Below are 72089 nucleotides of genomic sequence, written 5' to 3'. Positions count from 1 at the left end.
GAAAGATTAAGGTAACTTAAACTGGGAAAGTAAGTCTGTGAAAAACCTACATTCAACAGGATATTTTCCTCCAAATATTAAAAAAAGGGCAAAGACACTCATTTTTCCCCCAGGTTTTTTGGCCAGTACAATAATACAAGCATGAGGAATAAAGCCACCTAGCTTGGAAAGGAAATCTATTTTTGATAAAAGATGGCAGGGTCAACTATATAGAAAATCTGATGGGAACTAAGTAAATTGTGAATTTAGCTAGACTGCATAATGCAATATTATTAAACATGTTCAAATATTTTTTTCTACATATAGTAGCACTTAACAACCAGTAATAGAAACATGAAATAAAGTAATATCATTTACAATAGCATGAAAACTATGAAACTCTTAGATAAAAATTTGTCAAGAGACACAACCTATTGGCTGAATAAGACAAAAATATTACTGAGAAATATTTAAAAAGACCTAAATAATGTAGAGGTATATCAAGTATAGGGGTCAGAAAAATTAATAATTCTCTTCAAACTGATCAAGAGATTCAAAACAATACCAATACAAATTTAAGCAGATATTTTTTCAATTTAAAAATGGAAAGAACTAAAATTACCAAAAGAACATTGAAAATGGAGAATAAATTTTAAAGACTCTTAGGAACTGACTTTAAGATATTTTAAAGCTGCAGTAAACAGGCAATGTGGTACTGGAATGAAGGCTGACAAAGGTGGTCAACATAGAAGATATAGAGATGTGATAAGGATGGAAAATAAGTATAAGGAAATATGCTTAATATAATTAGTTATTAGAAAAAATGAAAATTATGAAAACAATGAGATGCCACTATACATCCATTAGTATGGCTAAAATATAAGGATTGACCATACCAAGTGTTGCAAGAGGATATGTTTCAACATAAATTCTCAGACACCGCTGGTAAGAATGTGAAATGGTATAACCACTTGCTAAAACTATTTCAAAGTTTCTTAAAAATTAAATATATACCTATCATATGACCCAGGCATTCTACTCACAGCTGTTAACCTAGGAAAAAATTTAAAGCATATATCCAAACAACAACTTATATATTAATGTATATTGCAGATTTATATATAATAGTAAAAATCTATAAACATTGCAAATGTTCATCAAACGATGAATTGATAAACTCTGATGCATTCATACAATGCAAAATCATCAGCAATAAAAGATAACAAACTATTGATACAAATAAAAAATGCATAAATCTATATATATAAAAGCTAAGCTACTGGAATACTGGAATGACAGAAACAACCAGAATGACCAGTCACTATGTTGCGCACTGTGGCTGGTCAACCAGCCCGATCAGGGGGCAGCCCCTTCCCCTGGCCGGCCCTGGCCGGATCGGGGGCTGGGCCAGCTAGCCAACCTCCCATGGTGCCTCCTCCCAGCTGGCTAACAGGATTGCACCTGTGCACAAATTCATGCACCGGGCCTGTAGTCATAAAATAATTGTGTTGAGACAGACCTTCTGTAAAAGAATATATATTGTGTTTTTGATGATTACATTATATAAATTTCTAAGACGATCAAATTAATCTATAGCGACACAAAGAAAATCAATGGTTGTCTGGGGGCACTGAGAGAAAGGAACTCCTAAAGAAATTTTAGGACTTATGGATACCTTAATTAACTAGATTGTGTTTATACTTTCACAGGTATATATATGCATTAAAACTTGTCAAATTTACTTTTATATATATGTGTGTTTTTCACATGTTAATTAAAAATTAATAATGCGGTTGATTAATCTGGGAACTTCATATGCATATATGCATAACCCATGGACACATAAATAGAGTGGTGAAGGCCTGGGGGGGGTGGGTATGAGGTGGAGAGTGTCAAGGGGGAAAACCCCCCATAAACAAACAAAGGGGACATCTGTAATACTTTAAACAATAAAGATAAATATAAAAAAACAAACACAGAATTAGCCTGGCTGGTGTGGCTCAGCAGTTAAGCTTTCACCCAGGAACCAAGAAGTTGCCAGTCCAATTCCTGGTCAGGGCACATGCCCAGGTTGTGGGCTTAATACCCAGGGGCTACCAGTTGTGTAGGAGGGAAGCAGTGGATGATTTCTCTCTCATCGATGTTTCTATCTTTCTATCTCTCTCCCTTACTCTCTCTCTAAAAATCAATAAAAACAATTTATAAAAAGAGGTTACTTAAAAAAACCAAAATCATTAAAAACAGATATAGTTAAAATAATAGAAAACAAATAAAATTATTAGGTATAAATTTAAGTCTTTTCAAAAAAATGATTCTCTAAAATGCTCTGGAATGCCATATATTTAATAACCTCAAACTCTACCACACTCAATGTAAAAAAGTAATATGAGATGGATTTTAGATATAACCTAGAAGTCTAAAATTATAGTTTCTAGAAAAAAATCTTAGGATATTATCTTTTGGACTTTGGAGTAGGCAAATATTTTTTTACACAGGACAAAATAAAAACTAACCATAAAAATAATAAATTAGATATCATTTAAAATCAATATTGTCATAGAAAATGTTTAACAAAATGAATAGGCAAACCATGAATTGAAAGAAAATGTTTTTAATATGTATATTTGACAATGGATTGGGGTTGAGAGGATATTTAAAAAGTCCTCCTAAATGTTAATAATTAAAACTATTTAAAAATGGGTAAACATTTGACCAGATACTTTACGAAGTACTGTACCTGAATAGCTAGAAATCCGTGAAAAAATGTTCATAAGTCATCAGGGAGGTTAAAATGAAAAGCAATGAGATGTCATATGTTTATTGCTAAGACAAAATAAAATATAAAAATGAAGTAAAAAGCTAAACCTTGCTATCACCAAATTTTGGGAAGGATGTAACACAACTAAATTCTTATACATTGATGGGTGGGGAAGATATTGCTAGTTTCTTATAAAATCATACCTACATCTATCTCACAATCTAGCAAATTCTCTCAAGTGTATTTTCTACTGATAAGTGAAAAAACACATCCACAAAAAGACTTCAACATAAACATTCATAAAAATTTTATTCAGAATATTCAGAAACTGGTAACAATTCAAATGTCAATCAACAAGAGAATGAATGACATTAAGGTATATTCACACAAAACAAAAGAAATGAATGACTGATAGGCATAGCAACGTGGATGAATATATGAAGCAGTAATGAGCAAAATAATTCATACACTCACTAGTACCTATCTTATGATTTTCACTTTACAAATTCTAGCACAGATAAAACTAACCTATGGTGACGAATATCTTAACAGATTTGCCCCTGAAGAGGTGCATGAGGAATCTTTCTTTTGTGATTTAAATATTCTATATTTTGATATGAATGTGTTTTCAAAAATATCACACTGTTTCATTAAGGGCAATGTATTTGGCTAAGTATACTTCAGGAAAGCAAGGAAGTTTTCAAACTTTGTATGTTTTTCTAATATCTAAAAATTATTCTAAATTGAGTTTTAAAAATCTTAATCATAAGTAAGGAAGTCACATACCATGTGCTTGCTCCCTAGCTCCAATTTGTCTACACCAATAAGTCTTTTTTCACGTAATGTTGTGCTTCCTAATTAGAGACTGTAAGTTATTAGAGTTGTATAAAAATCATTAGAGGATTAATTTAAAAGCCTATAATGCTGGCATGTGTCACCACAAGAAATATCTTTCTCTACAAATGGTCTGAAAATGTAATTAACCGAATATCTGCTTTGTTGTTTTTCAATTTAATTTTTCTTAAATAATACACATGCATAGTTAAAGAGGTCAAATAATCCTGAAAGGCTTCTAAGAAAAAAGCAGCCCCACTGTTTCTGTCTTCCAAAATAAATGGAATTATCTACTCTAGGTAGATTCTATTGCCTATTATCTACCTTGTATGGTATTTAGAAATTCTCTTTCTTACATACATGCACCATCCCTACTTCTGCTATTTCCTTTATATTAAGGTTTAATGAAGTGATAGGACTTAGAGCAGTGATGGCGAATCTTTTGAGCTCGGCGTGCCAGCATTTTGAAAAACCTTAACTTAACTCTGTTGCTGTGTCACATATAGAAATTTTTTGATATTTGCTACCATAGTAAAACAAAGATTTATATTTTTGATATTTATCTTATATATTTAAATGCCATTTAACAAAGAAAAATCAACCAAAAAAATGAGTTCGCGTGTCAGAGGTTCGCCATTACTGACTTAGAGTATTATCCTACATAATAAAGAGGTAATATGCTAATTAGACTAGTAAACAGAATGATCTTCCAGGACAACCTTCTGGAATGACCTTCCAGAACAACCAGTGGGCAGGGCCTCAGGGCCGTGGGGCCAAGAGGCAGCCGGGGCTGCCAGGGCCGAGCCCCAGCCCCTTGCACAAATTTCATGCATCAGGCCTCTAGTAGTATCTATATATATAAAAGCCTAAGTGACCAGCCGACCAGCTGACCAGCCAACTGACCACCAGGGGGTAGATGCTCAATGCAGGAGCTTCCCAGCTACAGGTCACTTGGCAGCAGCAGTTCTCGGGTGATGCACCCAGAACCAGAAAGGAGGGAGCCTGATTCTGGGGTGCATCACCTGAGAACCGCCCTCTCGCAATCCGGGACCTCTCGGGGGATGTCAGAGAGCCAGTTATGGCCCAATCTCCGCAGGCCACACTGAGGGACTCCACCAGTGCATGAATCCTTGCACCAGGCCTCTAGTAATATAGAAAAGCCTAAGCGACTTTTCGAATGGTCACTATGATGCGCACCGACTACCTGGGGGCACACAGTCAGTGTAGGAGCTGCCCCCTGGTGTTCAGTGCGCTCCCACAGTGGGAGCAGTGCTCAGCTGACCAAGGGGCTCCAGTCCGGAGACTGCAGGAGAGTGGCAGTGAGGCTGCTGAACAGCAGCGGGGCCGGGATGAGCAGGAGTGGCAGGCGGCCTTGGACTGCCAGTTTTGACCCAATCCCCACAGGCCACACTGAAGGACCCGAATGGTGCACAAATCTGTGCACTGGGCCTCTAGTATATTTATAACCACTAAGTAGTTTATTTATTGAATATTTTGGTTTATTCTGAAGTTAATATTTTTTTTTGCCTTAAATTTTTTACACATCTGCTGGTATTTCCTCCTAATATACTTTAAAATATATTTTAAAAGCTAGCAATATTTTCTTTCCAGTGCTCAACCAGATAAATCAATATTTTAAATTATAGTCTTTTACCCCCTCCACTTTCTCCTAGAGCTATCTGTCTTCTAGCAGCAAATCTGGAAAGATTGCTGTTGATGTCCAGAGTATAGCTGCTATCCTGAGAAGTGGCTTTCATTCCTCTTGCTGGCTCCCATATCATGATCCCTAGTCTTTCTCTTTCAACTTCTCTCATGTCTTTCTATTCTCTTTGCTCTTGTAAGTTTTTTTTTCTCCTGTAATTTCAATTAGGTTTGGAATAGGGTAAAAAGATGAGCACATGTGGTCACTGTGCCATGTTTAGACAAACTTCCTGAGCATGTGCTCTGTTTTATTCTCTATCATTGTTCTTTTAATAAGTAAAATACCAGGCCTAACAAGAATGAATGGACAAATTATTTTGTTTGAAGCACATCACTCATTCGTGATGTATGAAAAAATGGCAATCAATGAAAGTATTGAGTCAAGGACACAGACTTATTATCGCCCAACCCAAGCTAAATACCACTATGGATCCATTTTTACATGTGTTAATTATTACACTATTAGTGCTTTATGTTAAAGTGAAAGTCAATTACCCTTAAAATAGAGTATCTGGAAAGGGTAACATCATGCTCTTGTTATAGAGAAACATCTATGATTAAAAGTACTTAAGCACTTGCAAGCTACATGAACATAAGCATATTCTGATTGTTATACAGAAAATGGAATTAAAAGTACCTATACTGTTATTTTGAAGGGGAAAAAAGTTATCTATAGAAAATAATTTTAAATTAAATTTTGATTAACAACAGTTTTGTTGACCCGTGATGTTAAACAAAAAGATCAATGCCATTAGCTGGAGTGGTTTGTTGCAACAAATGGAAAGTAACATTAAAATTATTATTTTTTTTTCCTTTCTGGAAAAAGAATAAGTATAAGGAATAAAGCTTGGAAGGCAGATAGAATTGAGCAGCTATACGGGAAAGGGGGAAAGGAGAAGGGGTGGAAGTGAGAGTTAGATAATCTGAAAAGAAATATGAAGGCACCGATTTCATGTCTTAAGGAAGTTCAGAAGGGAGTAGCAGGGGTGGGCAAACTTTTTGACTCGAGGGCCACAATGGGTTCTTAAACTGGACTCAGAAGAAGGAGCTGCGGCCGTGTTTCCCGACGTTGCCATGTTAACACTGCTGCTGGGGAAGGAGCGGAGGGGAGAGCAAGAGAACCCTCCGCTCTTTCGGCTCCGCGGGCCGGATAGAACAGCCGAACGGGCCGGATCCGGCTCGCGGGCTGTAGTTTGCCCACGGCTGGAGTAGAGCCTACTTCTTGGTTGCATCATGACAGTCACTAGACTATTTAAGTACTATCATTGCAATGAGCTTCAATGTATTTATATTTTGTTTGCAAATACAATTAATTTACGTGCGTACCAAAGTAGTTTTGAGGTGTGTGCCATTGTCTGAAATATATGGATGTGTTCCAATTCTTTTCATGATGCATGTATTTAGTAAATAACCCATGAGCTGATTTTGTCTCAAAGGACATCTAATAAGAGTAAAAATGAAGTCTTATAACAGCCATGTGTCTTTATTTTTTAGGAGAGGAATTAATTTTCAGCTTAGGCCCAGGGGTGGGCAAACTTTTTGACTCGAGGGCCACAATGGGTTCTTAAACTGGACCGGAGGGCCGGAACAAAAGCATGGATGGAGTGTTTGTGTGAACTAATATAAATTCAAAGTAAACATCATTACATAAAAGGGTACGGTCTTTTTTTTCTTTTTTTTTTTTTAGTTTTATTCATTTCAAACGGGCCGGATCCGGCCCGCGGGCCATAGTTTGCCCACGGCTGGCTTAGACCATTAAAAAAAAAAGCATCACTCTCCTTCTGCATGCTTAGAGAGCAGAGATGAAGAAGAGAGAAGCAGTTCGCCAGAGCACTCAGCATGAAGACAAGTGGCGGGCCAAAGCTCAAGGGGCAGAAAGACACATGGGATGCACAAAAGTAGGTTTACAGTTGTTCATATGGAAAATAAGACACACTGTGTGTCACACACCACCACCATAAACCCACTTTTCCACACACCAGTACAACAAGCAACTAGGGACGGCATACTGGGGAGCATGTTGGAAGGACCCCATATATTTGATAAAGGTTCTAAATTAAAACTAAAAACTTAAGCAGATGGTCAATTTTAAGTAAATACTAGTCAGCACCATTACGCTAAGAGGCACATGTAGCATAGAATTCTATAGAACACACACACCAAACAAAACACATGAAGCATAGACAACAGTGTTAACGAATGTGTGCAACATAAAGAGAAGGTAAAACTGGACCAAATACAATGTATACATTTTCTGATTTTGAATCTTATAGATTCCTTGGAGAAAGGTAGAAATTCTTATAAAAATTCTCTTTATATATACAATTTATAATTACCTTGTAAGAGTTCATTATATAGAAAACTAGAGATCAGATATGCTCAGCTAGTCCTTAAATCCATCTTCATGTATTTATGAGGTACTGTTGTATTTAGATATCTGTACTAGATGGACAGCATATGTCTATTGGCATATATAGTTTCTGGTACCAAAAGTGGGCAGAACTACATAAGCAGTGTTCTATATAGGAAGCTGCTCTGGTGAGATGTACTTCTGGATGGACATGTTCTATGTTTCCCATACAAAACTTGTATTTGTTTTTAGCGTCAGAATAACCTTAGAAGTCAGAAAACCAGAGTTTGGGCCCAAAGTCTCAGGTTTGCAGACATCTTACAGGTTGCCTATGTCATTATTTCATGATTAGAGTTGCTGAGCTAGATATGAGTAGTGAATTCACAGCTGAGCCAATGGATTCAGAGAGAAGGGCAAAGTCAGAATATAGGCAAGAGCGCTATGGCAAAGTTCTGAACTTGAAAAACTTGAAAACTAAAAATTGAAATTGAATAAAACTAAAAATTGGAATTGAATAGAGGAGCTAAATATGAGCTCTAAAAGTCAGAGTTGAGAAATTAGAGATGGGCAGGGGAGAGCTATGTAAAATTAGGGCAAGAACAAATAATAGAGTATTTCTGAGTGAATGCTTCAAACCTTGGCTGGCACCCCACAGTTTTCTTGCATGGACTGGCAAATATGTGTAACAGGATGTTTTAAACTGACTATAAAATATGCCATTTACCACCCATTAGGATGGCCATTATTAAAAACATACACACTAACAGAAAATAATAAGTATTGGCAAGGATGTGGGGAATTTGGAACCATTATGCATTGCTGATAGGAATGTAAAATGGTACAATTGCTGTAGAAAATCGTATGATGATTCCTCAAAAAATTAAACACAGAATTAACTTAGGATCTAGCAATTCCACTTCTGAGTATATACCCATAAAAATGAGAGCAGGGCTTGAAATATATTTGTAAACTTTTGTTCATAGCAGCATTATTTGTAATAGCTCTAAAGGCACAAGCAACTCAGGTGTTCATTTATGGATAAATGGCTAAACAAAATGTGTTATGTACATAGTATGGAAAATTGTTCATCCCTAAGAAGGAAGAAAATTCTAAGACTTGCCATAATATGAATCAACCTTGAAGACATGGTAAATGAACTAAGCCAGTTGCAAAATAACAGCAAAGTCTGAGTTCACTTGTATGAGGTACCTAGAGTAGTCAAATTCATAAAGATATCTAATCTAATAAAATATAAACATGCAAATTGACCGAACCTTGCTATGCCTTATGCCACACCCACCAGCCAATAAGAGTGACTATATGCAAATTAACCCAACCAAGATGGTGGCCGGCAGCCATGGAGCTGAAGCAAGCAGGAGGCTTGGTTTCTCCAGTGATGGAGGAAGCCAAGCTTCCCGGCTGGCTCTGAGCTCCACTCAAAGCAACAAAGTTTCAATTATAGAAGATAAATAAACCCAGATACCTGATTTCAGCCAGCCTTGGCCACAGACCTGGAGCAAGCAGGAGCTGGCTCTGAGTTCCACTGAAGGCAACAAAGTTTTAATTATAGAAGGTAAATAAATCCCAGAATTACAAAAAAAATGTAAAAGAAAAAAAGGAGAGGCTGGTAGCTTCTATGAACAGGGGGGTTTGGCCAGCCTGAAAACGGCCCTCAGCCCCTTACCAAGACTGACCAGGCACCCCATTGGGGACCCCCCATCCTGAAGGGGGTGTGACCAGCCTGCAAACAGCTATCAGCCCCTCACCCAGGCTGGCCAGACACCACAGTGGGAACCCCCACCCTGATCCGTGAAACCCTTTAGAGCAAACCAGCGGGCCCCGACCCATGCACCAGGCCTCTATCCTATATAATAAAAGGGTAATATGCAAATTGACCCTAACAGCAGGATGACTGGGAATGAATGGTCACTATGACACACACTGACCACCAGGGGGCAGACGCTCAACGCAGGAGCTGCCCCCGGTGGTCATTGCGCTCCCACAGGGGGAGCTCTGCTCAGCCACAAGCCAGGCTGATGGCTGCCAGTACAGCAGTGGTGGTAGGAGCCTCTTGTGCCTCCTCAGCAGCGCTAAGGATGTCCGACTGCAGTTTAGGCCTGCTCCCCGCTGGCAAGTAGACATCCCCCGAGGGCTCCCGGGCTGCCAGAGTGATATCTGACTGCCAGCTTAGGCCCAGTTCCCGGAACTGCGGGCCTAAACCAGCAGGTGGTCATCCCCCAAGGAGTTCCAGACTGCGAGAGGGCACAGGCAAGGCTGAGGGATCCCCCCGAGTGCATAAATTTTTGTGCACCAGGCCTCTAGTAGAGTATAATATTGGTTGCCAGTAACCATGAAGAAAGGAAATGAGGAGTAAGTATTTAATGGGTACAGACTTTCAGTTTGAAAATATAAACTGAGATGAATATAACTAGAGATGGATAATAGTGATGGCGACACAATAATATGAATGTTCTTAATGAGATAGAACTGCACACTGAAAATAGTAAATTTTACATTATATATATTTTGCTACAATAAAAAGAAGAAATAAAACATTATCAATAGCCCCACAATATACAACAACCACCCAAAACAGGTTGATCTAAGTTTACACATGTAAAGATTGACCATATATTGTTTAATATATTAAATTATAAGACATTATACCATGATAGTATTTACTAAAGAAAACTCCTATGCTATATATGAGTATATGCTTTTATGATAAATGAAATGTCTGTAATAATACATAAATTAAAAATAAATTTTAAACACTTGCTATAATTTATAATATCCAGATTAAAAATTAAATAAAATAATGAAAAAAGGGAAATAAAATTATGTCAATAGCAAATAGTATATGAAAATTTCTTCTAACATGGCAGTTTCTGACCCTTCTACATTTTCATCCTATGACCACATGGTAGCCAATTGCCTGTCTATAACTTTCTTCCCTCTGGCTCTTTTGCCTACCAACACTGTTTATAAAGCTTATACTGTGATCAAGGCTTCCTTTGATATATTAAATACAACCAGACTTTTCTCTGTAATTATGTAAAGTAATGGGTGAAGGGGCTCTATACACTGAGGAATTTTCCCTGCTCTGCTCCCTGCTAGCTGTTTTGGGCTGTGCCTGATACTGCTCACAACTTTGCAAATACAGTGCATTCAAAATCTGTTGATGTCTTTGCTCAGGAAGAACTACCTTGTTTTGCTTTTAAGAAGCCAGTGTCTGCTACTGCCTGACCCATCGGGTGGCCTTGAGAAAAATGTAAAGTATCTTCAATTCAGCAAACTTACCTATCTTGGCAATCTATCCCCCTCCCAAATGAATATCAAAGTTCTTCTTTCTTAGAAGGGTCTTTGTACTTAGGAATTGTTGATTACCCTCCTAAGTGTAAGCAGTATATAGAATATTAATTGGGGGCGGCGGGGGAAGAGGGATTTAACAGCAAAATGACTCATCTACACAGTAAGTCCTCAATGAATGCCACAGATAAGTTCTGTGACTTTAAGTGAAACATAATAGAACCGATTTTGCCATTGTCTAATTAACATAAAAACAATGGGTAAATTCCTATAGCATCTCACATTAAAATGAAACAACAGTGGTGCTCGCTTCGGCAGCACATATACTAAAATGAAACAACAGTGAAGGAAACAATGCTATTTTAGGAACTGCTGTAGTTAGAATTCTGGTACCTCTTGGGGGTGTGTATGTGTGAGTAAAGGGAAATAAGGGACTTCTGTGGGGAGATATATAATTACTGTTGGGGAATCTTGCCAGCCTTTCTTTATTCCTGCTCCAGGTGGATATGGTACTTCTATTAAAGGGTGTTCTGGCCAATTCGTCAATTCACTCTATTTGATACATAAAAAGCAATGAAGTGATATGGTGGAACTGCTTAGAAACAGGGCATACATAGTAGGTTCAATGTTTAAAGCCAGATTGAAATTTATTGTATCAATGTGCTTTTAAAAAGGATTTTAGTATCCTATGAGTTATTTCCTGACTACCATTTCTCAAAAGAGGATTTAAATAGTGTTTTCTTTATGCATTAGAGGATTAAGCTATCAATGTGTCTATATCGTATAAATAGGTCAGGTTTAATTCATTCTTAAAATATTTATGACATCTGAGTATTTTAGAATTTTCAATGATAATAGTAACAAAGGATAAGTATACCAATGGGCTTGCACATATACCCCTTCAGAAATATTTTAGAGAATATCTTCCTATATGCTACTAAATAAAGAGTTATGGAATACTTAAAGCCTTCAAAACGTCTCTTGGTCAATTCAGTTAAGTGTAAAAGCAAATAGAAGACACAGGAACTGTGGAATGCACAGCAAGGAACAGAGCTAAGGTCCTGACTACCTACAGTGTGCAGTCCGCTGGACAGTACAGCATTCCATAATGACTTACAGACATATTCCATCTCATGAAAGATGGACAGCACATGAGAATAACTAATGGAGCCACCTAATTCCTGGAGGGAGTAGGAAGTGAACATACTGGAGTAAATGAGGTCCTCCATTCTCAGAAATGGAGCATAGGAACCTGTATTTTGGCTGTGGGTGTGAGATTGGGAGTACTGTAAGCCAACAGATTGGCAGGGGCATGTGCAGAGGCATGTGGGACATGTTTTCCTCATGTGTCTAAGGTAAGTGCCAGTACTACCAAGTGAAGCAGGGAGAAAAAGTATAATATGCTACACAGGATTTTCAGAACTCTAAGTGCCAGCTACGTCCGTTCCCCCTCCTCAGGTAAGCATCAGAGATATTTTTTTCTTCATGAGGTTGGTGTGGTTTGTACCACTGTGGTGTGAGTGACTGGTGCAGTGATCAGTGTTGAAATAAGAGAAACCTCAAGGGACAAGAGAGAGAGAGAGAGAGAGAGAGAGAGAGAGAGAGAGAGAGAGAGAGAGAGAGAGAGAGACACCAGCTCTGTGGTGTGGCACAGAACCCTTCCTGACAGGAAGACGACATTTTTGGAAGTAATATCTGAAGTTGAAGGCACTATTTAAACGGATCTTGTCTGAAAGGCTCAGGGATGCCTGAAACTCTTTTTGAGCTACAGTAATTTCCCCAAGAGATTTCTCAGGAAAATATACTTATAGGAAAGCAATTCTCCCTAGCCGGTTTGGCTTAGTGGATAGAGCGACGGCCTGTGGACTGAAGGGTCCCAGGTTTTGCATCTGACCAAGGGCACAGGCCTGAGTTGTGGGTTCCATCCCCAATGAGGGGCGTGCAGGAGGCAGCCAATCAGTAATTTTCTCTCATCATTGATGTTTCTATCTCTCTCTCCCTCTTCCTTCCTCTCTGAAATCAATAAAAATATATTTTTTTAAAAGAAAGCCATTCACTTCTTTCATTCACTCATATAAAATATTTATTGAATTTTCACTATATACCAGGCACTGTTCTAGACACAGGGGATATCTGAATGAGTCAGATAATCACAAATGGTAAGTGAAGTGTCTCATTATTGTTAGGCAGACTTATGTGTATAACCCATAGGGTGGATTACTTTCTCAATCTCAGGTAAAATATCTTGACAGGTAATTAAGGTATTTGGTTACAGGCAACAGAACATTATTCTGATTGACTTAAGGAGGGGCTGAGGGGACTTATTGGCAGAGCTTTAACAACTGAAGGAAGAGCTGAACCATCACACCTTGGGAAATTAAGGAATTGGGGCAACTCTAGGGATCAGATTAACAGGAGCTTCTGAATTACTCCTCTAGAAGGATACTATCATATAACTTAATTTTATATTTACATTGGAAAGTTTCCAGGAAAAATATATAATTGGCTAAGTTTGGGTGATGTGTCCAACCCAGTGTTCAAAAGAACATAACCCCAAGATTGACATTTGCATCAGATCCACATGGAATTGCTGGAAAGCATTTGACTAGAAAACAGGTTATGCGGAAATAAGGGGAAGGGAGGAAAGCTAAGCAGATACATACATCTTATGTTCATTGCAAAACAGCTTAGCTTTCTTACTCTCACCTCCTTTTCTAGCAAGACACAGATGTCTAGGGAGCCCAGGATACGCATAAGAGAGTAGAAAGATACCAAGCAGATATCAAGCTGAATGGACCTGCTCAAAGAGGTTATTCAGGATTGCATTGCCAATAGAGCTGCACAGAAAGATGAAGCAGAAGTTGTGACCATTATTTCATACATTCATTTACTTTTCAATGCATTTATTGAGTGATTAGTCTTTGGAATTGGGATTACATCTCTGAACATGATGAACAAGATTCATAATATCAGGGAGCTCACATTATTTAGAACCAAGATAAGATTCTTGGGCTATCTCCAAGTTCACCAAGCCTGATGCTCTTATTCTTTTTCTTTTTCTTTCTTTCTTTTTTTTTAAGAGCATAAAGGTATAGGAAACAAAAGAGGATGGCTAAGCCTGAGACCTTCTGATCCTTTGTCATGGCACTGGAATGTCATGTAAGACAGGAAGAAGGAAGAGAGAACATTGTCCAAGTGTATGTTCCTTCAGCAGTTACCACAGTTAGTAGTGAATATGACCAAATCAGCAAAGAGGAGATGAAGTGGATATTGATAACAATATTAAATATTGATAATGATATTGGATATTGATAAGTTTACCTAAATAGATCCTTTTGTGTGGGGTGGGGGTGGGTTGATGAGGGTTAGGTATACATAGGAGAGCGGGTCATTAACACACACAGGTAGTATCCTGAAAGGATTATTTATTTTCTTTTGCTAAGAGTCTTATGTCTTGGAAAAACTGAATCCAGTGACTGTAAGACTCTTAAACTATTTCTTAGGCTATTTCACTTTTGTACCTGTTTTTAGGTAACTCAAATGTCATCAGCTTCTTCAGTCTGCCCCCACCACATGTCCCCCAAGCAATTTCTGAATTTTTCAGATACTGCCTAAAGGTAATCCTAATCAAATCCCAAATCACCCTCTGTCCAGACACTCATGTTGCTCCTGCATGGCCGCCTTCGCCATAAGCATCAGTGACTCCAGAGAGACTGCTTTTCATTTAGACAGCACCGTGCCCCACAGGTCACCGCTGCTCCTATGGCCTCCAGGAACACTGGTGCCTGTTCCCCACAGGACTAATGAGACCACATTTTGCCTTCTGCAAAGATTTATTTATGGTTTAGAAAAAACAGAAATATAGCCAGAAGACTTATTTATAACTTCTATTCAAAATCACTACTCTTAGAGCCCATGAGCTCAAACCTGACCTTGCTTCCAGAATCAGGATGGCTTCTTCCCTGGCTCTAAAATGTCTTCAATGGCAGGAATCGAGTCATTACCATCAATTATCTGATACCTCCACTCCTCAGACTCCAAGCTCATCTAGACCCAAACACAGAGAATCCCTATTTCCCCTCAGTCTAGAATCCAGCTCTTTTATAGACTAGTATTCACTACTTTCCAGAATGACAATGGTGGGAGCCAAAATGGAAACTTCATCTCTCAAGTGTGGAATCTGGTTTCACAAGCTCCAGAAACTATAGGCTGAAAGCACCTCTATGAGCCTCAAACTTATTTAATTGTAAATAATACCAAGTATAAGACCTTACAGCATAAACTTTATAATGCTGAAGCCGGTCTCTAGAGGTGACACTGGATAAGGTTAAATGACTCTATAGTCCAAACAGTTAGGTTTAAAGCCTGATTATAGAGACCTTCCTTATATTCTCAGTTTTCTCATCTATAAATTGGAGATAAGAATATTACCCATCTTATAGAGTTACTTTGAGAATTAAAAAAGATTTTTGTATGAACATTACTTATATTGTATTTAGCACTGTAGTCTTAATTGCTGTTATATAAGAAGCACTATGTAAATGTTATCTACTATTATCATTATTGCTACCTTTTTCTCTGCATGAATTGATGAGAAGTTTAGGATTTATATGTTTCCTGCACCGTCTGTTGTCTGGTTTTGGCTCTTAAATGTGCACAAGTTTAGAAATAAATTTATATGAATATCCCAGAAACAAATAATGATTTTCAGGCATAGGACAACTGAAATCCATGTATTGGAAAAAACACACAAATATTTTTCTAATTATACCAAAGTACAGTCCTGCTAATATACCCAAGTTACTTTATCAAACTGCACATTTACACCTGAGGATGTAGCACCAGGATTGTATTGCTACACAAGCTTACACGTTTTTCTTGCCAACCACAAAAAAATATTTGTCTCACATTTTCATGACTAAGGGAGCCCAGCAATTCAATATTTTTAAGAAACAAGAAAAGCTCAGTACCAAAATACATTCCATTCTTCCCTCTAAGAGGCAGAAACTGATTTGCAAACATCTACTTCAACAGAATTACTATCATCCTAAAGCCTTAACAGTCTCTCCAGTTTTGAGATAACCTTAACATGTAGTTTCCTCAGGCACCGAATACAGCTATACATTTCCCCATGACATTGCCATCTATGTATACTCCTTTCTTGCAACAGAGAATACTTTCAAACTTTTAATGCCTCTACTTACACATAAGGAAACCAAGGCACAAAGCAGTTAAAATGAGTGGCTCACAACTAGTAAGTGATGGCATCATTATTTGATTTCTTCTGATTCCAAATTCAGTGATCTTTGTTAATCTGACTGTCCTTAGAAAGGATTGGATTTTTAAATATGTGTTTTATTGATTTTAGAGAGAGAAGAAGAGAGAGATGAGAGAGAAACATCAATTTGTTGCCTCATATATGCACCTAATGAGGCTTAGTACCGACCAGGGACCGAACCCACAACCTAGGCATGTCTCCTGATCAGAAATCAGAAATCGGACTATCATTTGGTGTAACTGAGCCACACTGGCCAGAGCTTGGATTTGTGCTTATATAGCAACCCAGCTCTTTCTTAGTTCAGTTCTATGGATGAGAAAACTAAGGCTCATAGAGGTAAAGTAATTTGTCCAAATTCACATGTCTGGTAAGCCTTCAGCTAAAGGGTGTGTATTTACAAACATATATTCTCTTTCAATGTCCCTGAGTGTATATGAAATTTAACCTGATTAGGAGAAAATTATTTGATCTTGGAACACATTTACTCTTCCCTGCCATCATATGGGAGAGATATATGATTATGATCTCATTAAGTGCAATGTTCTAATCAGATGACATGATCAATGGAGCTTTTCATTGATAATCACTGCTGTGAGGCTGGTATCAATTTATATTGAGCCCAAATCAGCCACAGAGACTGCTTATTAGTTGCATAACTGTATAATGAATCATCTAAATCAGGATGCTTTTAAGAGCAAACGTTGTGCTATTAATAAAGATACCAGGACAGCAGAATAAACTGGGGCTGTCCTAAGCAAACAAGAATGTGCGGTTAGCTTACAAGTAGCTGATGAAAATGGCCCTTGACTTGCATTACTGACATTGCTTCTGGTAAGGAAAATGAATGGTCATTCCAGGATTTAACACACACACACACACACACACACACACACACACACACACACACACATAACTGAAAAGGACCCCACAATATGGAGGCAGACGCGACCGGGTAAATCTCACCTAACAAGCTTTGTTTACAAAAAGATCAGGCTTCATATTTTAATCATAAGTACTTTCATTCATCATTAATACCCTGAAGAACAGAGAGCTCTTGAAATGTGTTTTAATAATAAATATTTTCACGTAGCTTCAATCTCCTTGCTGCTCCATTTACCGGTCAGTGGAGTCATACGCTTGCCTTGTGAGACTGAGTAGATATTCTGGCCTGTCTCCCGCTATGTGCTTGCTAATTTCTCCTTGCTGGATCACCCGCAGAGAGCGGCCCTGATTTCAAACACTTTCTCTAAACAGAATGGCAGTGGGAGGCCAAAGGAGTCCACCAAGGAAAGCAGATTTGAAGGATGTTTTAAAAAATTATAATGGCCTGTCTTGATTTCCATGCTAATCTCCTATTAAACCTGACAGTGTTTCTTGAAAATAATGGCATGGAGATGACTTCAAGGAATTTTTCTCTCCCTAGGACTTTCTTTTCCTTGTTAATGTATTTATTAATACTGCACATTTCGGATTTATTAAACTGTTTTAAAATATTAAGTTGAAAAGATTGGTCCGTCAATGAACTGAAGACTTTTATAGCAGGCAGCTTTTATTCCAGTGTTTATATCATCGTTTCTTTTATTCAGATTTACCCGGAGGCAAAATAGCACATTCAATAAGACTTTTATACCCATCTAACCTTTTTCAGTGCCTGTTTCTCCCATTTTATGCCTTCTAGGGCTCTTGGTGTTAACTATCACTCCAGTGTCTTGGTCTCTGCACTGTCAAGTGATAGTTTTATTAGCTCAAACTAATATAAGCCTAAGGTACTCTTCCTCTTAAAGTCTTTACATTTTTACTGCAGGCTCTTAAATTTCCCCCTCTCTTGCCAGTGAAATGAATCTGTGATAGTGAAATTTCAGACACTATAACAGACAATGCAGATAACTGCTGGAAAGCTCTGCTAGAAACTATCATATTATACTATAGAAGGGATACTTGCTTGTTAAACAGATTTTTGTAACTTGCGAGCACTAATTATTTACAGATCAGAGGAGAAATTATAGAGATGGCTTTCCACTGAGGGACACATATGTAACCCTTCCCCCAAAATATTCATCAAAAGCAGATATAAGCCCTAGCCAGTTTGGCTAAGTGGATAGAGCATTGGCCTGGGGACCAAAGGGTCCCAGGTTCGACTCTGGTCAAGGGCATGCACCTTGGTTGCATGCTCATCCCCAGTCCAGGTCCTGCTCAGGGATTGTGCAGGAGGCAACCAGTCGATGTGTTTCTCTCACATCAATGTTTCTCACTGTCTTTCCCTCTCCCTTCCATTCTCCTTAAAAATCAATGGAAAAATATCCTCAGTTGAGGATTTTTTAAAAAGGCACATATAAGAGACACAAACCAGAGATAAGCCACCATACTGTGAGGGTTACTGAAGGGTAGAGGCTAAATTTTATATTTGCTTTCTATTTGTCTTGCCTTTGCAACAGGTTCAATAAAAAGCACAGCTAACTCATTCAAGGTTTTGTTTGTTTGTTTTTTGTTTTTGCTTGTTTGTTTTGTTTTTGTGAAAAGAAGTGATGAAAGTGGTAGAGCTGGAATTTGAACCACAGCCTATACTTATTGTCATGAATTTCCCAAAAATTGATTATTGTGAGTTGATTGCTTAGTACCAGCGGTTCTCAACCTGTGGGTCGTGAACAATGAAAATACATCCTGCATATCAGATATTTACATTATGATTCATAACAGTAGCAAAATTACAGTTATGAAGTAGCAACGAAAATAATTTTATGGTTGGGGGTCACCACCACATGAGGAACTGTATTAAAGGGTCGCAGCATTAGGAAGGTTGAGAGCCACTGGCTATCACCCTATGTCATATGCTTATGAAAGAAACCAGAATCAAACCTAGTCACTGAAGGTGTTCTGCTCAAAAACAGTGTGTTCTTTTCACCAAGAACTTTTCAGGTAGATAGCCTAAGGAGTTTCTATATTGAGTATCAGCTTGAATCATGAGACCTTGAGCTTTAGAGCATCACTTGTCCAGTGAGAGAAGTCTAAAATTTATAAAGTGAGGAAATGAATTTTTAATGTAGAAACTTTCCAATTTCATCAATAATAAATGTGGTTTGTTCTTTACTATTGGTTGAATGGATGAATGAATAAATTGATAATAGAGATTGTTATTAAAACCTGTGATGGCCATGTACTCCGTTCATTGATATTTGTGCTTTTACTACTTGCAGGTATGTTTCAGGATTGTCTTTTTTTTTTCCCCTCCTTGAACGTGTGTCCATGAGATTTACTTTGACTAATGAAGTGTGAGCTGAAATAAGATGTCACTGTCACATAGGCACCTTTAAAATGCATTATGTTTTTACCCAATATCACAGTGCTAGAAAAAACAGTGAGATGCTAGTTGGTGGAGAATCTATTAGCTCATGGTCTTGCATGAGAACAATGTGGAACAATTAAACTGTAATGAAAATGGGTTGTGAACAAGAGAGAATCTTTGGCTATTTATGCCTCTGATATTTAGAAGATATTTGGTATTGTAGCACAAACTAATCTATTCCAACATCAAGTACAGATTCAACAGAAGCCAGAGTTGACTACTTTTAATGGGATGACCACATCATCTCCAGATGAGACAAAGACGAGAAGTACTTGATATGACGAGTTGCCATAGCAATTTAATTCCCATTTTCTTCAAGTACCACCTGTAATACTTATCTGTATGGCAATTTAGAGAATAATGTAAGTTTGCATTGTGCCTTATACACTTACAATATTTACCTTATCTGAATAGTATAGATCATATCTGGTAGGTATTTTTTAAATAAACATTTTATTTATAAGACTTTTAGATTTACAGAACACTGGCAGAAAGGCCTTGGAATAATATTGCTGATTTGTTACAATTATAAATCAGTACTGATACAGTATTATTTTATCTTATTTGGATTTTCTTAGTCTTTACTAAGGTCATTTTTCTTGTGTAGGATTCCATCTAGAATGCGTCTTATGGTTAATTGTGATACCTCTTTAGGCTTGAATGTCTCAGTTTCTCAGACTTTCTGTGGTTTTGATGTTCTTGACAGCTTTGAGGAATGCTGGTTTGATTTTTTAAAAATTTATCTTTATTTTTAAAAGTATTATTGATGTTAACCTTTTCCCCTCAGTGGCCCCCCTCCTCCCCACTCTAGTCCCCTTCCCAGGCCTTCACCCCACTATTGTCTATGGCATAGGTTATGCATATATGCATATACAGTGGGGCCTTGACTTACAAGTGTCCCGACTAACGAGTTTTTCCGAGAAAAGAGCCGACTCTCGGCCGATTTTTTGCTTTGAGTTGACAGAGTAATTTGAGTAAATGAGCTCCTTAATGTCCGTCACGGAACGAATTAAGCTCGTAAATCAAGGCCCCATTGTACCCTGAGTGGCCAGATTATTATGACCACCTGACATTTGTAGGCAAATTAGCTATAATTTCACGCTGAAGTTGCTAGAGGGCCAGACCATTATAAACATCTGAATAGCACAACATACCTAAGTATCGTTGCTGATAAAGTTCATCCTATCATGTTGATGGCATATCCCAATGGAGATGGCTTCTTCCAACAAGACAATGCACCATGCCATGGTGCTCGTATTGTGCAAGAGTGGTTTCAAGAACATGAGGGAGACTTTACCTTGCTTAGGTGGCCCACGCAATCAGTAGATCTCAATCCAATTGATCATTTGTGGGACAAAGTTAAAAGAGCCATCAGGCAGCTGGTTCCTCAGCCATCAAATCTCACAGAACTGGATAGTGCTATTCATCAGTCATGGTGTCAGATTCCTCGCATCACCTTTCAACATCTCATGGAGTCAATGCCAAGAAGAATCGCTGCACTATTGAAGGCAAAAGATGGCCCAACGAAGTACTAATGGCGTGGTCATAATAATCTGGCCACTCAGTGTATGTTTTTTGGTTGATCTTATGTAGAATGTCCCTCAATTGGAATTTTCCTAATGACTTGATGTTTCTTCTCATGATTAAACTGGGGTTATATATTTTGGGAAGGAAAGTTATGGAAGAAAAGTAACATTTTCATCACATAATATCACCTGGATCAGTGATCTTTGTCAGGTTTCTCCACTACAGAGTCACTTTTTTGCTCCCCTTCCCATATAGTACTCTTGAGAAAAATGTCACAATGCACAGCCCATAATTAAAAGATTACATTTTACCACCTTAACGGAAGGTATCTCCATAAATTTTTTAAAATTGTTTTTGCATAGGAAATTTGGCTATTCTCCCCTAGTTATTTATTTATTAAATACTTTATTTATACCAGCATAATACACCAGGGTAATAGCAGAGTAATAATCCAATATTATTCTATTTGTCTTGTTGGTGAAATCGTTTCAGCTTTGATTATTGGGGACTTTTTTTTTCAGTTAGCTGCTATGTCCTTTTACATATATTCATCACTGTGGTTTTCTCTGTTGTTGTTTTGTTTTAGCACTTTCTGGCATCTGCAAGATGATCTGGGACTCAGTGGACGGCAAACTCATTAGTCAACAGAGCCAAATATCTACAGTAATTCTTCAAAATAGAGTCGCCCAGGCCGAAAACCGACTTCTGCACATGGGCCACGGAGTTTCAATCGCACTGTACGTGCACGCCCGCATGGTATTTTGTGGAAGAGCCACTCTCACGGGGCCAAAGAGCCGCATGTGGCTCACGAGCCGCAGTTTGCCGACCATGGATCTGGGTTCATTTCTTGCCCTAGTCCTATAATCAGTTATTTCTCCAGGGATCCCTGGTTCCTTTTATTGTAGAATGGCATTAGAAAAATTAAGATCTGAGTGTTAGAGATGCTGATAGTAACTGGGCATCATTGATTATAGGTCATCACAGTGGACAGAGCAAGGAAATATATGCATATATAGAAACTCATGTAAACACAAATATGTATAAGTATTTCTATAACTATCTGAATCTATGTTAAGCTAAAACAAGTTCATACTGATTAATCAACTGTAATCCATTACCACATGAGTCATTCTAGACTTGTTCACTTGCTTAATTGTAATCTCCCACTATAATGGTGAGAAACCGGATTCCCAACCTACTGGGTATTTTTAGTCTCGTATTATAGATAGGAGCACTAAAGATCAGGGAAATATTATGACTTACCTAAGATCTATAACTGATAGGCACCAGCACCCAGACCCAAATGCAGTCAGTTTGATTCCAAATTCAGTACTCTGAGGCTCTTTATCCTGTATCATGTTATGTAGGATTTGTTGGATATTAAGTGTGGATTGAGAAGGCCTTTGCTATCACCTCCAAAGATTAAAGTGAGGAATTTTAAATCTTATAAGGAGATAGAAAAGGCCATGTACATATATATGAGTACTCAATCATACAAAAAGTGTATCTTGTGGGCTGCCACATTCCTGGTACTCTTTTACACACCGAGGATGCATTTGAACAAGCCATATGAGAAACCCATGCCCCCATGGTCAGTGACATAGCTTGTTCTAAAGCTGACAGGTGCTAAAGAGCAAACAAACCAGGTTGGATTTAGTATGAATTTTAACAGGCTGCTTTTTGTTTAGCATTTTTGAACTAGCTAAAAAAGAATGCTACCGCTCTGGCCAGTTTTGCTCAGTGGATAGAGCGTCGGCCTGCGGACTCAAGGGTCCCAGGTTCGATTCTGGTCGAGGGCATGTACCTTGGTTGCGGGCACATCCCCAGTAGGGAGTGTGCAGGAGGCAGCTGATCGATGTTTCTCTCTCATCGATGTTTCTAACTATCCCTCTCCCTTCCTCTCTTTAAAAAATCAATAAAATATACTTCTTTTTTAAAAAAAGTATGCTACCTGGTTAGCATTATTTTTTCTTTTAGTTGCCAGTTAATAATAATATTTATGAGATTATAACATTGCTTAATTTTCTATATATTAGGAATTTTTTAAACTCCTTTTTTTTGAAGGCTGACATATACTATGTATACCTTTTTATCTGTATGATAAACAGATAGTTTAGTTTTATTTTCCCTAGAATATTGTCAAAGCTGTTTTGTTTTAGAATATCTAAGTAGTATTAAATTTTCCTGTGATTATCATGTTCTTCACATTCTAGTGGCATCTTTGTATAAATTTCAGAGCTGTCTTTACATTGTTTTATACACAGCCATCTGTCGGGCATGGCTTGAAAGCAATTCTGGCAGGAGGCAGGGAGACTAAGCATTGGAGATCCCTTCAAACTCTGAGTTAATATTCAGAAAAAAATGTTCTGGTAGAATATTTTTAAGAGATAATAAATCTCCTTCCTTAAAGTGTATCACAGACAGTTTCGGGATTTTAAACCTCAGCTCTGATTAAATGATACTTGAAGATAAAGGAAAGTATTATTAATATCTAATTTTTCTATTTTTGGTTGGTCTGTGAGCATGCTCAAAGGCAAACCTCCACTCAGTGCTAATTTGTTCTCATGTTTCCATAGCCAGCTTATCCCTGCAGTTTCTCTGCTGCCCTCCTGGCTTCTCATCTCACTACTCAATACAACCACACATCAGGTTAGTCTCCCTAAAACATACTTTCATCATTTCAGACTCCGTTCTTGAAAACCCCTATGAGTCTTCATTTACTTTATCTTGACCTCATAACTCAGAATAGGATTTTTGCTTTCTTCCCCTAACTTTTTGTCTAATTCTTTAAAGTCATTTAAATGGTCCCTAAACTGTCCCCAAACTTTCCATGTTCATATCTTCCTATGCATTTGCCAACTATATTGTAAAATTGTTGCAAGGCTCTATGACTTCTGATTCTTTATCACCTTATGAAGAGTTGAGAGCATGACAAATACAGTACATAGATTACCCCCAATGAAAAAGCATTTGACATACAAATAATATTTACATATTAGCAAATTGCATTCATTATAAGCCTGTATTTTCCATAGACTGTCCAATTACTTCCATGGTGGACAAAGATAACTGTGAAAAAGTTAGTTTTAGAAAATACCTGGATCAGAAATTTACAAGAAAAAGAAATGATTGAAAGTTATGCCATAATAAACTAAAGACTCCTGGATTGGACTACTTACATTTCCTTATCTGTTGGTTTTCTGTGTGTGTGTTTTTTAAATTTACTCAGTGAAAACAAAAAAGATTTTAGAGACAAATAAACTTGTGTCTTTTAGTCTAAATCTCAGACCCACCTTTTTACAATTGTAGAGTTTTAGCTAAGTTACACTACAGAAGAAATAATAGCATTGTGAATACCCAAAGTACAGGGTGTTAATGACTACGTGTTGTTTTTAGTTATTATATACAGTACACGTGCTACCAATTTTTAGTCTTTATAATATCATTGAAAAACTAAAAAAAGATTATTTATTCTAGAACTTGTACTTTATAAATGATAATCTAAATCCAAGAGAGGTCAAATGATTTCTTCAATTCTATAAAACTAATTAGCCAATAGAATGCAACCCCGGTGTCTTAACTCCAGGATCATGCTTTCCTGCCACACTGTTTCCTTCCCACCACACTCCGCATTTCATTACCACCCCTCCTTGCTGTCCCCGTGCTGCTTCCTCCCCTCTACTTTCATTCACAGAATGTTGGTGATCAACACCTTCCCATACTTCAGTAGGATTTACAGAAAGGGTCCTCAGCACTATTGCCTTTTGTGCTATGGACTTTGATTTTGATATTGTTTCTGAGCAGTTTATATTAAGGAAACCAGGAATTTCATTTAAATAATAGAGTAATGTACTGGACTGCATTGAGAACAAGGTAGACAAACATTTGAACTAATAAAATGGCCATTGATACAACTGTTTCACAGCACCTCTCATCTCATTCAGAGTTTTTAGAATAAAACCTATAGCCAAAGAAAAATATTTCCATGATTTTCTTTTCTCTGATAATATCAGGAATTAAATTGGGCTGGGTATGAATCTAAGATATAAGATTTTTTGTCAACTGGCTATCTCTTCTGAAAATATATTTAAAGAGAATTTGGAAGTTTCTTGATAGAAAGGAAAAACATTTAAAAATTAGCAGAATTATGAACTAAATCATAGGGAGGAAATTGGAAGGGACAAAAGAACTATGCATGCCTAGGATTAGTGTAATGGAAGCCAAAGAAGCCTGAAGGACCAGGACCAGGACGACTGTGACCACTGTTCTTCAGATTTCACACAGATCTCTCTCCTGCAGAGGTCTGGGTATGTTGGTAAAAGTGGAGCCCATGCTTTAATAGTCACTGATATTCTAATTTTCTAATTCATGCATCCTCACCTCCCAGAGCACCTCCCTTAGTGACTTTCTACTGCTCTGTATATTCTTTCTATCTTTACTTGTAGCATACCTCACTATCCCCGAGCTTTTTCTCTTCTTCTGCTCTGATATTTGGTATTTCTGATATTTGCATTAGCATTCCGTAATGTGGCTAAGGAAACACAACACAGATTTAGAACTTATCTTTGCTTATATAATTATTATTTTAATCCTAAAGACTAGGTCTTGCATAGGTCATGGAAGGCTAATGTATAAAGTGGATAACCTTTTTAAATTTTACTTAGATGTAAATGGAGTTTGTGCATACATAATAATGCAATTCTCAGTATTCTATTTATTTTATAGGAAGCATATGACATCCACACACTTTAAAGAGGCAAAGGCCAAATAAAATAACTGTTCATTACCAAACAAGAATTACTATGCTAGTGCTATTAGCACATTTCTTATACCATGGTGTCCTCAAAAATGTTCCACCTGTAAATAAAAACCTTTTAAAGGAGAATTGTGATGGTGACAGAGGGAGGTAAAAAACAGAAGGCAGTAATGAGGTATAGTGGAAAGCATGTAAGATATGTCATATCATCTGAATGTGAACTCTGGTGCTATCATTTACTACCTGGGAGAATTTATGTAAACCACTTAACATTTCTGAGCTCAGTTTTTCTGCCTATTGGTAAAATGGTATGCCAATACTGCTTTCAGTGACTGAATGAGGTCAAGCACAGGAGTGACTGAGCAGACATATAATTTATTATAGTTCACTCCCTTTACACCTAAATGATTAGACCATTGCTTAAATAAATACAAAATCATAATGCTCCTGTAACCCCTGCATTCCCTTTCACCAAAAGTCTAGGCCCACTTAATTTATCCTTACTCTTATTTTACAAAATATAATAATTGTAACTTTTAAACATTGTGACTTTTATCAAATATATGAAAATAAAAACATGTATATACAATTTAATGAATTATAGAGTGAACAGTGGGGTGACCTCTTAGTTCAAATACAGAATAAAACTAGCACAGAAATGCTCCTGCATATCTCCTTTCAAATCATAATACCTCCTTTCCCCCAGCAGTCACCTTGGTCTTATCCTTACAGTATTTTATTTCTCAGCTCTGTTTGTAATTTATTATCCAATTATGCCTATGTATGTGTGTATGCATATACATATGTCTGTATGTGTGTATGTAAATTTTGGAATGATACAAACTGTATTTCATTGATTCTATTGAGTTCAGATTTTCCTCCTGGAGTCTTTAAGATTTGACCATATTGCTATCCATTTCCATCACTTATATATTTCCTTAAATGTGTGTGCTACATATATTTTACTTCTTTATAGAGTTGCATTTGTGTTGCTTTCAGTTTGGGATTATTTTAAACAATGCTGCTATGAACATTTATATATACAAATATATTATATATTTTATGTATTTATATATCCCTAAGCAAAAGTCATATTCTTCCATAGGATATAACCTAAGAGGGGAATCAATAGAGCTTAGTGTATGCTTCTATTTATGTTTATTTGATACTGACAACTGTTTCCCCTAAAGTAGTGGTAGCAATGTAAGCTCTTATCAGCAGTGTATAAATTATTCCCACTGCTCAAAATCCTCTGTTTAGAATTGCCATACTTCTTAGTTTTATCATAATGACTTTTTTTGTTTTGCCACTGCAATATGTTTATTACTCTTTTATTATCTTTTTATGATTTTAATTTAAATTTCTCTGATTATAAATGTGCTTAAATATCCTTTCACATGCTTATTGGCTCTTTGGCTTTTCTCTTCTATGCAGTGCTGATCGTCTCTTATTGTTCTGTTGAGGATATTTATATAATCTGGATATGGGTCTCATAAGCTGTTTATGTTGCAAATAGTTATCCCTTTGGGTGGCTTGCATTTTTAATAAGGGAATGGTGTATTTAGTGGGGAAAGTCTTAATTATAATGTAGTCCATTTTATCAATTCATTTTCTTCAGAGCTAGTGCTTTTTGTGCCTTGCTTAACAAATAATTTCTACTCCAAAGTTATAGAGCTTTTCTCCTCTGCCAAATTCTAAAATATTTTTTTATTTTCTTTGTACATTTAAGGTTATTGTCTATCTGTTTTTAACTTTTATAGGTAGATGTTAAGAGTAAAAAAGTATTTTTATCCAATTGGCTTTTAGTTGTCCTAGTTTTTCTCATTAAAAAACAAGTACTTTTTCTTCATTCTGTAGTGCCAAATTTATCATAAGTTAAATGTACATAAATGTGAGTTCCATTTCTAGGGTTGCTATTTAGTTCTTTTGATCTATATGACTATGTTTTCTTAAATACTATTGCGTCTCACTATAGTTTTCTAATAAATTGTTATATTTAGTAGAGAAAAGTCTCCCCTTTGTTTTTCTTGAGTCTTCCCCATGTTTGGACCTTTAACTCTATATATACACTTAAGAATAATTGTTCGTTTCCTCTGTAAAAGCCCTACTGGGATTTTCATCAATCATATTGATTCTATACATCAATTTAGAGACGATTGACATTTTATAATATTGAGTGATCCTATTCATAAGTATGTGTATCATTTAATCTTTCTCATTAAATTTTTATAGATTAGACCAGAGATCTTATATATCTTTTGTTAGATTTTGTCCTCAGAATAGAATATTACTGGTGGTATTATAAGTAAGATCTATTTAAAATTGCATTTAATCTTTTATATAGAAATAAGCTTTTTAAATATATTCAGTCTGGTAAAATTCATAAACTAATTTAGTTGATGTTTGGATTTTGAAACACACAATCATGTTGGCTGCTTCACTTATTCCCAATTCCTATTTAAGTTTTTCTAACTTATTGTTCTGGGTAGGATTATTACAATGTTGAAGAGCTGTGGTTATAGCAGGCAACCTTATTTTATTCCTCATCTCAGAGGGAAAGCTTTTGATATTTCAACATTAAGGATGTTATTTCTATTTATGCGGCCTCATTATTTGCAAATTTTGTGTTTGCCAGTTCTATTACAGTAGGTCCTCAGGTTACCTCGGAGATCCGCTCCTATGGTGCGAGGTAATGCCGTTTTCCACGAAAGTCGGAACCCACCTACATAAGCACCTATGTCACTCACATGCAGCACATACACAGCAGTAATGAAGTGAAAGAGTAAAAAAAATTAAAAGAAAGATAACAATTCCTGACCTTTACTTGTGGTAAATAATAAAAAACATAAAGCACATATGTACATACGTTGAAATGACGGAACTTTCTTTAATAAATAAATGGGAGAGGCCCCATTGTGTAATGGTTAGCACTCTGGACTCTGAATAAATGCGAGATGGCGACGCAACCACGAAACGACCTACGCTGAGTCCGACGTAACCCAAGGACTGTCTGTACTCACTAAAATTTACTTTTCGCCCCCAAATCAATACTCACTGCAGAGTGGTAAAAAACTTGAGTTAGAGGGCATGAGCGGGGGTGATAGGGGGTAACGTGGGGATAAGGACACATATGTAATAACTTAATAATAAAGTTAAAAAAACAAACTTGAGTTACCCGACATGCATATTCCCTGCTGAGGATAAGCCGTGATCCTTGTCTTCTTTAGCTCTCATATTGTAAATAGTGTCCTCTTTGTTGTCAAAATTTGGTGTCATATTTTTCACATTTTTGTAATTTTTGTTGGTAATTTCACTAATGTGGCCCCCAAGCATAGTGCTGAAGTGCTGTTGTGTGTTCTTAACCACATGTATTACCCAGAAAATACATACAGAATGGGCAGAAGAAGGTCTACAGTTGTGAAAACATAAAACAGAGTTTTTTCTTGTAATATTTATTAATTATCATATTACTTTCCATACAAGCAACTATAAACCTACTTTTGCCTAGCCATGTATATAAACCTCATTCAGGCATGAGTTATAGTGCTGTTGTCTGTAACTTCAATGTTGATGATTCAACAAAAATAAATTTATAAAGTTCTTTTGATATATATATCTTTTCTCAGATACTTTTGAGTCTCACTACAGTTTTCTAATAAATTTTTATGTTCAGTAGAACAAATTCTCCCCTTAAAGTTGTCTTTAAGCTTAATACACAATGGGTTGATGAAACTGTGAGCATAAGCTCAAAGGTACAAAACCCTGTATTTCTCCCTAGAAGCAGTGATTCAGGATTTGCTAATTTAGCATTCACAGAGACTTTATAGAATACTAGAGGCCTAGTGCACAAAATTTGTGCATGGGGGGGTCCCTCAGCCTGGCTTGCACCCTCTTGAAATCCCGGATCCCTCAGGGGATGTCCAAATGCCACTTTAGGCCCAGGATTGAGCCTAAACCGGCAGTCAGACATCCCTCTCGCAATCCAGGACCACTGGCTCCTAACTGCTTGCCTGCTTGCTTGCCTGTCTGATTGTTCCTAACCACTCTGCCTGCCTGCCTGCCTGCCAGATAGCCCCTAACTACTCGTCTGCCTGCTAGATTGCCCCTAACCACTCGCCTGCTTGCCTGATCGCCTCTAACCCCTCTGCCTGCCTGCCTGCCTGCCCCTAACTGCTCGCCTACCTGCCTGATCACCTCTAACCATCTCTACCTCGGCCCCTGCCATGTGGCTTTCTCTGGAATTACATCTGGAAGGTCGTTTTGCTGTCTGGTCTAATTAGCATATTATGCTTTTATTATTATAGATAACTTCTGGAGATAATGAGAATTAACAGAAAATATGTGTGTTTATACCTATGTATGTGTGTTTTACATCTGTATGTGTGTGTGTGTTTCATAAATATTAAACAGAATGAAAAAGATCTCTTTCTTTTTCTAGTTGGTTAAAATGTTTTGACTTTTTTTGTTTTTGTTCTGATAATGATTCTTGCTTTTGTCAAAACTTCTGCATATATTGAGATAATAATTTAATTTCTCCCTTAGCTATTAATGTGGAAAATTACACTGGCTGACTTTCTGATGTTAAGCCAATTTTGTATTCCTAATATATACTCAATGTGGATATGATAATATATCTTATTTATATTATACTAGTGCTGAGTACTGATTATAAACATATGCATACACATATACATATATATGTACATTCAGGGGTTGATTCACTTTATGTTTCTTAATTTTATTAATTTCTGCTCTTATCTTTATTAATTCTTTTTACTCTCTTTGAGATTACCTGGTTTTATTTTTCTAATATCTTATACTGGATGCTGTTCATTGATTTTTTTTACCTTTCTTTTTTTTTCTACTACACACTTTTACATTATTATGTTTTTCTATAAAACTAGTTTAATTGCATTCCATACTATATGATATACAGTATTTGGGTATTTACTTAAAATATTTTCTAAATTCCATTATGCTTTCTTTTTTGGACTATTCATTACTTAGAAATATATTGCTAATCTCTGCATATGTGAGAATCTCCTGTGTATATTTTTGGTGCTGATGTTTAACTTAGGAGCACTATTATTACACAACATACTCTTATGAGTTCCATCTAAGGAATTTTTCTGAGAATCTAATTTTTAAAAAAATCTATGCATTATCCTTAATCTAAAAGCTGGGAGATTCTGTGAATCTAAACTAGTGACCCAGGAACGCTTGAAGAATCAGACCTTGAATCTGTTAGCTCTATCAGACGTTAGCTATAAGAGATGAGAGATTTACTTTGTCAGTAATTAACAACATTGGCCATTTCCTGGTGTAAACCCTGAAGTCTCTTGGGATTTGGAGCTGATTTGCCTACATTTAAAGATGACCTTAAGGGGTATCTTGCAAGGACACTACTAGCTATGCACAGTCCTCATTCCAAACAGCCCTCAGTGCCTCCAGACCCATAAATGGAGTCAGGTTGCATCAGGCTAAAGAGAAGGAGATCAAAAAGTCAAAACAGATTGTACTAAGGAATTTCTTACTTATGTGAAGATATGTTCATTATATGAAGAGGAAACATGCTATTGTGCCAAAATTATTTTTCTCTCTCCTGCTGCTTTTTTATCCCTGTTAAGCATACAGAAATAAAATGATTTCTCTTGTATCTGTATTTCACTCCTACCTCACCTGCCTTTTCTACTATCATTTATTGCCAAACCCTCAAAAAGTCATGCATGCTGGTCTCTAATTCTTCTCACCTATTCTCTTTATGTGCACCTGTCAGGCTTACACTCGCTCCCACCCACCACATAAAATCACCCTTGTTGAGGGAGCCAATGATTCTTATGTGGCTATTCTTAATGATAAAATCTAAATCTCAGTCCTCATCAATTTTGAACTATAAGCATCATTTGATAAGGTTTGTCACTCTCATCTCATTAAAGAATTTTTCACTTGGTTTACTGAGTTTGAATAGCATCCTACAAAAATTCCTGTCCATTTGGAACCTCAGAGTGTGTCCTTCTTTGGAAATAAAATATTTGCAGATGTAATTAGGTAAAATTAGAAATTAGGTCATTCTGGATTACAGAGATCCTTAACATAATATTCAGCTGGTATCCTTACAGGAAGGGGAAACACACACACACACACACACACACACACACACACACACACACACACAAGATGACCAGATAAATAGATAAGCAGACATTGGAGTAATGAAAGCTAATGAAGCCAAGGATTGCTGGCAACCACCAGAAGTTGGAATAAGCAAGCTAGAATTCTCCCCCAGAGCCTCCAGAGCAAACATAGCCCTGTTGACTTCCCAATTTCAGACCTTTGGCCTTCAAAATTGAGAGAGAACAAATTTCTGTTGTTTTAAACCACCCAGTTTGTGACACTTTGTTAGAGAAGCCCTGGGAAATGAATATATTTGGCTGCTAGGACCTCTTACACTCCTGAGTGTGTTGGTATTCCATTGGCCTTTTTTTTTTTTTTTTTAGTCTCTTTGGATAGTCCTTCCACTCAGCCCAGATCTCTTAACATTAATGTGTTCCAGTCCTAATCCATGAGCTCTTCGTTTATCTATCTACATTCACTTCGTTAGTGATTTTACCCAGTACTATGACTTTAAAAACAATATATTCACCCCTAACTCCCAAATGTATATTTCCAGCCTGGGTCACACTCTGACCTCCAGTCTCATATATGATCAACTGCCTATTTGACATCTCCACTTATATTTCTAGATTATGGAATATAGTCTAGCTAGTTAAAGAAGACGTGTATTTAATATTAATATTACACATTTTAAGAGATACTCCACCATCTCTCATCTCATTTCCAAATCAAAGTCCTCAAGTACATTTGACTGGCAAAATCTAAATTTATTAATTCATCTTAATTAATAATTACTTAACCTTAACTCATTAATTCATCTATCAAGTATTTGTTTGCCAGTTACATATTGGGTGTTGCTTTTGTTTGTAGCAACTTCTGAGCTTCATTTGTAGGCATTCTCACCTGCAGATTCCATGTACTTATTATCATTTTGCTTAAATTAGCCAGACTCTGGCACATTTTGGAATGGGAATCCAGGTACAAAATAATGCCTTGAAAGTTATCCAAATCATACATAGATTTTCTCCATGCGACCTTTCAGCATCAATAAATGGCAGAGAACTTAGTTAGATCCATAAATATGTAAAAAGCAATCTTTCTATAACTGCTACAAACAGGAATAATTTTGTTGATTTTTCTATCTCAATTTACATAAGTCACCACTAAGAATACAAAATAATTTTATTTAGGTAAGAGTGGACAATGATTTAAGGACTGAGACATTAAATATTAATACCTCACAAATTTATTCTACTTCTGAGCAAGCATCTTTATTGATCATAAGAATTACAATAAGAGTTAGGGTATAAAAAATGCATGTAGTCAGAGAAACGGTGTACTTAGGGACACAAATTATTGTGGACCTTTTCAGCAGTCACATGGCTTTGTATTAAATAGGAATGTGGTGATAAAATATTCTGATGAAAGGCTTAATCCAGGAATTCTATCGGCAATGTACAACAAACAAAGAAAACCAAATTGGTTGTAAAGTATTTTAAGAATAAAAGTGTAGATCAGAAACAGCTATTTAACTGGAGAATCCTTATCATTTTTTTTTTAGAAAAGATAATAACATACTGAAGGAAGGGGTCTAACTATTCATTCTATAGACTACAGAGGCTATTCTGAGTTTTTGTTCTCTTATCCGTATCCTGAGGGCATATATTTTTTTGAAACATACAAACACTGCAGAATTTGGGGCTCGTCTGCTGACTCAGCTCTAGTTTTGTTGCAAGATCAAGTAATCTTAGTGTTTGTAGAACAGCCATTAAAATTAATTTTTATGATCTATGTAAGAGCAAACTGACCTGTCAAAATAAGCTCTCATTTTTATTTCTGCTACTAAAAATGTTGGCAATGCATTTATAGTTCTGCTGTAATGTCAACAATCTAATCTAATTAAAGAGAAAATTCAATAATTAATGTTTATATGTACATACATATTGATTATTGACTAGGCTATACACAGTGTAGTAAAATCAGGAAACAGCTGTATTCTTTTTGTGTTCCACTCTGTGTCTCGTTTACTTGTAAGAACAATCACTCCATCAGATATCGTGTGATCTAGTACAGTTTAAACCAAGATTTTAAACTTATTTTTTCCTTCTCTCTAGCTAATGCTTGGTCTGAAGTTCAGGAGGAAGAAGGGTCTCTTGTTTTTTTCTTTTATGATCCATAGTCTGTTTCCTCTTATGTCTTACCTATTGTCTCCAGTAGGGTGTGACGTGGTGGAAGGGTGGGGGGAGAGCTGAGTGAAAAACAAGCAGTTTCCTTTCCCACCTTTCCAGACTAGTTAACTGCTTCCTCAGCACTTGCTGACTGGGCAGCAGAGTGCCTGTCATGGCAGGAAGACTATAGATCCTTGAAGATTTGTTTGGGGATTCTTCTGTGGAGACCATCTCTCTCGTGGCTTTGCTCCCTGACACGCTTCATAAACAACTTTCCAGCTGCCCTCATGCTCCTTATTAAATCATTCCCCCCAAGCACTGCTCTATGCCTTTTTGTCTGTTGAAAAGTCCATGCCCAGAGGCCAGACATTTGGGACAACTTGAAGCCCTGCTACAGTCCTACTTAGCCATCCTCTCCACCCCATTATCACCCCCTCTCCCCCAACCACACACACACACACACACACACACACACACACACACACACTCACACACACTCACACACACACACACTCACACACACACACACACACACACACACACACACACACACACACACACTTGAGATGTAGCTTATCTACTGTCTGTCAATTAGGTCTCCTTCAGTCAAAATTTCTTAGGGACACATGGCAGATTCTCCCCAAAACTCTCTCATGTTCAGTCAGATTAAGTACATAGAGCTGACATACAAATTTCTTCAGCTCAGCAAGTACCCAGCAGAAGGTAAAATGCCCATTTCCTGCCTGCAAACCTCAAGATTTATGGTATGATTTCTGGGAGCCTCTTTACTTAGCTAGAATTGAAAGGAAACACTACCCTTCCTCCATACAGGAATTTCCCACTATTTTTTTCAAGAACAATTCTAAATGCATTATATATGTATGCTGGGACCTCAAAGAGACACAATAAAATTTTTCTGAGCCTTGAGTGAAGCTATTATCCAATTGAGAAATATGACAGAGAAGCAAGAAGATGGGGGTCTAAATTAAATCTTTAATAATGACAGATCAAGGTTGGAATATATGACTTAATGTGAGGGCCAAATGTGTCCTCTGAATACCTAACTCTGAATCCTAGAACCAGACAGGTACTAACCTGATCGTGGAGCTCGGGATTGGGCCTCACCATAGGTGATGTTGCTCCCCAGAGGGGAAGAAGAGGGTGTGTGCTCTCAGAGAGCACATACTTCTCCGAAGGAACAGGTAGGAAATGAGTTCAGTGCTGAGTTCAGTGAAATGATAGAGGCCAGGAGTGAGGCAGCAACTGAGTGTCTTCTTGGAAGGGATCATCAGAGGAGAGAAAGAGCATGCTTTGGGAAGATGAGTTAATTACTTTGTGTCAAATAATGACATGGAAAACTGAATAATATATAATATAGTAAATAGTGTTACAGGAGTATTCAGAGGATAGTGCAGAACATCTATTCTGAACTGGGAGCTAAGGTAATAAGGATATAATGACAATATTTAATTGTTGATAACTATTAAATATCTAACAGTTACTTTATGCCAGGCATATTTTATAGATGAATAAACTAAAGTGCAGACAGGATCCCTTTCCCAAGTCTCAAAAATGCAGTAAGTGGTAGAATCAAGTTTCAAATTTGGATTGGTCTGCCTCTAAAACCAGTGCCTTCAGGATTTCTGAAATGATGCTTCTGCTGAATCTTAAAGGACAAGTAGGAGCAGTTAACTAGATTGGAAAGATGGGAAAGGAAATGACAATATAATCAGTGTCTCTTTTAGCTTTGGTTTTGTAACAGAACCACCCTAAAACTTACTGGGTTAAACAGGGGTCAGGAAGCTGAAAATAATACTTTGACTGGAACTATAAATTAAGGTTAAATAAAGTTTTACTGGCACACAGCTCTCTATCCATTCATTTATCTACTGTCTGTAGCTGCTCTCTTGTGACAACTATAGAGTTGGATAATTGAGACAGATCAAATGATCAAAATGGGATTTGGGGAAACTGCATGAGGTATTCAGAAACAAAGCTTGCTAAGCCTGAGATATGTGCGATTGATGGGACAAGATGTCAGGTGATGTGTCTAAAATCATGAGTAAGTTTTAAAACTAAGAAATTTATAAATAAGAAATGATACATTTCCTTGTAGGATAGGAAACATAAAATGCTTTACAGTTACCCACTGGCCTTTGTAAACTAGCATTCCAAGAACTATTAGCCACCTTATGGAATGATCCATGACACAGAAGTCCTCCACTGGAGTGGCAGACCTTCCCAACATTCCTGTGGTCACAGTGGACACCAAGGAAGGTCGCGGAGAGATGAGTGTTTGTGCTGGACTGGCTTGATGGGTGATGTGTTATGTAGGTTTTCCAGGTGGTGAGGGACAGAAATGAGCTCATGTTTCATGCAAGGGGGGGATAAGGGAGAAGAGCGAGCACTCTGACAAGGGACCCTGAATGTGCATGGGAACAGCATGGGCTCTCAGCGGCCAGCATTAATTTGTGGTCGGATAACAGCTCTGGTGCCTCAGCTGCAGCTACTCTAATAATTGGTGCCTTAGAATGAGGACAGATCATCTCCTTCTCAAGAATACATCCCTAACTTAGCCTGCCCTCCTTCTGATTTTTTTCTACTCATTTGTTTTTCCTATTCAACTTTTGATATTTTTCCTCTTTTTCTCTCTCATCGCTTCTTTGGACCCATGTTTCCTGTTTTCTCATCAATCATACTTCTTTTACGCTTCAAGACTCTCCATAAAAAAATCAAGTTTCATATGTATTCTGGAAGTCTCACCTCACACTTTTCAAGAGGGAACATGACTTAGTTAGCTGGACACGGTGCAATTGCAGGTATCTCTTTCTGTTAGAGTTCTCACACTGGAACTTGCTGTTAGAGTTCTCATAGCTGCCAATCTACCTCTAGATTGCTGCCTTTGGGTGAGAAGATATCAGCCTATAGTAAAGAAAAGCCTGAGATCTCTTGGAAAGAAATGCCTCATAAAGGTGTTTGATTTTATAAATTGTCAATTTCCAACAAATATGTCACAAACACGTTTACATGTGCCAAGACTGAAACCCTTCGGCTGGAGTGCAGGCAGGTAGGGCCTGGGAAGATTAGATCCCTTGGTTGAAACCAACAGTTTCTCAGTGTAGTAGTTCACAAATATTCCACATGTGGCCTATCATGAAAAGTAATAAAAACACGGAGTGTACTGACTTTGCGGTTTTCCCTGCTTTACCTGATCAATTGGAGTGTCCATAAGCTACATAGCTTTTAACAGCATATTCTTCAATGAATAGTTGTATATTTTTTCTCCCAATTGTAACATTTTTAATATTTAGCTTTTATTTAAGGTATTTTTTAGTGTGGTCCTTAACTGTCTTACTTAGTTATATAATTCACTGCTGTATTTCAACCAAAATATATTTTCCTTCCTCAAGAAAAAATGCAAGCCTTGAAACACAGCATTTCTTGTATTTATCCTTGCATCCCTCATACACTTAGTAGACTATTACTCACAGGATATATATTTACTAATTGTTTCTGAATAGAATTAAAAGCTTGAAAATAAGATGGGGGACTAAAGTTTTGCAGACAGTATGGAAGTTTTAGTAAAAAAAAAGTATACACTTGGGTATTTTTTTTTTTCAATAAAAACATGCTGTATAGACTTGACTCACTATAGTTTTTCAACAATTATGTAAATTTTATAAAACAACAAAAAAAGGTATGGCCTATTCAGTGTGGCTCAGTGATTGAGCATCGACCTATGAACCAATAGGTCACTAGTTCAATTCCTGGTCAGGGCACATGCCCAAGGTATGGGCTCAATCCCCAGAAGGGTACATGCGGGAGGCAGGCAATTGATGTTTCCCTCTCATTGATGTTTCTATCTCTCTAGCCCTCTCACTTCTTCTCACTCTAAAATTAGCAAAAACATATTTTTATGAGTATGAATTTCAAATCCAAACAAAACTACAAGTCCTCATTCTAGGACACAGTGGCCATCCAAATCTCCTGAGACACCTTGGATTTGTTTAAGAAGATGATGCTCAAAGAGTAAATAAACTCTGCAAGCAGGAAATTTCTTCACATGGCTAGCTCTTAGCTTGATTTCCAGCTCATTACAGACGGTCTCCTTGTTCAGTGGTGAGAGGGTGACGTGGGAGGCCTTGCATCGAATCACAACCTACCACTATCAATCAAGCTTCTCTGGGGTCTGCTCATGCTTTAATAATTTATATTTCACAGTCGTGATTCTCTGGCTGTGAAATATAATCCCCAGATTCCTGGACTCTGCAATCTTAAACGTAGGTGGGATAGGCAAAATCAGTCAGATCTGTGGTTACAGCTACATTATTTTGCTTGGAAAAAATCATGCATGCATGCAGCTTTTGAAAAATGAAGACATAAAAAGTCTTTGCTCTCGGGAGTCCCATTTTAAGTAAAGCAGATACTATAATCATAAAGACATAATTCTAAACTACACAAATACATGGTAGGAAACAAAAATGGTGAAAAGCCAAGAAAAGGTCATTGTGGTAAATGTTAGAAGCTTAAATCCTTTACATTTCTGTTATCATGTTTGTCTTGGTCTAGAAGCTCAACAAAAACCCCAGGCCATACTCACTTTCCTTGCCCTGTTTCCAAATAGCAAGGCTGGTATGATGATGTCACTTTCTGCAGTAAGGTTTTTTAACTTGGGACCATAGCTAGTTTCAATACATCAGAGAAAACTTTATAACTGTATTCATGCTTTAGTTTTACAGGCATTACGCAGTTACATTAAGAGTCCATAGATTATACTAGTCTCTGAACTAAGCATATTAACAACACTCTATAGAATTGATGTCCAATACAAAATATATTGAGCCACAATTCCAAGCCATATATATAATTGTATATTTTCTAGGAACCAGACTATAGAAGTGAAAAAAGCTGATAAAATTAATTTCAATAATAATTTTATTTAGTCTAGTATATCCAAAATATATTTCAATAAATAACCAGTATAAAATTATTATCAAAATAGATTTCATTCTCAGTGTTCAAAATATGATGTGTATTTTACACTGATAGCACATTCATTTGTGACTAGTCAAATGTCAAGTGCTCATTAACTATATTACCTTGCTTGTAATGAGATATTTGCTGGTTGGTGGTTACCATATTGGACAGTGCAGTTCAATAGCCTCTCTTTCACTCTATCTTGCCTCATGACCTGGTTTCATTATTTTCATCCCACTCACAGGCTGCCAGTACCTCCTGATATCATTCATATTCTCTTTCTCTGCTCTCTCTTTCTCAACTCAGAGAGATCACATTGCTTCATAGTGGCTGCTTCAGAAAAGTACCCCTAAAATGGAGACCTGATGTTACATATAATGACGCAAATGTTCAAACGATTAAGCTATTATAATAAAAAAAAGTTTCATTCTATTATTCTAGGCAATAAAAATGAGTTTTCATCAGCTTTTACTCCAGATTCTTTACTCATTTAAAAACTACATGGGCTCCATTTTATCAGTTTATTTTGTTCATTAGATTCAACATATGAGTGAGATCATGTCATACTTGTTCCCTGACTAGCTTATTTCACTTAAGCATAATACCTTCCAAGTGCCTCCATGTTGTCTCAAAGGGTAAGAGAGCCTTCTTTTTTTTTTTCTTTTTTTTTCTTCTTCTTTTTTTTTTTACAGCCGCATGGCATTCCATTGTGTAAATGTACGACATCTTTTTTATCCACTTACCTACTGACGGGTACTTGGGCTGTTTCCAAATCTTGGCTATTGCAAATAGTGCTGCTATGAATATAGTGGTGCACATATTACATAGAAGCATGGAGCAGATTGACGAATCTCAGAGGGAAGGGGGGCAGGGTTGGGTGCGAAGATATTAATCAAAGAACTTACATGCATATATGCATAACCCATGGACACTGATAATAGTGTGGGGAAGGCTTGGAGCAGGGTGTGGAGGGGGTCAATGGGGGAACAAAGGGGACATCTGCTATACTTTCAACAATGAAGATAAAATTTAAAAAATAGTATGCCTTTTCCCTTAAATTATTTTTAATATAAGTAAGAATGTCTATTGTTTTGCAACTTTTAAAGCTATGTTGTGGTTAAATATTGGGCAGTCATTTATTTCCATCTTGTTTTGCATAATATGGGTAGCTAGTCTACGCAGAGTTTCTATTTTCTCAAGATGATGTAGATGACTTCTCCATGCTTTTCTTTCCAACTTACATCACAACTGTTTCGCTTGCCCTTTGAGCTATAATTTTTGAATCCTGGACTTTTCACAACACATTGTTTTATGTAGCCTGAGAGCAGAGGTGTGTAAGGAGGAAGAAGATAAACATATTCGAGTCCGTGTTGAAGATCCTGTGCTCTATATTCATGATCTATTTATTCTCTTCTTTAACTTTATTAATTGGGATGTATCCCCACTCTCGCACCATCCTTCTACGTCTATCTCTAACAGTAAAGCATAAATTCATACATTTCTTGACCACTTGGTAAGTGTGATTGAGGAATAAATTTTTAAGTTTTATTTAACTTGTATTTTAAAAAGCCATAGGAAGCTAATGGCTACAATATTGGACAGTAGAAATTCTGCGATCAGAATTCTTCCCAACATAGCACTGAAGGAAACTACTATAAATCAAGTGGTGTTTAACATGAGATAAAATATAGCTGCTATGCTTAAACTTGACTACATCTTTCTCAAGAGTGGAAACATTTTATTTTTTGAACCTTCTAATCTGTATGTGCTGCTTATAGTGCATGACATCTTGCATAAAGCTCGGAGATAGTTTTTGAATGAGTAAATCCACATGCAATAGGCAATTTAAATTTTAATACAAAAACTCATAAAAAAACTTTATCATAAAGGAACAAACTGTGATATGCATTGCTTGTCAAGGTTCAAAGATTCTGCCTCTTTTCTCCCTTTTTCTAAATTTCTTCCTTCACCTGATCCTATTTTTTTCCTTATTGATTAAGGTATTACATATGTGTCCTTATCGCCCCATTGCCCTGGCCCACACTTATACCCTCACCGCCCTAGTGTCTGTGTCCATTGGTTAGGCTTATATGCATAATCAACCAAAGCACTTGTATACATGCATATAAGCCTAACCTGATCTATTTATGGAAAGAATACAGGGGTCTTATTGAAGACATGACCAATAGTCCTCAAAGTGTAGTCCCAGACTAGCAGCATCAGCTTGACCTAAGAAATTTTTATACATTCAAATTCTAAAGCCAGACCCCAAGGCTGCTGAATCACAAACTTTAGGGGTGAGGCTCAAAAAATCTTTCTTTTAATAAGTCCTCCAAATGATTCTCTCACATATACTATTGATCCAATAATTGCCTTGAATAAGAAAAACAAATGAAAACCTGAAGCAAATGCAAGCAAGTTGAGGCATCTGTAAAATATAATTTCACAATTTGTCATTAATTTAGCAGATACTTATTGAAGACTGACTAGGAGGCCCTGGTTTCAGCAATTACTTATCTCCTCTGATTGGCTAACGGAAACCCATTTTGCCACTCCTGGGCAAATGCTCTTAGTCTGGTAGCATGGTTCTGGAAATACTGTGCTGCTTAATTTAGCTTCTATTCTCATCCTTAAATGGTATAAACATATAATTTGTTCAAGTTCTTTACATAATCATGATGTGCTCAAGCTTTGCATCTCAATTTGAATTGGTAATAAAATTCATTTGCTTCTAAAACTATTTTAATCAATAACATAGGCATTATAACATCCAAGTTGTCACACTGCCCACCTACTAGTTTATCCTGAGAGCAAAATAAATTTCGCTTGAAGCCTTCCATGTAATCATACCTTTGCTCCTATGTTTTATTTCCTCTCAATCTTAATCCCCCTTTCACCCTTTTTTTTCTTTCTCTCCCAGTCCAACACAAGAGAGTATTGTATGAACTCTCTTATTTTTACTTAAATAAAAAATTTCTATTACTTTCTTCTGTTGCTAGGAATCCATCCCTCATTTTCCTTCATTCACTGAGATCTACAGGTTGTTTTTCTATGTCTTTTCTAATTATTTTAGGCTTACCAACATGGTTCTGCAAATTAAAAGATTTTAAGCAAAAGAAGAGAGTGGTAAGAATAGAAAAAAAATGATTCTATACTGAGATAAATATGTTCAGTTGCTGGCACACAGTCAACATTCAATAAATGTCAATTTCCTTCCTCCCCGTGACCTTAAATAGAAAACATTTTGTAGAGCATATCCGTGGAATGCATTTATATTCATGAAGAGTCACATCTCCTCAACTTCCTGCATTGGTAAAGATTTGCTTAATAGCAATTAGCCTCAGAAATAGGTAAGGCAATAGAAATGCAGTCGATGAAGTACTATAGTTAAGTGAGACTATTTGCTACTTTACACACTGAGTGTTATGTAGACGCAGACAGGAAGACTTGGACTTTTCCCTTAAGACATGAGGGAAAATGCATTTGGTACCGGACAAAAGATGCCAGAGTAGGAAACAATACTGAAGGCGATAGAGGGGTCTCTCTGTGAGCAGGCAATGGTCCATATTACCCACCTAAGATGAAACACCACATTCAAGGGGACCCAATTAAGGACAAAGGCATATCATAGCAGGATTTTAGGTGGCAGTCTTTCTCAGCAATCGTTGGGTAGTTTAGTTATAGATGAAGAAGGTGCTTTGTAGTGAATCTCAGAAATGCTAAACATGAGAACATAGAAATCAGGAATCAGAGACATAGGCAAATGTCCTTAAGGCAGACTTGTCCATCACCCAATGAATCACAACTAGGAAATGTCAGATTAGTGGGGCTCCTATCCAGCACCCAGTCATTTCAGACTCTTTTTACTGGTATAAGAATAACATTAATTTTACCAACAGGCATATTTCTTCTTAATGCAGGTGCTTGACATGAACAAGTCTATTGTGTAGCTTGTGAAAGAAAGACTAGACTGGGAGAAGCATCAGAGTTGCTGCTTAAAAGAATCTTAGTAACCAGAGCAGTGGTTCTCAAACTTTAGTGCACAACAGAACTATAGGGCTTCTTAAAACAGAAACTTCTAGCCCTATCCGGTTTGGCTCAAGGGATAGAGCGTTGGCCTGCTGACCAAAGGGTCCCAGGTTCGATTTCAGTCAAGGGCATGCACCTTGGTTGCGGGCACATCCGCAGTAGGAGGTGTGCAGGAGGCAGCCGACTGATGTTTCTAATTCTCTATCCCTCTACCTTCCTCTCTGTAAAAAGTCAATAAAATATATTTTAAAAAAAGAAGAAGAGCCGTAGCGGGTGTTGCTCAGTGGATAGAGCATTGGCCTGCAGACTGAAGGGTCCCAGGTTCGATTCCGGTCAAGGGCATGTACCTTGGTTGCGCGCACATCCCCAGTAGGGGGTGTGCAGAAGGCAGCTGATCGATGTTTCTCTCTCATCGATGTTTCTAACTCTATTTCTCTCCTTTCCTCTCTGTAAAAAATCAATCAATAAAATATATATTTAAAAAGAAAAAAGAAACTTTAAAAAACACACAGAAACTTCTAGAATCCCACCCTAGAATATATGATTCAGGAGGCTATGATCTGAAAATCTACAAGTTCTCAAGTAGTGTTGACAGTTTTATTTTTTCAAAAAGCAGTTACAATTAAATGTTAGGTGAATTAAAGATACCTTTTTGTATGTTTCATACAGTTTTTAGGACACATTAATACTAAAAAAGTATTCACTGTTTAGCTGAATTCAAATTTAACTGGGTGTCCTGTATTTTATCTTGCTACCCTACTCCCATGTCATATTGTTGCCACTACTCTTGGGATCACACTTTGAGAACCATTGCTGGGGCGGATAAGTGCTTGCATTTCTATCTAGAAACCACCATAGATTTATTCTAGTAAATTATTATATTACGTAGTGCACCCCCCCCCACACACACACACATGAATAACATGGAAAAAGGGCTCAAGGAGCCCATGTCGTGGAGTTCCAGCTTTGCCCAAGTATTGAGCTTATTACATGCATAATATGAGTAATGATTTGAAACTGGGACTTGAACTGACTATAGTGAGTTTTGTTTCATAAGATAAAACAGATAACTCATGGGACTACCAAAATTGTTATCTAGAGTCAATAAAAAAAGTGGTTATCCTAAATAAATAAACTTAAGCGAGGGTGCAAGATAAAAAATAAATTTTAGGGTTAAATCTCAAGTGTTGTTATTATTCAATGCAATGGTTTGATATATTAATTGAGTTTCCTTTGACTAATATATATGGGCTTACCCAACCCGTTTCTAGCTGATATAATTCATTCTGTAATGTGCACCAGGATGTTCTGAAATAATTGGTTTTGCTGGCATTAAGAAACCTGGAGCTGCATTATGCTGTATGAGCATTGTTAAGAAACCTTTCTAGCCCTGTCCGTGCTCAATGAGCATCAAGATTCACTGTCCCCACATGCCATTTTGCCTTCAGAAATTCCCATTATGCATATTCTTGATCATTATATGATATTTATACAAATTAACCTTATTGTTTAGAATTTTTAGATTTACAGAAAATTTGCAAAAACAGCACAGAATTCCCATATATCCAGCACCTAGTTTCCCCTATTATTAGCATCATATGTAGTATGGTACATTTGCCACAATTAATAGACTAGTATTTACTAAGTCCATGCATTATTCAAATTTTCTTCATTTTACTGGATGCCCTTTTTCTGTCCCAGGATCCCACCAGAATTCCACATTACATTTAGTCATCATATTTCTATGACAACTCTTGGATGTGATCTTTCTTTTCTTTTAATTCTTTATTAGTTAAGGTATTACAAATGTGTCCTCATCCCCCTCATTAAACCCCCATCCGCCCCCCCACACACTCATGATCACATCCCCCTGTTGTCCATGTCCATTGGTTTAGCTTATATGCATGCATACAAGTCCTTAGGTTGATATCTTCCCCTTGCTTCCTCCCTCCCCTACTTTCCCTCAGGGATTAATAGTCTGATTGCTGTTTCTCTGTCTTTGGATCTGTCCTTGTTCATCAGTCTATGTTGTTCTCTATATTTCACAAATGAGTGAAATCATGAGGTATTTATCTTTCTCTGACTGGCTTATTTCACTCAGCATAATGCTCTCCAGTTCCATCCATGCTGTTGCAAAAGGCAAGAGTTCCTTCTTTTTTACCGCAGCATAGTATTCCATTGTGTAGATGTACCACAGTTTTTTAATCCACTCATCTGCTGATGGGCACTTAGGCTGTTTCCAGATCTTACCTATGGTGAATTGTGCTTCTATGGGAGTGCATATATCCTTTCTGATAGGTATTTCTGGCTTATTGGGATATATTCCTAGACGTGGGATCACTGGGTCAAATGGGAGTTCCATTTTTAGTTTTTTGAGGAAGCTCCATACTGTTTTCCACAGTGGCTGCACCAGTCTGCATTCCCACCAGCAGTGCACGAGGGTTCCTTTTTCTCCACATCCTCTCCAGCACTTGTTTGTTGATTTGTTGATGATAGCCATTCTGACAGGTGTGAGATGATACCACATTGTCATTTTGATTTGCATCTCTCATATAATTAGTGACTTTGAGCATGTTTTCATATGTCTTTCAGCCTTCTGTATGTCCTCTTTCGAAAAGTGTCTATCTAGGTCCGTTGCCCATTTTTTGATTGGATTGTTTATCTTTCTATTGTTAAGTTTCATGAGTTCCCTGTAAATATTGGAGATTAAACCCTTATCGGTGATATCATTGGCAAATATGTTCCCCCATGCAGTGGGTCTTCTTGTTGTTTTGTTGATGGTTTCCTTTGCTGTGAAAAAGCTTTTTATTTTGATGTAGTCCCATTTGTTTATTTTCTCTTTAGTTTCCATTGCCCCAGGAGCAGTATCAGAGAAGAAATTTCTTCGGCATATGTTTGCGATTTCGCTGCCTGTGGATTCCTTTCTTATACTACCTTATTTCTGATGATCTTGATAGTTTTTAGGATTATTAGTCAGATCCTTTAAAAAATATCTTACGGGGACTTATTTGATGTTTTTATCATAATGTTATTGGCAGTTATGTGTTTTGGGGCGCAAGACCACCGGGGGAAAGTGCCATGTAGATCACATCGTGTCAAGGATCCCCAATATCAATGTGAGTTATCACTGTTCATGTTGAGCTTCACCTGTCTGAGGTAGTGTTGGCCTGTTTCTTTCCACAGTAAGTCACTCTTTTCCTCTTCTTCCATACTGTATATCCTTGTCTCACCTGTCATTTGCACACAGCATTTCTGTTGCATACAGATAAGGGTGTGTGGTGACTGCCTCTTTTGTGTGTGAAAGTGATTGAGCTTGGCATAGGTATTAAATAATTCATTAACGTAAATCCATCCTGGCTTCAAAGGATTGTTTTAAACCTCTGGTGTGCTGAAGGTGGGATCTTCCAAGGCGAGGAGCCTTTCTCTGCAGTGTGAGAGATGTGCATTCTAATCTATGAAAATGGGTCCGAGGTCATGTCTTATGACCCAATCCATACTATTCAAACTGAGGACTGTAATAGTGGTTTTACTTACATAAAGTTTTATATAGTAGCTTGCCATGAGTTTTTCTGTATTTAAAAGAAAATTGGTCTCCTGATAATAATTGCTCCCCTAGAGAGTGATTAATAATTAGCATTGCTTTTAGCAACTCATGCATCCAGCCCACTGCTCGCGGGTTCCTAATTCTTACTTCTAAATAATTTAAGCTGAATGCTGAACGTTAGATCATATTATATAGCTACTGTATTCCCTCACACTTCTTGCATTACTAATAACTTTGGAATTATTTTTACTCCTTAAATATTTCTAAAACTTTTTCTATGCCATCACACTCTGAAAACAGGCAGCAACTTTATAACTTATTGGAGTTGTCAACAGGTTTCAGGGGCAAAACACCAGCTGGTAATGAAAGTAACACAGAAAAATGTAGTTGTTAGAAATATATGAGTATTTTAAGCCTGAATACAAATCCAAAAGATACTGGTAGAAACCTACAAAATTAAAGCAGACGGTCATTTTCTTGAGTGTACTGAACCACATTCCACCATTGTTAATTGTCATGAAATTTATGATAGTGAAGTTTTGCACTAACAGCACTTGTGCCATATGATCTCATGAAAATTAAGAATTAGACTGTCTAGATTCTTTATGAAGGTAATTTAACATTGTGAAAAGTCATTCTATGGATTGCCTACAAAGTAACTGCTTATTGAGTTTGTCTGCCAATTTTCTCATCAGATTTAGCAGTTTGGGGGTAGGGGGTTATCTTCAGAGTAGAAGAACAAGCCATTTAACAAAGCCTTATTTGCCTAAGGCCAAATGTTTTATAGTCATCTCTAATTAAGAGTGAGAATGATGCTGGAATAGATCAAACAGAATGCACAGATGCTAAGTGGAGTTTTTCTCATATCTTTCCTACATTATAATTTCTTTTTTGGTCTTTTTTTTTTTTTTTTTAGAAAAAAGGAATGGGGCAAAATGTGGTATAAATCATGAATGTAAAATATGAACCAAATTACAATGGGGCAAAATTTGGATCTTCATTGAATAAATTTCTCTAGCAAATAACTCATAGAAATTACAATACATTGCTTACTCCCTTTTAGTTACCTTCTAGATGATACTTTCCTGTCTGTATTACATATTTGCACATTACTAAAGGCTGAAATAATTATTTATCTCCATATATCTACTCTTAATATTTTTCTGTGTGTGTATATGTGTATAATATGTTTATGAGAGACAGGGGAGAGACAGGGAGAGAGAGAAAGAGAAGCAGAAAGAGAGAGACTAAGACTTATTTTGGTCAAAAATATCCTGAGAATATGTGTTTAATCTCCTACTACTTGAAATAAATCATGGTTCTAATTATGCCCTAGATTATATTCCATAGATCCTTTAAAATGACCAAACACTAGATGAAATATTGATGTTAAATAATTTAAATAATAATGGTCCTAGAATTCTGTTTTATATGTATGAAATATTCAGCATTCATAAATACTCAACAAATATTTATCAAGCCCTCCTATGTAGCAAGCACCACATTAGGTAGCTATATATATAAAAGCCAGAGTGACCATTAGACCATTCGACTGGTAGCTATGATGTGCACTGACCACCAGGGGAAGATGCTCAATGCACAGACATGGAAACATGGAACAAACTGATGATCTCAGAGGAAAGAGGGGACAGGGAAGGGCGGAAAGAGATTAGTCAAAGATCTTATATGCATACTACAGGCCTGGTGCATGGATTCGTGCACCGGTAGGGTCCCTTAGCCTGGCCTGCAGGGATTGGGCTGAAACCATCAGTCTGACATCCTCCAAGGGATCCTGGATTGCAAGAGGGCACAGGCCAGACGAGGGACCCCACTGGTGCACAAATCCATGCAGCAGGTCTCCAGTAGAATATAAAGGGGAGTATTCTAAACAGCATCTCCCAGAGTATGCAATGACTGGAGGGTAACATTAAAAAAGAAATTAGAAGCATAAGTTAATTACAATAAATATCTAGCACATATGGATAAATCCTATATAATAAAGAGATAATATGCAAATTAACCCTCAAGCCCTCACAAGATGGCTGCCTATGACCAGGCTGGCAGGGGGGTTAGTGAGGGACAACCAAATGACTGAATAAGCAGGCTGCGTGGGGCGACCAGGCCAGCAGGGGGTTAGTGAGGGACGACCAAACGACTGAACAGCAGACTATGTGGGCAATAAGAAGCGACCACGCCTGCAGGGGGGGGGGCAGTTAGAGGCAACTGGGCCTGTGGGGGGGGGTGCAGTTGGGAGAGACCAGGCTGGCGGGGGGGGGGGCAGTAAGGGGTGACCAGACAAGCGGGGGGGGCAGTTAGGGGTGATCAGGCCGGCATGCAGAGGCAGTGAGAGGTGATCAGCCCAGCAAGGGGGGCACTTAGGGGCGACCAGGCAGGCAGGCAGGTGAGCAAATAGGAGCCAGTGGTCCAGGATTGTGAGAGGGATGTCTGACTGCCAGTTTAGGCCCGATTGGGTCTAAACCGGCAGTTGGGCATCCCCCAAGGGGTCCCGGATTGGCGAGGGTGCGGGCTGGGCTGAGGGGACCCCCTGCCCCCATGCACAAATTTTGTGCACCAGGCCTCTAGTAAAGTATAAATAGAGAGGATATAACACAGGTTATTATGAGACCCGTGAAAGAGGAGTTAACGTGAGGTGTGCCAATATGGAAATGATCCTTGAGAAGTAGCTTTTACATTGAGAAAACAAAAATAAAAATAATTAGCCAGGAAAGGAATGAATGGAACAGGGTATGGCTTATATCCAGGTAGAAGAAATAGTTTCCTATAGAAAAAACATATACATATGGGCCAAGCAAACATGGTGGTTTGGAAATTATATATATAGTCAGAGATAAGTTCCTAAAAGTTTCAATTTCTTTTAAAACTATTGCAATATTTACAACAAAAAAGGACTGAATAAGGCAAAGATAACTTTTTATAAGTTTGTAGTCTGTTCTCTGTAATATGTGATGTGCTGTTAGAGTTTTAGTCCTCAAAAACTTCCTTGGTAGGTTGATAGGAGATACATTTTCAGAGGGGAATTGCAAAATTAAGTTTGTTTCCAGGATCACCCAGCCGGGACGTAGCAGAATAATCTGGGAATTACACCCAGATCTGCTGATTCTACTATTCCTCCCCCGACCCCTCTAATTTTTTCCCCTCCTCAGTCTTTAATTTACTACAACTATTTTCTGCTTTTTGTCATAAATTCAACATACCTGACCCTCTGGATTGGTGAGTCAGTATCTCCCTCCTTCCTGCTTGCAATTTACTTTTCTCTCTTAACCTGGAAGGGATGGTATAAGAAGTCTCCTAGCTGATTCCTTTCAACTGAAATGCTTTTCAGTTGATTAATGCCATATGATTATGGAATAACAGAAAAAGAATTAAAATAGTTTAGTAAATGAATAAGTGAAGGTAAAGTACTTTTCCCAGACCCCAAGCTGTCTGAGAATTTGATTTATTCCAACCTGAAGGGATAGCCCCATACTATATGATGTTGAAGGTCAAGGATTTATCTCAAACTTTCAGTTTGCCCATATTCACTTCAATATTTTTAGGGGGAAAATATCACAGATAGAATGATCCACATCTGCTTGTGTTTGTTTCTAGCTTATCAGGGTGCTGGAGGGTACGTTCTCTGGATGATGAAAGAGAAGGCTCTCCTTTATCTCCATGAAATTCCTCCACCAAAACAGAATGTTGTTGATGTAACTGCTGCCTGCCCATTAAAGTGAGTTTCATTGTCACATCTGTCAATCAAATTCAGCTCTACTAAGTATGAGTGAATAGTTATGCCTTTCTACGGGTAAAATTTATGAAAAAAGTCAAGTTTTAGACAGTTTACTGCATGATTTAGAAGCAATGAATATTCTATAGCTCCAAGTTGACTAGCATCTAATTGAGAATCTAATCAATAAAACATTTAGTCTTGCTCCATGTGAGGTTACACAAAAATTTTTTGTGGAAATGTAAGAATATGTTATTTTTAATTTTTATATCAACCTTGAAAAGATAGATATCTTGCCATCTGTGATAACATGGATGATTCTTGAAAACATTATATTAAGCCAGTCAAAGGAGAACAAATAATACTGCATAATTCCACTCACATAACATATCTAAAATAGTCAAATTCATAGGGTAGAATAGTGTTTGCCAGGGTCTGGATGGAAAGCGAATGGGGAGTTATTATTCTATGGGCATGAAGTTTCAGTAATGCAAGATGAATACATTCTAGTGCCTATAGTTGTCAATATGGTATTGTACACTTAAAATTTTGTTATAAGGGTGGACCTCATGTTGTGTTATTATAATAATAAAAATATTTTATATACTTGATTATTGAATTTTCTTTATTCAAACTGTAAAAAAAGAAGTCAAATTACATTGGGTTTGGAAACTAAGGAGAAAGAATGGAGAAGTGTTCTTGTTAAAATTTTCTCAGCCTATGCTTGTAAAGAAAGCTCTGGGTTCAAGCTTGTACAGGCAGTACATAGCATTCAAGAGTTGCAATTTCATGCTTTTAGGAAAATTTCCACACTGAGATGGAAAGAGAAAAATCTCTCTGTACAGTAGCTTAACTTCAGTTTCTGCATTTGAGACATGAAGTTAATTCTCTGAGTCAGTTTAATAGTCTATGACAATTAAACACTAAGAAATTCTAAGTAACTTTCTCAAGAACAAATATAAATTTATAAAGGCAAGAGCATGTAAGTTTCCAAGCTGCATAAACAACAAGTATTTTGAACTTTTTTCTCACTGGACTTGTCTGAGAAGACTAATTATAAATATTACTTTCCTTCTGATTTTAAATCAGGTTGAAAATAAAGTAATTGTATATAGAAATGTCCTGTTATGGTACTAGTTTTCTATCTAAATTGATGACATTATAATCTTAAAATCAGAATATGTGATCAAATAAACTTTTAATATATTAATTTGTCTAAAGAGTTATTAAAATTTGTAGAAATTAAATAACTTTAGCTATTCATTTAACAGAGCAGCTTAATTAAAATAAATAAATAAATAAAAAGAATTCCAGAAAAGCAAGACTGCCCCATAAAAGCCAATAATTACAGTTGCAATTGCTTTTATAGAATGATCCCCTGAAGAATAAGTTGCAGCCCTTTGCTCGATCTTATTTTAATTTTGTTAGGCAATGGCCCTTGTACCCCTTTCTTTGGAAGACACAGCTTAAATAGATTCTTGCCATTAAAAGATTTTCTTTAATAGGATTCCTGCTGGCAAGAGGGCTCCTACCATATTCTGCATCTGGGTCGGAGTCACTGATGCCTAATAGTGAGAGGTGTGATGTTCGGAAGAGAAAAGTCAGTTGTGGTTAGAGGGCAACAGAAAAACTGCCAAATAGCACATTCAAGAGTAGTTCTCATGAAATTTTTAGAGCAGGCAGCTCCAGACGCCAGATACTTCAGTGGAAGTGAAACCTGGATACACTTAGCAATGTTTTGAAATAATGTCATAAAACCTTTTCTTCAACATGACAGTAGGCCCAGTTTCCTTGTCAGTTATGTAATGCTGCTGATTGACATTCTATCTTTTTTTTTTCTATATATAGACCTTTCCCTATTTAATGGGTACCATTTTACTTAACTAATCTCATCTTTATAACCAGCCCGTCGGTCTCAGGCTTTCCTACTCTTCCTGAAAGCTTTTTTAAAAATTATTATTTCTTGAAGATCCCTCATATAATAGAGTCATCCTTCGAACAAACATACACACATAAATCAAATGCTTAAAAATTCAAAATAGCTTCCATGTACTGAGCATTTCCTATAGGATAAGTGGACTTTATAACTGATCTTGGATTTTTATTGTACTGGTATGAGAAAATGATCAATCCTTGCAAATTTCTAATTAAGGAACGTGATTCTCAACAAGGTCAGCAGAAACGCTTAGGAGTGGCATGGGAAAGATTACATGTGCTTCTAACACGTGTATTTTCTCCTCAAGTTACAGGATCTCTTTCTAATAATAAATTGTTATTTGGTGGCAGGAAACACATAGGGGGCAACTAGTTCTGTAATTATAGTCATTTATCAGAAACAAAGTGTCATGAAATAACATTGTTTTTCTTTTAAAATGCAATCAGAAAAAAATAAGTCGTTAAAATTGTGTTAAGCCACCAGAATTTGGGGCTTTTTTCTCTAAGCCTCACTTTCCCATCTGTAAGATAGAGATAAATGCCTATCTCACAGGTTTGCTATAAGGTAGAGATATATGTACCTGCTTAAACCAGTGCCTGGCGTGCGTACACACACACACACACACACACACACACACACACACACTCACACACACACACAATAACCCATAAATTTGATATGTGCCCTAGTATAGCACTTCTTGGATGTAAATCCTAACTCTACTACCTATTTATGCAAATTTTGACCTCTCTGTACCTCAGCTTCCTTTTCTGTAGAATAGATTTAATAGTAGCACCTATTTGATGGGGTTGTGATGAGGAGAAATGCGTTTGTAAATGTAAAGTTCATAGAAGGAGAGTACTTAGCCCATTTTAAAGGCTCAAAATATTAGTTGTTAATGAATGATGGCTGTTATTAAATCTAGATCTTTTTTATCTTGCTCTTTTTTTTAGTACCAAGCTCCTTCTTCCCGCACCCCACTCCTCCATACTATATATATGTGTTTGATATCTTTCCTTTGACTTTGCCCCCCTCCATTACCTTTCACATTCTAGTTTTTTCCCCAGATATTCTGTTGTGCTTCTCTTCTTGAGACTGGTTTTGAAGATCTGCTCTAACAGATCTTGGTAAAGAATCAACCTCCCTGGAAAGAAAGCTACGCTCTACAGACAACATCAATCCTAGGAGCTGCTCATGGAGCCTGCAATCGGTCTCATTTCCTACTCTATTTCTCAGCTGATTTGAAATAGATTCACAGCATTTGACAAATTCACACACACACACACACACACACACACACACACACACACACACCCCTACCACTATGTAAACCTTCATATGAATTTGCTACTGTTCAATTAAAAATCAACAACAACAATGGAGACAGGCAGAGACTTTCTTTTAATTTCCCCTCAACTTCTCAAATAGCATTTAAAGAAAATGGGGGCAAGGCATGTTTTCATTGCTTGGCATGCTTATACCTTCCTTTTCATTCCTTTGTATTGGCAGTTTCTTCCATCATAATTCAGTGAAATTTTGCAGAATAAAAATATATTTTGCTATCTCTCTGGGGTACTGACAGATAGCAAGTTCAATGTTTGCTGCCCCACAAGCAAACATATATTTTTCTCCTTATAGGGGAATAACAAAAATAATTAGAAAATACTTTAATATAATACATAAACCCCAGTGTCAGCAAGGTCTGATTTTCTATAACACAATCCTCAATGTTGAGATCAGAACAAGTGGCCCGAGTGTGGGCATCCTCTCCAAACTTCTTTTTCCTCCACTAATTCGATTCTGACACCAATCAGAAGGAACGTCTGTAGTTAAGCAAATTCAAAATCAAGTAAACTGCCCAGTCCTTTGGCAATTCATATGGTTCAAATTTGAGTTTTATTTGCAAAAAAAGGAAAAAAAGAAACACCCTTGCCACATTTAAGCTATGGAATAAAATTCAGAGATTAGCTTTAAATATCTGTCAGTTAAGAGTTGGGAAATGATGTTTCCACTTAACATTATCTTAAATGTAAGTTTGTGCTTCCCATCTCATCATATTTCTCTAAAGCAGATATTAAACTTGTTTATTTCCAAGCACTAGGAGTAAAATGAATTACATTTTAGAAGCAGCTAGTTAACTCTGCTAGCAGAGGCAGCGTTCATTTTGAAGATGAATCATGTTAAAGCTAATCTGCAATGCATATAGATTCAATAACACAGCAGCAGGTGTTGTAAAAATGCAACCTAAAAGCAAAGTCATTTGTGGCATTTTATTTGAATGCTTAGCATGAGTTGTGGTTTGGGAGGCAGAAATGAAATGTGATTCGTTTTCGGTTACTTTATAAAAGGCATTTAAGAGTGTATTTGATAAATAATTATTGTATTTGTCACCTTGAGTAAAGGTTGGGAGCCTTGAATTAATTATATTTTGATGCATTGAGAAAAGTCCTACGTGAGAGGCATCATGTTGACTATGTTTGCTGCTAGATGTCACTATTGTTTCAATGTTGTACAAGTCTAGGCCTGAGAAGGGAGGCATTTGCTTGGCCATCCTTGTTGGTCAGCACATGATTCACCAAAGGAAAAACTTTAAATACCACCCCTACCAGGTAAAAAGTCATGCAATACTCACTCAGAGTGCACATTAGAGATTTAATCTCACTGGAGATCTCTTAATGACAGTTTTCATGATGTTGATCATCAACATGACAGAGAGAGTGGGGTAGCAGCAAGTGGGAGATCTACAGTTTTGACTGTTTTCTAAGACTCATTGCTAGGTATATTAGGAACAAGTGTTATCCTTTATCTCTAAATCTACTTCTTTGGTTTTAATAATACCCCAATATGTTTATGTTTTCTAATGTATTTGATTTATTTTCATGTGTATGTAAAGAAACATAGCTTTCTCCCACACTCTACTATTCCCTGGGGAACTTCCACAGGTTATTAAACATATTGTTGTGATATGTTACTGGAGGCTCCTCCAGTTAGAAACCTCCTATAATATTTTCCCTCCTCAGCAGAGTATAATGTGATTAGCGCCTCTGGAGATTAAACCCAAACATGAGTGAAGTTCTATCTCCAATATTTAGAAGAACTAGTCTAACAGAAATTGTATGTGTTTGAACACTGCTCATGACTTCAACCTAAAATCCCTTGGTTTCATTGTTTTGTTAAACAACTTACTACTTACTGACAGGTTAATGAGACAGATCATTTTGATTTCATAGCATTGTTTTGTAAACAATGTAGTATATTATTAAACCAAAATAGAGATATTTTTTATCTAAAAAAAAAGAATTATGAGCATTCTTGGAAGACTCCCTGTGTGAATAAAGAAAAACACTGCACTTATGATTCAAGAAAATATAATTTAAGGCAAAATGGGAATGATACCTCATAATTTTTCTTTATGAGATCAAGAGCCCTCAATTCTTTTACTCTACACTATGGAATCTATCAAGATTTTTTTTTTTTACCTGCCACACAATACACATTAGTAAATATTTAATTTATGCAAAATAATAGAGAAATTGTATCTTTGCATTTGGATGAGGTAATTTGGTATAGAAATAATATCAAATGACAGTTCAACATAATGTGATTTGATGTGTGGCTAGAGTTTCAGAGTATAAATAGCTTTAGAGGATACAACCCATCAGTAAGGAGGGCTATAATTTTTTTCTAAAGCAAGCAATTGTGAACTTGCAGGTGTGATTTTAATTTTCGTGTCCTTGTTTACTGAGAGTAGTTGAGTGATACATGTAGAATTACTTGGTATTTTAATTCATATTTAAGATGTAAACCTTCAAAACATATTTTATAAGATATTCTTATTTTTAACAACACAAATATAAAGATCAAACACAAGCAAATTTACATTTATATCTATTTTAATAGTCATACATTCAAAATATTATACATAAAAGGGTTTCCTCCTTTTTTAAAAAAATCCTCACTGGAGGATATTTTTTCCGCTGATTGCTAGAGAATGGAAGGGAGGAAGGAGGGGGAGAAAGAGAGAAGCATCAACATGAAAGAGTCACATCAATTTTTTGCATACCACTTGCGCTGGGCTGGGGAACCTGCAACTAAGGTATGTGCCCTTGACTGGGAATCAAACCTGCAACCCTTAGGTTCATGGGCTGACACTAACCACTGAGCAACCAACCAGGACAAGGATTTCCTCTTTGACTAAGACACAATATGATGTGTTTATGACATTTGTTCTGGGGAGACATAAATTAGTGAGTCTGTCTCAGCTTTTTGATCCTGGTCTAGAATAACGGAGCTGGCTGGAGAGAGAGTTTTAATTTTCAAACTTTGCTAAATTTGCTACAGAGGCAGAAAACCAAAATAGCAGGTGTTGTGTCAATGTAGATCTTCATAGAACCCCACCCATCTGTAAACCGGAAATCAGACAGAGCAGTATTTCCATCTTTTGGTTGTGAGGAGAAGGTAGCAAGTCTTGCATTTCTGATATGGAATGTCATGTAAGGTTATGTATGGAATCAGACTACTGGTCTAACCTATTCACAACTTCTACTTTGAAAGTTATTCCCAAAGATAATTTATGGAGGAACAAGGCTGTTTTTCTCAATATGTTACAAAACATTTCTTAAATTTTCTTGGTAATATCTTAAAAATATTGGGTATATTTATATATAGTATTTTCTCCTGGAAATAGAAGAGTTTTTCCTTGATTACATTTACTACAATAAAGAATGAGAAAGTGGATATTAAAAATTGTTCCAGGAGCTTCAATAAAGTGCATATTACATCTACTTTTCATCATGAAATGAATCAGTGTTCATTGAATTTGAGATGATAACAAGTTACTTAAAATTTAAAAAATACTTTAAAATTGAAAAATATTAAAATGGTAATAAAAAAGCAACTATTCCACATGTTCAAACATTTTTAAGAGTTACTATCAAACATAAAATTCTATTTTTCTTTACTATCTTTCCTCTAACAATTGCTTTTCTTCCCTTCGGCACTCCCTCCCATGTAATTCATAAAGCTATTTTTAATAAGAAAATTCATACAAAGATTCATATATATGTTAATATTGTTGGGGCTAACATTCAGACACATCTAGTTTTAGGAATAATATACACTTTGCGGAACACATTTTTATAGAACTAGTTTGATTCAGATTAGCTACTAATCTATACATTCAGAATATGTCTTCTTGCTAGGGATCATCAATTGTCCTCAGATCATTTCTTCCTGGTGTTGATGTGACAGTGTGACTTCCGTCATTATGTGAGGCAGGGGTGGGAATGCCCAGACTGAGTGCTGTTTAAGGCCTGCAAAATCATTTGCTCTGGCCCTATCAAGGCATTAGGAGTGAGTACATTAAATGTTTGACCAAATATAGCAGGCTAATTTTTAAGCTGACAATTCTGTGTAGCTTGGGAACGATGTTATAAATATTCAAATAACCCTTGGCAGAAAAAGGTTCCCCAACCCTAATGGAAGGGATCTGGAGTATGGCAGATCACTCTGACTGTAACTCTGTATGAAGTAGGCAAATTACTTAACCCTTCAAAAACAAAAGAGGAGAGGGAGAGAGAGAGAAACATCAATGCATGCCCCACTCTGGGGATCAAGTCTGCAACCCAGGCATGTGCCCTGACTGGGAATGTAAACTTTCATATGAGGTTCATAGGTCAACACTCAACCACTGATCCATGCCGGACAGGCTTACTTAACCCTTTGAGCTATATTTTCATAATGTAGAAAAGAGTGAGGACTATTGGGGGATTTCATTAATTGGCTTCATAAGATACAAAGTTAGGGAAGGTAATTGGGTAAAGAAGTTAGCTGTTAAACTCTGAGAGCAAAATTTAGCAGTGAATCATGGTTCAAAGAGAGAGAATTGAATTGAAAAAACCTGAGTGATGGTCTAAATGTTTTGACCAAGGAAGATATCATCTATTGGGGAGTATCATTGATTTTATTGGTAATTCACATAGTGTAGAATGGGAATTTATGACAGAAAATATTTTTGACCTGAAATTGCATTTCTTTTAGAGATGCTTTTGTCACACGAACATGTCCTCCGTCATACAGGTAACGAACAATCACTACATTGATTATATTCTGTTGTTTAGTCTTTTGATGCCATCACAACTGAGAACGATTTTAATTAAATGCTGTAGATATTTTGCATATCTTTTCTAGAGGGATTATGTATTAAAAAAAAACACAAAACTTAAAGGTCAACAGCGTCAACAGTGAATGTTCTACACTTGTAGTCCCCTGGATGTGACATCTGAACTTTGTACACACTGGTATCACAAAGATAAGTTCCTTACTTGGATTCAAGGTCACAGAAGTCACCTTTTCCAGGGTCCCTTTTTATAGCTATTCCCTTGTCATCAGGCTGGATTGAATGCTCAGTATTAGTCAGAATCTTTAGCTATAGACACTAGAAACATTTTAGATAATTGAAGCAGAAATTAATTTATTAAATATTATCAACAGCTCATAGTATTTTTAAGAAGCGCTCACAGTATTTTCAAGAAGGACAAATTAAACAGCTCTCAGATAAGCTTTTAGGAAAACTTTCAAAGCCATAGCACAGGCAAGGTCAAAGTGACTGCTGCCTCTACCGTGATGTGCAGATCCAAGAAACTGCCTCTGTGGCCACTAGCTTCAGGACAAGCTACCTCTACCGTAACTGGGTGGCTGCCAAATTAGAAAGCCAAGGGCTCTATTGCGCAGCTGTCAGCGCTAGAACTACACCACTTCTGTTGATGTACATAATCAAAACAGAAATTTTATCCCTCTTACCACTCTCCCCAAATAATTCAATTCTTTTGCAGGCTTGTACAAGTATACATGATTGGTGGAAGCTAAATCATGTACAGAACCCCAGCTGCAGAGTAGGATACAAAATTCAAGTTGTTAAATATTCTAAACTCCTTGTCTTTTCCATAAAAAAATGACATGCCCCCAAAGTGGTAAGCACAGAATTTGCCACATGCCCCTTCTATTGTGCTCACTAATAATTGTTATACAGCACTCATTGGAGATGACAAAGATTGTAATACCACTATAGAGCATCTGTAATTTTTAATCAGTTTAGACTAGTGAGCCTACCTCATAGTAGTGTTATAATCTCAAATAAAATGGGTACATGAAAATACTTCAGCACAGTCTCACCCACATGTAACTACCATTATGACTAATACATACTTACTTGTACATCTACCTATTCTAGACTCCTTGAGGTTAGTGGCTATATCCGTAATTTTAGACCATAGTACCTATTAGAGTATCCGGCACATACTAGGCAGAAAATAAATCTTAGCAGAAGAAAGATTGCAAGAGTGAAAATAAGTACATTCTGTTGCAATTCCTTAGATACTAGCCCTGCATAAATTGTAAGTATCATAAATACTAAGTATATGCATAGGCATTTATTGAAGAGTCTGGAATTTTTAAAAATTAGGATAGTTTGCATAGGTAATGAAATCAAATTACTCATTATTGTTTATTTGCAAATCAAGAAAAAATGAAATAGTTAATGATATGCTTTTTAAAATATTAGTTATATATTAAAAATTGTGGCAGACTTCTCAGGTAACACATATTACTTAATCAGCAATTTTTAAAAGGCTTTAAGCTAATTAATCATTGATATACTAATTGGTATATTATGGAGGCTATATTCTTAGACATAAATTTAGCATGCCAGGTGCTCTATTATTTATTATTCATAAACCAAATAAAACTTAGTTTGGCTTATAAGAGATAATACTATCTGTATTTTATTTAAGAAACTAGGTTTGGAAATTTTCAGTTGGTACTATAGATCTGAAGTTTGAACTTCAAGAAAAATAGTGTTAGAAGAAACCAAGATGGCGGCATAGGTTAACGCCAGAGATTGCTGCTTCGAACAACCAATTCAAGGGTACACCTAAAAGACGGAACGGACATCATCCAGAACCACAGGAAGGCTGGCTGAGTGGAAATTCTACAACTAGGTGGAAAGAGAATATCATACCCAGACTCAGAGGAGGCGCAGTGCTGAAGTGAAATACTCAGGTGCGGAGTACGCGCGCAGAGCGGGCTGGCAGCGGAGGGCGCGGTTGTTGTTTTCAATCGGGAGGGAGTTTCAGACTCTGAGCTCCAGATCCAGGCGAGTCTCTGGGGACCCAGACTCAAACGGGAGAAGCGGGACTGTCTGGCTTCTGTCGGAACTCGAAGGCAGCTTTCTCTCCGAGGTTTGCAGCGGTTGCTGGGACTCTGTGAGGCAGAGCCCACAGGGACGGAACTGAGAGCAGCCATAACTGCTCGCTCCGCCCGCCCTGTAGATCCCCGGGGACCCGCCCCGCCCAAGCCCTGCACAGAGCCATTTGCCAGATAGCCTCAGGCAAACGCTAGATTAGCACCGCCCTAGAAATCCAGCACAGAAGCTTTCCCACTGCAGACACAGCGGACTCTCATAGCCAGTTAGCCTGGAGGTCAAATCACCCCCGGTATTGCCGACAACAATCAAGGCTTAACTACAACAAGACTGCGCACAAAGACCACTAGGGGGTGCACCAAGAAAAGATAAAAAAATGCGGAGACAAAGAAACAGGACGCAAATGTCAGAAATGGAAGATATAGAGCTCAAAACCACACTTTTAAGGTCTCTCAAGAACTGTCTAGAGGCTGCCGATAGACTTAGTAAGGCCCTCGAAAAGACTGGTGAGACCGCCGATAAATGTAGTGAGATCCTCAAGAAATCTAATGAGACCCTCGATATTGTGATAAAGAACCAACTAGAAATTAAGCATACACTGACTGAAATAAAGAATATTGTACAGACACCCAACAGCAGACCAGAGGAGCGCAAGAATCAAGTCAAAGATTTGAAATGCGAAGAAGCAAAAAACACCCAACTGGAAAAGCAGAATGAAAAAAGAATCCGAAAATACGAAGATAGTGTAAGGAGCCTCTGGGACAGCTTCAAGCGTACCAACATCAGAATTATAGGGGTTCCAGAAGATGAGAGAGAGCAAGATATTGAAAACCTATTTGAAGAAATAATGACAGAAAACTTCCCCTACCTGGTGAAAGAAATAGACTTACAGGTCCAGGAAGCGCAGAGAACCCCAAACAAAAGGAATCCAAAGAGGACCACACCAAGACACATCATAATTAAAATGCCAAGAGCAAAAGACAAAGAGAAAATCCTAAAAGCAGCAAGAGAAAGAAACTCAGTTACCTACAAGGGAATACCCATACAACTGTCAGCTGATTTCTCAACAGAAACTTTGCAGGCCAGAAGGGAATGGCAAGAAATATTCAAAGTGATGAATACCAAGAACCTACAACCAAGATTACTTTATCCAGCAAAGCTATCATTCAGAACTGAAGGTCAGATAAAGAGCTTCACAGATAAGGAAAAGCTAAAGGAGTTTATCACCGCCAAACCAGTATTATATGAAATGCTGAAAGGTATCCTTTAAGGAGAGGAAGAAGAAAAAAAGGTAAAGATACAAATTATGAACAACAAACATGCATCTATCAATAGGTGAATCTACGAATCAAGTGAAAAAATAAGCTGGTGATCATAATAGAATCAGGGACATAGAAAGGGAATGGACTGACTATTCTTGGAGGGGGAAAGGGGTGTGGGAGATGCGGGAAGAGACTGGACAAAAATCATGCACCTATGGATAAGGACAGTGGGTGGGGAGTGAGGGTGGAGGGTGGGGCGGGAACTGGGAGGAGGGGAGTTATGGGGGGACAAAAGAGGAACAAATGTAATAATCTGAACAATAAAGATTTAATTAAAAAAAATAGTGTTAAATATTTCCTAACCAACATTTTACACTTTCTGAATTACTAATTTTGTTTTGGATTTTAGCATTTTGGAAATAAATGTTTCTGGATAGTTTAAATAACTCTCACATCTTAGAAGTGAAAGGACTATTTGACACCTGTTCATGTCTTATACTCAGAGTGGAATAATTTCTTTCAGGTGATTGTCCTCTCTCTGCTTTCATTGTGCCTCCCTTTAATGGTAATAGTATGTCTCAGATCTAAACCCTACTGGAAAATTAGTAAAATTAACTCTCTAAGACAGACATTGTTGGTTAATTTGAGGCATAGTTTTACTGGATTAAAGAAAAAACAACAAAATACTGGATAGTCACCCATTTAACTATTATCAGGCATGAAGAACACAAGAATATAAGGGAACAAATCAAATGCCTTATTGATTCACTAGAGGCCTGGTGCACAAATTCGTGCACAGGTGAGGTCCCTCGGCCTGGCCAGCCCTCCCCTGATCGGGGACCATCAAGGCTGGACCAGCCAGAGGGAGGAGCTGAAGGAAGTTGGCTGGCTGGCCCCACCACCCATTGGGCTGATTGGGGCCAGCTGGCCAGGGTGGGAAGGACCATGGGATGTTGGCCACTGGTCCCCCCATTGGGGCTGATAGGGGCTGGCCAGCCAGGAGGAGGGACCGCAAGAGGTTGGCTGTGGGAGTGCACTGTCCACCAGGGGGCAGCTCCTGCATTGAGCGTCTGCCCCCAGGTGGTCAGTGCACTTCATAGCAACTGGTCAACCAGTCGTTCCAGTCATTTCGGTCATTCGGTTGTAATGGTAGCTTAGGCTTTTATAAATATATATATATATATATATATATATATATATATATATATATATATATATATATATATATAGAGAGAGAGAGAGAGAGAGAGAGAGAGAGAGAGAGAGAGAGAGAGAGAGAGATTACAATCTCAGTATTCTTCTGATATACTGGTAGAGTTATCTCATTTTAGAAAAACCTAAAAAGAATGTATATATCTTACTTAACTGTATGGATAATGGTGTCACTGAGACTGATGATACAGGAAGAAAAAAGAAAATGTGAGGGAAGATGATGAGTTCAGTTTTACATCAAAAGCCTGAATATGGGACTATGTCCCATAGATAGATAGTTTAGAAGTCTGGAATAATAAGACAGATCTAGAAAAACAAATGTGGGTGTCACAATTATTGATAAGCCATGGTTAAACATTCTGTAACCCTAATCAAACAGTATTAGCAGGAAAGAGGAGATGAGTGTAGAAGAGGAAGCATTTTCCCATATATGTACTAAGATACCTTTCCTTAGCATAAAGACCCATGAGCAGCAAGCTCACAGTTCTCTGGTTTCCTCTGACCAAGTAAGTGGCTAAAACCATTAACTTCATCAACACTCTGTTTAGATCTAGGACATAGTGAAAATGAGGAAGCTGGTCTACTTTCCTGATTCCTTGGTTTTATATACATTATTTGTACTCTCTGTATGATGATCAGATAGTAAAACAGAAGTGAAAGAAGGGTAAGCCTAGTATAATTGATCATTTTTGCAACAGTTGTAACCTAGACCCTCCTCTGTGGTCCTGCCTAGCTCTTCATCATACTTAAAATCATGACTATGAACAAAATCACGTAGAGTATGGAGAACAATAAACAGAAGACAAAACTCTACATTAGGTAGGATTATTATTTTTGAACTTGGATATTATGTTTTTTGAGACTTTGGGTGGTCCTGGAAGTATGCCACTGAGACTTCCTTAGAGAGAACTTGCTGTAAGAAGCATAGCTGGCTGACAGTGTCCAGCTGCTGCATGTTTGGACCTGCCAGAGTTCACACTGAGGCCTCCAATGTGAGTGTTCCACCATACCCCACCCAATACCATGCTCCCCTCTGCTCCTGCACATCTGAACACGGTGAGGGTTCCATTATAAATCCACACCTGCCTGAAGCAGGACTTCTCTGACATGTACTCTTTGCTCAGGGACTTGCCCTGGGCCTGGCTGAGATTTTCCCAGGCTGCACTGCAGTCAGAGGCAATTCTTACCTAGTCAGTTCTCTTTTTTCTCTCTCCCTTCACAAGTGTCAGGTCTGGGTTGCTTCATGTAGATTTACCACACCTAATCCTGCTCCATCTCCCCTTTACCTTTTGTGGGCATTTCCTCCCATCAATCACTTGCAGCCCAACCCATTCTGTCTTGGTGTGCATCTGAGGACCCAAGCTATATAAAAATGTAATCTTTAGAAGGATGACAATAGTATATTTTTAATTCTTACAATTGCATAGCATAAAGGCCTATCTATCCACAATCATAAACAGAGTGAATGAGTAAAAGGTAGTAGAGATTTTGGAGACTGAATGACAACTCTATTTGTGTGATGAAATTATCCACTTTTCATTATTTCTTGCATATTGAGTGGGGCTAAGCATGACTATTTGAAAAGGTTTGTGAAATATAAATTATATAAACTAGTATATAATAATTGCTAACTAAATATTAGGCTTTCCTCCCCTTCTCCAACTCTATATTCTGCCTTATTTTCCGGCCTTTTTAGTTCATTGGACTCTACATTGGTTGGCACTTTAATTAATTGTATTTTCATAATACTCTGTAGCTAAGTAAGGCTTTGTAATGCCATTCCTTTGAAAATACAAAAAGATTGATATAGGAACAGGATCCAAGACTCCAGATTCCTGTATCTTGTTCCCATAGATCTCACAAAATCCAAGTCAGGCATATATGAACATTGGCTTCATTTTTACAGCAAGTTAATTCTGGAATAGACAGGCCAATTTTCCATGGAAAGCGGATTCTAATAATATCAGGCTATGAAAAAATAGTGGCATCTTAGTGAGCCATGTCCTTTTCCTCTTTGTTGCTGTTTTTGCTGGAAAACATAATCTGAGGGTAGCTATTCGTCTCCCATTATTGATTTTTCTGCACTTTCATTATTTTGGGTCAGGTGAATGCTGGTTTCTTTTGTGAATTTACAGAAAGGACATATCAAACAGAGATTTACAGTCCCCAAAGGGGCCATATTTAAAGAGAATACTTCAAATGGTGGTGAATTATGAGACAAATATCTAATGGGGTAAAAGCCAGATCCACTTGTTTCATTTGATCAGAAAACTCAGTGTTAGTATTTGTAATAATAGAAGCTTGATATATTTATTTCAGAAAGCCTGCATCTGTCTGATGTATGTTTTATGTGGTAGAATCTTATAGCAAAAAGAGAAACTGGAAAATGCTTTGGAATTACACAGATAGATTTATATGTGCCTACATTACAGAGTTTATATATACATTAAGTGAGATGATATATGTAAAATATTAGATAATTTGTCAAATATATAGTGGGGACTTAATCGAGGTTTTTAATCAATGCTCTGTTAATGAATTGAAAATCACCCATCTATTCAGTTATTTAACAAATATTTATCGAGCATTTCCTATGTTTCAGGTGACAATCTAGATACAGGAGTCGACTGGTAAAACAAAGATATTGTTCACAGATAAATATGTAACAACGAAATGTGATACAGAACAAATTAAGCACATTAAGTGGTTAGCAATTACAAGGGAATATTATTATAAATCAGGTGTTCAGGCAGCTTTGAGAAAGTGACATTGAAATTGAGAACCCAATGACGTAAGGAGGCACATCATGCAAATAGTGAGAAGAGTGTTCTAGAGTAAAGAGCCAGTGCAAAGCCTATACTTTGTAGTGCGTGCTGCAGATGTCTGAGAATTAGAATGTGGTTGAAGTGAGAGAGTGGAGAGTGGTAAGAAATGAGGTGGGAGAGACAGTCCAGGGACAAGTATTTAAGACTATGTTTAAAATTTATTTCAAATGCAGTAAAACTCTCCTAGAGAGCTGTGGGCAGAAGGCTGGCTGACCTGCCTTGCATTTTTAAATTCCTGGTTTGAGACTGTCATAGGCAAGAGTGAAAGAAGGGAGGCCAGATAAAGACCATGGAGTAGCTTAGGCAAGAGATGATGGAAGTTTGGTTTGGTAACACTGATAAATTGGTAGAAATTGAGAGATTCTGGATAATTTAAAGTGAAGTGGAAAAGAATTATCTGGCTGGCAGCATATCTTATATAATAAAAGGGTAATATGCAAATTGACCCTAATGGCAGAATGACTGGGAATGACTGGTTACTATGACACACACTGACCACCAGGGGGCAGACATTCAATGCAGGAACTGCAGGAGCTCTGCTCAGCCACAATCCAGGCTGATGGCTACCAGCAGAGCGGTGGTGGTAGGAGCCTCTCCTGCCTCCTCAGCAGCGCTAAGGATGTCCAACTGCAGCTTAGGCCTGGTCCCTACTGGCAAGTGGACATCCTCTGAGGGCTCCCAGACTGCCAGAGGGATGTCTGACTGCCAGCTTAGGCCTGATGCCCTGGGGAGCAGGCCTAGGCCAGCAGGTGGACATCCCCCGAGGGTTCCCAGACTGCGAGAGGGCAAAGGTCGGGCTGAGGGACCCCCCAGAGTGCCCAAGTTTTTGTCCACCGGGCTTCTAATATATACACACTAGAAGCCCAGTGGACAAAAATTTATACATATGTGTGTGTTTGGAGAGAAAAATACTTTTAAATATGAAACAATTGCTGTAAATATTTGTTCACATTTTTGTGAATTCAATACTATGTACCATTGTATTATAGTAACTTTTATAAAGCAAACCGTAAATATACTGACTTTTCTTACAGAAAAAAAAAAAATAAATAAAAAAATAAAATGAAACAAATTTTGTGTATATTTTGAACTTTTAAATACATGCACATGTTGGCAAATACTACAGTGAGTTTGATTTACTCATCATCCAAGTAAATCAGACTCATTGTAATGACTTGAAGACACAGCTGAGCTTGTTTACCACATGCTCCCTATGAACTACTCTGATGCAAGCTCCAGAAATTTCATTACCTGTAAATTCTTCAATATGTATTTATAAGTATTATAACTCCTTAAGTGTTTTACCCACAGCACCATAAAATTAATACCAGATTAATTAACAATAAAATCATCAAAACCCAGTTATTGTTTACATTTATCTGAATAACTTACAATTTGTGTTTATAGTATGTTTATTTGAATAAGGAACCAATAAAATACATATAATTTATTGATATGCCTCTTTTTTTTAAAAAAATATATTTTATTGATTTTTTACAGAGAGGAAGGGAGAGAGATAGAGAGTTAGAAATATCGATGAGAGAGAAACATCGATCAGCTGCCTCCTGCACATCTCCCACTGGGGATATGCCCGCAACCCAGGTACATGCCCTTGACCGGAATCGAACCTGGGACCTTTCAGTCCGCAGGCCGACACTCTATCCACTGAGCCAAACCGGTTTTGGCTGATATGCCTCTTAAAGTCGTTTTGATACAAGCTTACAATATTTCTTCTCTCTCTCTCTCTCTCACCTTTCTTTCCATTTTCTTTTTCAAATTGCAATTCATTTTCTATATATCCTGTTAACTGATAGATACAGATTGAGTTTCTGCTTTTATATGGCTAGGCTATTTCATAGATGGTAAGATTTATCACCATCAGGTGATACCAATGTCTTGTTCTCTCTTTTTGTACGAGGATTAGTCATTAACCTTACCTATCAGAACCATTAATCTGACAATTCAAACTCTTCTTCTTTTTTGGCCAAAATACTTCTGCAAAAAGATCCTTCCCCTCAGTAACTTTTGGTTACAGAGAGGTACATACAAATATTTAAATATTTCTTTTACTGATTCTGAAGTGTCTTTTAGAGATGACTAATGAGATTTATGTTTGTTCATTTGTTTGAATCATTATGAACTTATAAATTTAAACACATTTGATGCTCAAACTGTCCTGCCTTTAACTAGTGAGTTTCTTCAATTCGGCTTTTGAGTCTTTTCACACAAAACTCAAATTGCTTCCAGTTTTTTTTCCTAGCATGAAAAAATAAATCCAGGCTTGTCAGGCATAGTTCTAAATTGCAGATTTGGAACTAGGGATTTATTCACACAGTTCTAATTCCTTTTAATTGAAATTGATATTTGAAGAGCACAATCTAGAATCCGGAGATGTCATCCACTGGATTGTTCATCATTTCTAAGCCTTTTCAGTGGACAGAGGGGAAAAAAGCAATTTTTTAAAAGATAAAAGTACAACATGAGGTCCTACTGATATTTATACTTCAAAGTCAAGACTACAGAGTTTTTACTTAACATCCTTGATTTTTCACTTTATCTCCTTTAACCACTCTAAATCCTGATTGATAATAAGATCAGTATAATTACTTGTTCTCTCCCACAGCATGAATGCATGTGCATATGCGTGCCCACATGTGCACATACACACAAGAGTCTTAGAGTACAAATACTACCTCCAAAATATAATTACTAGAAGCAATTTAAGATATTTTGCCTTTCTTTTTGTCCTTAAGGACTATACATTTAAATAAGTGAGTTTAAAAGCTTCGTGAATATTTCTCTATGTGCAATTATGCTACCAAAGGGACACATGTTAGGTTCAATTGTATAATTTCTCTTTTGAATTTTACTTATTGATTTTTAAAAATTTATTTAATTTTTATAACACTGTAAAGGTTTTCATTATTCACAGTAGTTATATTCTATAAAGTCTCCAGGAACACTGAATTAGAGAATATGGAATTATTTCTCCTAAGGGAAATACATGTTTAGGTTTCTGTGAGCCTCTGGTCACATTTTTGTCAACTGATCAATATAAAACCTTGTTTTATGTGCATTTCTGTTTAAAGACATCTTATTTAATATATATTGTCAGTTCAATACCACTGAACCCACAGCCAACAGCAGTATAACTCATGCCTGAGCAAAGTTTATCTAATACACATATCATCTTCACAAGGCAGGCACATCACAGCCTTCCTGTATTTAGAAATTCCAGACCGTATGCTAGCACTATGCTTGGGCCATTTTAAACAGTGAAATCACCAACATAAAATACAAAGAGCAAAAAACATGGAAGCAAATGGATCACAAAATGACATTTGCAAGAGCTGAAGTAAGAAGACACATGGCCTTGTTCAACCTCCGCTGGGAATATGAGCCATTAGACAACTCGAACTTTTTGCTGCTCTGCGCCTGTCAGCCAAGGACTGAGGAAGGTTTCTCCCTGGGTACTTTGGTGAATGCCTGTGACTTTTACTGAGAAAAGCAACACCAGGAAGAAACAAAGTTCTTAAATGAGATGTGAAAATTTCAGTTTCAGATGTGTTATGCTTCAAATGCTTAATATCTTTCCAATTGGAATAGTCAGGAAGAGTACTAAGTGACAGGAGAACTTAGTGCTAAAGATAATATTCTAGGAATCATCAGATGATGTTATCTATAGACATAAGACTAGATTAAGTTACCAATATGATGACTAAGAAGAGGTCTAATTTCTGTGACATTTTAATATTTAGGGGCTGAGGAAAATTGAGAATACGTATATTTTTCTTTTTAAATTATATTTGTTGAGGTGATGATGGTTAATAAGATTATATGTTTCAAGTGTGTCCTTCTATGTTACATCATCTGTATATTGCATTGTGTCCTTCTATGTTACATCATCTGTATATTGCATTGTGTACCCACCACACAAAGTCAAACCTTCTTCTGTCACCATATATTTGACCCCGTTTACCTTCTACTACCCTTCAACCCCCCTTCCCTCTAGTAACTACCATACTATTGTCTGTGTCTATGAGTGTTTGTTTATTTTTCTTCTTTATTTGTTGCTTTCAGTTTATTCCACATGAGTGAAATCATTTTGTTCTTAACTTTTTCTGTCTGACTTATTTCACTTAGCATGACATTCTCAAGATCCATCCATGTTGTCCCACATGGCAGTATTTCATCTTTGCTTATGGCTGAGTAGTATTACATTGTATATATCTACCACATCTTCTTGAAATGTAATGACCCATTTGATAAGAGGGAAATCAAGAGAGTATGACATCCCAAATACCAAGAAAAGAAAATGTCAAAATAAACATTCAAAATTTGCAGAAAACTTAAATTAGGTGAAGACTGTTAGAGACTATTACTTTTGGTATCATAGAGATCATTGGTAACCTTGGGAAGAAAAGGTTATGTGGTAGAAGGCCAGAAAAGTAATTCTTTTCATTGAGATATTTTTTACAAACTGGTGGGAATAAGCTAGCATTGATTAAATAAATGCCTTTACAAGGAGAAGGGATAGATTATGAAAGCAAATTTCTTATGTAGACTGAAGATAATGCATTGCGGATTTTTTCTAGTCCTCTTGACGAGTCTCCCTTAAAGCAGATTTATAAAAGTGATTGGGGTGGCAGTGACTACGAGTTAAAATTACTTGGATTGCTTGGGAGAGGCTACTGTATTAACCAATTGCAACCCTACTTTAATAACAATTAAAATTAATACTTTTCTCTCCTCACAGTGGTACCATTTCTAAAATAAAAATACTTTAATTTGGAAGATTGATATATATATATATATATATATATATGAAAATTACCAACTTAAAAGAACTGAGAGATAGGCAGAAATGGGATTTAAAGAAAAGGAAAAAGAAAAAATCTTAGGATTGTAAGGCACTGTAGGAATATTTCCTTCATTGACACTTGGCATCTTTCCTCTGATGTGAATGAATGCAGCTGCTACTCTCTGCCAACTATAATTTAGTTGGCAGTAATTCTACCCTATCAGTGGGCACATGATTGCTACTTACCCAGCAGAAACAAAGCCAATGCGATGTGTAATTCCATGCTCATGCTACTTCTTCATTACTATACTTTATAAATCATTTATTCTTTCTGCTTTATTTTAATCCCTAAGTAGTTCAGCCTGACATAATATGTTTTATTCTAATCTACCAACAAAGTACTCATAATAGAGAAATCAAGCAAAAATAATAATCATAATAATAATTGTAATAAATTAAGAACCTGACATCAACAGAGTGGTTATTATGATTTGCCAGGCAGTATGCAAAGGACTTTGTATGTACTACTCATGTAATACAATAATGTATAGAATATCCATTACTCTTACCATTTTATGGATGAAGAAACTGAGGGTTTGGTAAATTAACTACAATGCCCAACACTGCGTACTAATATACTGTAGATTACATATTGGCTTTGCATCATTGTTAGGAAACAAAGGGTGTTTCAATTTACTTTTTCTTTTTCTCCAAAAGAGAAGACAGATGAGGAAAAAACAACACACAGAACATATTTATCTACTTACTAAAGATTTGAATGTCAATAATAAAAATCATGACTCAAATGAAGTTTTAAAAATGTAATAAATCCCTGATAAAGATTCTATGTTGAGAATTTAACCCAAGAAATATAGCATCTTAAAATACCAAGGGATTGGTATCAATGTTTTAGGACAGAGGCCAGGATTTTAAGAAATTATTAGTAAACCATTACATGATTTTGAAGGCTTTAGAGAGTGAAAGGAGCCCTCTAAACGTTCTATAAATATGATAAAATACCTAGCAATTGAAGCAGCAATAAAATTATTTTTGAAGACTGACATCATGTTTGTATTTCCACTCAGTACTCAAAATTAACATCAAAAATTTTAATTACTATATTTCCACAGGGAAATGGAAACATGAATTTCGGCTCAGCAGAGCAGGATTAAATCAAATTTTATAATGTTGTGGCAAAACTGCAGTTTGTTCCTCATAATATTTACATCAGCTTAGATTCTTTAGTTTTTCTTTTTTTCTTTTTTCTTTTTTTCCAAGCCAGGTAGATATCTTTTCTTTTTATCCTCAGCTGCAAATTCTGAGAAAGTAACTTTATTCTAATACATAACTTTATTCTTTGTTCTTGTGACATTAACCATTTCATGTAATATACAACATTCATTTATATTATAAAAATAAAATTTACATTTTACTATTATAAAGATTAAACATTTTTATT

The sequence above is a fragment of the Myotis daubentonii genome, chromosome 9 (assembly GCF_963259705.1).
Source record: "Myotis daubentonii chromosome 9, mMyoDau2.1, whole genome shotgun sequence".
Taxonomy (NCBI): Eukaryota; Metazoa; Chordata; class Mammalia; order Chiroptera; family Vespertilionidae; genus Myotis; species Myotis daubentonii.
Note: the sequence above shows the minus strand (reverse complement) of the source record.